The sequence below is a fragment of the Mirounga leonina genome, unplaced genomic scaffold (assembly GCF_011800145.1).
Source record: "Mirounga leonina isolate KUSES-001 unplaced genomic scaffold, KU_Mleo_1.0 Mir_200, whole genome shotgun sequence".
Lineage (NCBI taxonomy): Eukaryota > Metazoa > Chordata > Mammalia > Carnivora > Phocidae > Mirounga > Mirounga leonina.
In genome coordinates this window covers 25724343-25795593 of record NW_023270503.1, presented here as the reverse complement: position 1 = coordinate 25795593, position 71251 = coordinate 25724343, and the positions used below count along the sequence as shown (strand labels likewise).

Here is a 71251-nt window from a genome sequence, read left to right as displayed (position 1 = left end):
GCAGGGAGTCTGCTTCTCCCTCTGACCCTCTTCCCTCTCGTGCTCTCTGTCTCTCATTCTCTCTCTCTCAAATAAATAATAAAATCTTTAAAAAAAAATAAAAAAATAAAAAATAAAAAAAAAAGAACTAACGGTAGCGGGAAAACTAGACATCACTGATCAAGTAGCAGAATCTTAAAGTTGGAAGGAATTTGGAGTTCTCTTCTTGCTCCCTACCCAAAACAATCCCAACTAGTGATCATCTATCCAGCTTTTGTTTGAACATCTTCAAAGCTAATGAACCCACCTATGTGTTACAGAAGCCCAGTTAGTGCTATTTATTAGAAAGTGCCATCCTGGGGTGCCTGGGGGGCTCAGTCAGTTAAGTGTTGACTCTTGATTTTGGCTCAGGGTCGTGAGATCAAGCCCCGCAGTGTGGAGCCTGCTTAAGCTTCTCTCTCTCTCTCTTCCTCTGCCCCTCCCCACTTGAGGACTCCCTCTCTCCCCTTCTCTTAAAAAAAAAAAAGTGCCTTCTTATATTTAATTGAAGTCAGCCTCCATAGAGCTTTCCAGAACCATCAAAAACTAATCACACATACCAGAGGTCAAAAGACAGGAATTAGGTTAGTCTAATAACTTATGCCAGAAACTTACAAACTCCTTTAGCTATGTGTATGCCAGTGGTGCTCACAGGGACAATGACAAGCCTAAATGTCGTTGGTAGGAGAAAAAGGAATAATCTGAAAAGTTAAAGAGAAACCAGTATCTCATCTATGCATTGGTATATATTACCTACTGTCAGCCTAAGCAGTTTGGCTACTTCTGAAATATTTTTACATGATTTTTTTTTTTTAGATTTTTTAAATTTATTCGACAGAGAGACACAGCGAGAGAGGAAACACAAGCAGGGAGAGTGGGAGAGGGAGAAGCAGGCTTCCCGGGGAACAGGGAGCCCGATGCAGGGCTCGATCCCAGGACCCTGGGACCATGACCTGAGCCGAAGGCAGACGCTTAATGACTGAGCCACCCAGGTGCCCCTACTTCTGAAATATTTTTATTAATTTTCTTTCAACAAATTGATGAGAGAGAGAGAGAAAGAAAGAAAGATAGGGAGGGAGGGAGGGAGGGGGAGAAAGAGAGAGAAAGAGAAAGAAAGACAGAAAGACAGAGAAAGAAAAGAAAGAAAGAAAGAGAAAGAAAGAAAGAAAGAAAGAAAGAAAGAAAGAAAGAAAGAAAGAACGGAAAAGAAAGAAAGAAAGAAACTGTTTTCTGTGGAACTGTAGTGCTAGAAACAATTTTGATAATCTCAACCAGTGCAGGAGTGAAAGAGGAAAGAAACAATCAAATCAGACTGTTCTGTTTCTAAAGATTAACACTGGATATTAAATACTGACAAGATATGTAGTTCATGGCCATTTTACATCTGCCATGACTAAGAGAACAAGGCTAACGGAAAGGAAAATAATTTTGTCCTTTTTCTAACAGCCTACTATAGCAATATCATCTTTGTACCTCCACCCTCCTAGACTTGTCTAAAGGCTTGAGATATCCCAAGTTGAACTGGATTCTTTCACTGTCTGACTCTTACTTAACTTTCCTCTCACCTATATCAAGACCTAAAGTTAACTCAACAGAAGAACGCAGAGAGAAGCTGATCAAGCCTTACCATCCACAATTTTCATTTCTAGAGCTTAGAAAGAAAACTTACTATGATCCAGCCTTTTATGTAACACCCTGGGGAACTTGTTTCCAGCAATGCATGGACTATAGCACAGACAGGCCAGATTGAAGTAAAGTAGATGAAATTGACAAAAAACACAGACATACAGGAAAGGGTAAGTATGGATTTAACTATGTTCATTTCATCTTTCTACCTCTTTCCCCAGAAAAGTTAAGCTTCCAATTATAAAGGAAGACGGGAAAGAGATAAACTACTTACATTCAGACAGCGGTTTGAGGACAGTCTGGCTTTTGACATCCGACTCTACAATTTCAATAGCTCTCCTATAAAAAAAAATTTCTAAAATTAATTTAGGCTGAGCCAAACCAAACACCCCACCAAACCACCAAGCTCAAAAACAGACACATGTTTTATAATTTTAAAGCCCCCAAACAAAACTGGGTTATGTCTCAGCTAAAGGGGATTTAGTTAGCTTGAAATAATTCATGGACCAGGGAATCTGAGAAACTTTCAACACGATATGGTTTCCTCTTATAGATGCCAAGTAGGTCATCATACATTAAGCCAATAATAACATTTTGAAGGAGGAAAAAATGTCATGGATAGCAGAGAGGCTATGTGGGCGGGTGACTGCCTACAGAGACCCAGTACCACCCATACACACTGGACCTAAAAGGGGAGTCCTCAGTTCTATATACATATGCTATGTGTAGGCTAAACCACACCAGCCTACATGACTATTGCTCATAGCTGCAGTCTTTACTCAAGTAGTTTGCTGACTAGGGGAAACTTTCAAATCCAGGATCATGCCATCTAGCAATAGGAAGAGCTTACTCTCCCACTGCTGTCTCCAAAGCACTTTGCCCACAGGAAGCCATAAGCCAGACCTGGATCTTTTGCATGGCAGTAGGGGGAGGTTGGACCAGTGGGCCAGCACAGTAAGTATCATTTTAATGGACCCAGTGTCCCTACTGGGAAGAAGAAATTTCATCCGTCAGCACAGAGGCTTTCCCCAGCAGGAGGGGCAGAGGATGGGAAGGGAGAGAGAGGTCTGGAGTACAAGTGTGGGAGACCACCAACCGGGGGAAGGGGTGCTCACAAAAGCAAAGGAAGGAAAAAAAGTCTAAAGGCAAAGATGGTTCAGGTCCATAAATAAACCTGCTTGAGACCAGCTAATGGAAAAGTAAACTGGAGTCTTTTTTAATACAAATGTAATTAACCAATCTATAATCACCACAGGGAGTGCCAGCAACATCTCATTTGTTTCTCCCTCTGTAGGTAATGGACTGATAATGTTTCAGACATTAACACGGTGGAAATGCAGAGCTCCCCACTGAGAAACAAGTCCCCCTTTCCAAGTGTAAAAAGTGGCAGAATACAGCCTCTTAAGCCATATTCACTTGAGTTACATGAGACAATTAACAGCATCTCTTTTTTTAATAAAAGCAGCCAACAGTGCCATAACTCACCTGCAAACATCTAGCGCTTTTCGAACATCTCCTGAAAGAGCAGAGACTTTTCGGGCACAGAACTGAATTGCAGCATTGTCCAGAACCTGAGCTCTAGATACCTTTGGACAAGACAAAGGAGATGACAGCATGAACTATAAGATTCTCCCTCTCTGTAATTTAGGTCCCAGACATAAATATTTTCACATTAAGTTTAAATTTGACTGGCCTCCCCTTAGGGTCTAAGAGATGCCTTTTCTGTTCATAAATAAATGGAAATTTCACACAATTAAACATTTTGTAGGCATGTGGTAGAGGCTCATGAGTAGTGGGAAAAAAGGAAACCAGAAATCAGCAAAACTAAACTAAACTAAAATTTCTTTGGTCATTTTCAAAAGAAAGTTTTTTCGCAGGCCCTATTGTTACAGGTCATTATAAGAGTATTGAGGGGTGCCTGGCCTGTGCAGTCGGAAGACTGTGCGACTCTTGATCTTGGGGTTGTGAGCTTAAGCCCCACATTGGGTGTAGAGATTACTAAAAATAAACTTAAAAAAAAAAAAAGAACCTGAGATGGTGACCTGAGCCGAAATCAAGAGTCAGAGGCTTAACCGACTGAGCCACCCAGATGCCACCCCTCCCCTTTTAAAAGTAGGCTCTCTGCCCATCGTGGAGCCCACTGTGGGGCTTGAACTCACAACTCTGAGATCAAGACCTGAGCTGAAATCGAGTGGGGTGCTTAAGTGACTGAGCCACCCAGGTGCCCCTCCTCTCTTGTTTTTATTCCAACACTGAGGCATCCAATAAATGGAGCCTTGGGTGGGAATTCATATAAAAATGTTCTCACGATGGCCCATAAGAACTCCCTGCTGAGGAAAGCAATCTAAGCAAAAAAAAAAAAAAATTTTTTTAAGTAGGCTCTATGCCCAGTGTGGAGCCCAAAGTGGTGCATGAACTCACAACCCTAAAATTGAGACCTGAGCTGAGAGCAAGAGTCAGATGCTCAATTGACTGAGCTACCCAGGCACCTCTCTACGCAAAAATATTTTAGAAGGACTGTTAGGTTTCCCCACCAGAGGTGATCCAAGGGACACATAGTGTAGTACAATGGGTGGCACTTACCAGATCAAGCCGATCCTGCAAGATAGTGGCTATCTGATTTTTGGTATAAGGTGGGAAGTTCAACAGCCGAGGCTTACATTTTTCTCTAGCTTGAAGCCTCGGCAGAATTCTGTCCGTGAGATCCAGGGTATTGGCAATACCTGAGGAGGAGATAAATACTACCAATCATCACAGTCAAATCATCTCAAAAGAAAACTAAACCCTCTGAAAGCTTAATACAATTTCCAGTTATAATCCAGCATTCTAACTGTTGCTTCCTACTCGCCACCCCACCCCCACCCCCACATTTATTAGGTAAGATATACATAGCCATTTTAGAATGCTCTTTTATTTTTTTAAGATTTTATTTATTTATTTGACAGAGAAAGACACAGCGAGAGAGGGAACACAAGCAGGGGGAGTGGGAGAGGGAGAAGCAGGCTTCCCGCTGAGCAGGGAGCCCGATGCGGGGCTCGATCCCAGGACTCTGGGATCACGACCTGAGCTGAAGTCAGATGCTTAACGACTGAGCCACCCAGGCGCCCCTAGAATGCTCTTTTCAAGTTAGGTTTAGAATTGTTCACTGATAAGCAGGACCAGATACTCCAAAAATCAACTGTCTCTGAAATGAAGTATTATGTCATTTCTATTCAGACTTAACAAAATTGATTTTAGATTAAAACTACTATTACTTTATAATAATTTGTTCATTTTGATAAAAAAGCAGAGGGGCGCCTGGGTGGCTCAGTCCTTAAGTGTCTGCCTTCGACTCAGCTCATGATACCCGAATCCTGGGATCGAGCCCCGCATCGGGCTCCCTGCTCCGCGGGAAGCCTGCTTCTCCCTCTCCCGCTCCCCCTGCTTGTGTTCCCTCTCTTGCTGTGTCTCTCTCAGTCAAATAAATAAATAAAATCTTAAAAATAAATAAAAATAAATAAAATAAAAATAAAAAAGCAGAAAGCTGGCTTAAGATAAAATAGGTGATAAGTAAGATGAACAGATGATTAAAAAAAGAATTCCTTAGACCCATCCTGTAACATTATCAACTGAGCACTAACCAATCAGCACTAATCGAGAATTGCTTAGCCATGGCCATTCGAACAGTGTGTACAATACATCCTGCCCTTTGCTGTCCAACTGATCCACCTCGTCCAGCACCAACACACTACGTAGAAAGAGAAACAATTAGTATCCATGTTCACCTTCTTAACTTTCCCATCTGTTAGATCAGGGCTGACTGCAGCTCACATTCCTACAGCTGACACCAGTTTCAAGGTCATAATCTGTCCTCTCTCCAGTCACTGTTACACTGATACCCCTACCATCACACAAAAGTAACATATAGGTTTTTCAAGCAATTAGTTTAAGAACATTTTTTCCAATTTAAAATTAGAAGGTGTATTTTTCCTCTCTTCTTTCCCTTTAAGCATATGTAACTATCTCTTATACAGCAAATATAGGAAATGTTCTTTTCTTGTACAAACTGATAAATTCAAGAGACTAGAATGTGAGTTTGTGGGCAGCAGACCTTGCAGATTTTCATGGAACAACATGCAGCAGAGCTGTACTTACATCATGGGGCCCTTCTCTGCAGTCATATGGTTTTCCAGTTTCTTCATCATGTCCTTCCCAGCTCGCCTGCATACTTCTTCCTGACAAATCTCCTGAGCAATAGCTGGGAATACAGCCTGGGCACTCCTCAAGGACATGCAATTCAGCATGATAGTTTTAAAGCCTTTCAGTTCCTTCTAGAAAAATGCAAATATGAGAGATATTTTGCCCTCAGATAAGGATTTGATGGAACCTGAAGTGTCTTTGGGGAGTTAACAGCATATAAGAGAATAAACTCTACTTTCATTTGGGAAGATTTAGACAATGAAACTAAAAACATCTTATTTGAGGGGAGACTTCAATCCCCTAAGCGCGTCTACCTTTCTTAACCCTTAATAACCAAGTGTCATTTTAGCAAGAGCATCGTATTTCAGACTCTTAGGGTACCTTGAGGTCTTGCAGAATTCGGCTTAAGCAGGCAGTTTTTCCAGTTCCAGGAGCACCAGAAAGATAAAGACTTCCAGCTTTTTTCCCACAGATGTGCTCCCTCAGGAAATTCCTGATGACATTCATCTCCTTTTCCCTGGCAGGCAGCCGATCCGGGACAGCTGTATTCAGGACCAGCTTTGCTTGCTGGTAGCAAGTGCCTGTGTCAGATGTGAAAGGACAATTAGATACAACAGAGATGACTGAGAAGATCCACTGGGTTTCATTTGGAGTCAACAGCCTTGTTTTCAAGGCTGCATTAACAGCCATGTAAGAACGAACCTTCTTGCTTGAACAGTCTCACACATGCAGATTCTTTCTCCACTGGACATCTCTGCTCAGAATTTGTTGTGATCTCTTGACCTTTTCGAACTGAGGAATGGATTTTGTTTTGGTGAGATCTGGCTTGTTCTCTTTTGCTAGGAGACTTAATTGTCAGCTGATTGTCAAATACCAATCTGCGCCCCTTAGGTGAACGTGAGCAAGGGGGGCCATTCTCTTTCTTGCCTTGCTTTGGTGGAGAACAGGGTGGTAAATGGGGAGTGTTACACAGATTGTCATCACCTGAAATATATTAAAATCAAAACATGGTCATTCGTAGTAGTGGACAGTGAAAGGACTTGCAAAGATCTCTGCTTTTCCCAGAAAGAGGCAAATTTCTTTCTTCCTTTCTTTTTTTTTTTTAAGATTTTATTTATTTATTTGAGAGAGAGAACATAAGCAGGGGGGAGAGACAGAGGAAGAGGGAGAAGCAGGCTCCCAGCTGAGCAGGAAGCCCCACGTGGGGCTTGATCCCAGGACCCCAGGATAATGACCAGAGCCGAAGACAGACTCTTAAGTGACTGAGCCACCCAGGTCCCCCAAGAGGCAAATCTCTATAGTCAAAACCACCAAAATAGAATGCCTCTCATCAAGAAGCAAATATTGGTCACCAGATGGCACCACTGAATCTTACAACTATTTGGTAGAGAGCAAAGGGGTTTAAGTGAGATGAAAATGCTAAGATTGTTCTAAAACCCTGTTTCTCAATCTTGGCACCATTGTAATCTCGGACCAATTAATTCTTGTTGGAGGCTGTCCTGTGCATTGTAAAATGTTCAGCAGGATCCCTGGCCTTTATCCACTATGCCAGTAGCACTCCTTCAGTTGTGACAACCAAAAATGTCTTCAGATACTGCCACATCACCCTTCATTAAAAACAAATGATCTGGGCGCCTGGGTGGCTCAGTTAGTTAAGTGTCTGCCTTCAGCTCAGGTCATGATCCCAGGGTCCTGGGACTGAGTCCTGATTGGGCTCCCTGTTCAGCAGGGAGTCTGCTTCTTCCTCTGCCCCTCACCCCTGCTTGTGCTTGTTCTAACAATAAATAAATAAAATCTTTAAAAACAAATGATCTAGGGCGCCTGGGTGGCTCAGTTGGTTAAGCGACTGCCTTCGGCTCAGGTCATGATCCTGGAGTCCCTGGATCGAGTCCGGCATCGGGCTCCCTGCTCAGCAGGGAGTCTGCTTCTCCCTCTGGCCCTCCCGACCCTCCCCCCTCTCATGCTCTCTCTCTCTCAGTCTCTCTCTCAAATAAATAAATAAAATCTTTAAAAAAAAAAAATGATCTAGAACAAAAAACCAGTGTTCTAAAACAAGAATATCACCTGCTTCTCTTAATTTCACCACTAATGAGGTGAAAGCTTCAAAATACTAGGTAGCTAACTGCAAAGTCACTTACAATACTGACAGAACTAAGTTCAAAATTAAGGAATTAATTCCCTCTCTCGCTGTGTCTCTCTCTGTCAAATAAATAAAATATTAAAAAAAAAAAAAATTAAGGAATTGAACACCAGAACTGTGAAGCAGTTCAGAAAATGGTCTCAACAAGAGGCTTAACTCTGAAGTTCAGTAAATGAACACAGCAATCATTCTGAAAATAACCAAAGTGAACAAAGTGGTCTTAACCGAACTTAGGAAGCTGCTTCAAAGGACTAGGCATCTTATTATTGAGAAAAGAGGGGTCAACAGCTACCAGCCCAAAAGTTGTACTTATATTCAATGGATTGCTTACCCAGACGTTTTCTGGGGCTGAGAGGCAGAATTTTTACATTAGAACGGTGGGTGGCCTGGACATAGGTCAGTTCTAGTTTGGTGTCACCAGAGTTTTTAGCTTTGTCCAATGTCCGAGACAGCTTCTTTTTTGGAAAACTGATTGTAGCCTGTGACTGGGATCGGGTTTGAGGCATGACGGCAACACGGCTGGGTACAAAAAAAAGAACAGGACAGCCAGTCAATAGCTAAGAATGAAGGAAATATAGCTAACGTGGAATTTATACCAATGATCAACATTTCATAAGTAAATTATAACAATATTTTAGCATTCAGTTCTGCTTCACAGCCAAATCTGAGCAATAATAAACACTTATTGTCTACCTACTATGTGAAAGACTATTGTTATGCATTTTACTTTTATTTTATTCTTTTTTTTTTTTTTAAGGAATCTCTATACCCTACGTGGGGCTCGAACTCACGACCCCCCACCCCCACCCCCACCCCAGATCATGAGTGGCACGCTCTACCGACTGAGCCACCCCGGTGCCCCTTAGGCACTCATTCATTTAAGTTTTACAACTACCCTAGAGGTCAGCACTCTTATTATCCTTATTTTACAGATGAGAAAACTCAGAGGTACAGAGGCCCAAAGTCATAGCAAACCAGGCATTCTGGCTCCAGAGCTCAAGTTCTTAACACTTGAGTGATGCAATAAGTTTATCTCAACAGATTTCTACGGTACTTCTAATTCCCTCACTCCAGGCACGGGGTGTGTCTTTATCACTAGCTTAGCCCAGCATCCTGCCACTTTTAGTCTTCCCTCCGCCCGGCACTCGGTCCCCACCCCACACCCTCTCAACCCCACCCCGGAACATCTCCCTCCTACAACATTCAGCCCCTTTATTCCACGCACGACTGCCAGCCTAATCCTTTCCCTTACCCCGACCTCAGACCTCCGGCGATCTGAGCTCTTCTCCCCTCACTTCACCTCGGGCCTCAAGGGAGGCAGCGGCCCTTGCCATAGCCCTTCTCCCAACTCCGCAGCCTCCCAGACCCAGGGCCTCCCCGAGCAATCCTCTGCTCTCCACCTCACAAGGCTGAGTCACCTCAGTACCGGCTCTTCCTCACGTCTCTCGCACACGGCTTCAGGGAGTCTTCAGGCCAAGCTACCGAATAAACTACACATCAGCCTCAGTAAAGCCCAGCCGCGCTCGCGCCAAATCTGCAAAGCCTCAGCTTTACCGCCTCCCGCCAAAGGCCGACCAGGTTTCTGATTGGCTGTCGCTAGAGCACCGCGCGCCTTGGCCAACGCCCCCTCCTTCGCGTCCAATCCGGTCGGAAGGACCACAACCAGTAAGGGAGCCCCAGGTCTCCGAGCCATTGTAAAGCCACGCCCACTGACTGAGAGGGATTCTACATCCGGGGCCTCCGCGGAAAGACGCAAGGTTGCGGAGGGAGCGATTCTGGGTAAGGCGAACCAGGATAGCCGCAAAGGGCAGCGGGAGATGTAGTCTTAGCTCACGCGACTCTGTTTCCACGCCCTTTTCCATGGGAGGTGCAGAGGATACGGTTGCCCCTTCTGGCGGCCAAACGTATCCATTTTCATTACCCTAACGGGATACATATTCAGTGAGCTACTACGTAACACCTATCATTTGGGGGGCGGTTCTGGTGCCAGGCAGAATACTAGTCACTTACCTACCTAATGTTCAACCCTGCAAAACTCACAAAGCCAACGTGTGGAGGGTTAATTAGAGGTCACAACATCTTGGTGGCAGTGAAGAGCCTAGGACCCAGATTTCCTGACACCCAATGTTTTTTTGTCAAGTTCTACACATACATAAAGAAATATACTACACTTCATCACAGTATCTCTCTGATTTATGTTTCAAAGGTAATAGGGTCAGGTCTCTGCTTTTGTTAAAAATATTCTGTGCACCTTCTTATCGTTAATTCCATTAATCCACACACTGTGGAGAGTTGAGAGAATTATGGCCTCTTAATTTTAAAACCTTGTTTTATAGCTAAACACTAGGGTTTCAGGGCCAGGGAAGACCGCTATAGAAGAAGAGGCAAGCTGAGCTTTTAATGAAAAATATAAATTAGAGCAGTAATTTACAGGCCAGCCTCCAAAGTTAATAACCTAGCTAAGCCTCAGGTTCCCTTGAAGGCCAAAACCCAATTCTAGGTGATGGCAAGCATTTATCTTTCATCCTTCAGTTTCAAATGAAATAGAACAATGAAGCTGAGAAATAGGAAAATAACACTATTACAATTGCCAGTTAATTGTGGTTAGTTCATACAGGAGATAAGAGCAAATACTGAGTGTTCAAGTGTATGCCAGGCACTGAGCTCAAGTATTTTACCTACACCACCTTATTAATTCTCACAAGCACTGCATGAAGTTGGTATTATTTTCATTTTGCAAATGAGGAAACTGAAATAGGGGTGTTGAGTAAATTTGCCCAAGGTCACACAACCAGTAAGTGGAAGAACTAGCATTTGAACTCAGAAGTCTGACAGGAGCTCAAACACTTGACCACTTAAACATAGGAGGAAGTATTAGACGCAGGTCCTAAATAGGAAGCCTTCAGTACACTTCTAAATAGGAAGAAATGGGGGCTCCCGGCTGGCTCAGTCAGAAGAGCATGTGACTCTTGATTTCAGGGTTGTGAGCTCAAGCCTCATGTGGGGTATAGAGATCACTTAGATAAAGTTTTAAAAATAAATAGGAAGAGACAGTGAGGGAGCACATTTTGGGAAGGCTCTCTAGGAGCTGAAAACTACAATAGAGATTAGCTGCTGTGAATGGGAAAAGTGTTCCCACGGAATGGAGGCTTTTCGACCAGATGGCATTTCTGATCTCTTAATAGAGCAACAGAACCCAGGAAGCAATCTTCACTGTTCAAGTATTTTCATAATCTGGGCACCTAAAAAACATCCTTCATAACTTGAAGTGGTAACGTGTGTCCAGCCAACTTTAAGGGATAGTGGTGAAAACCTCCCTCGGTTACAGTGTGGCTAGAGAGAGCCCAGGAAGCAAAGAGTACTTAGTATTCAACCTGGAGCCTATGAAGAAAGAAGGAAGAAAAGCACTGGTCCAGGGTAAGCCTACAAGATTAAATGACCACTGTGGAAGCAGGCAGAGAATCACAGAACGTCCGGACTGAAAGGTCTCCATCAGGTTACCTACATGATGCTCTCCCTTTCTGATACTACAGGAACACACTGCACATGCCACCAGACTGTGTCTTGCTTCTGGGCCTCTGTCTTTGCTCTCTCCTCTGTCTGGAAGGCCACACACCATCCACCTTCCCGGGCTAACTGCCATAAAGCCTTTTAATAACCTACATATGTTTCTCTTGGTAGCTGCCTTGAAGTGTTCTACTAGACTCTGAGCTCCTTGGAGGCAAAGACCAGTCAGTCCTATTCATCTTCATATTGCAGGTGCCTGGCACAGAGTAAAGTATGCAATAAATGCTTGCTGCAGGAATGGAGAGGACATCCCTGCCAAATGAATTTCCACATTTTTCATGAACACTTTATGGCTGGATAGCACATAGTCCTTTAAATCTCATACCCCTAAACCTAGGAGTGGAAAATGAATTCAATTACGTGTAAAAGCGATCTAGATTGGGCTCCAGTGATGTCAGATGCGAAGCGTTTCTCTGCAGTTATCCTCTGGGGTGGTTAGGATCCTGAGGTTGATATTTTGGTTCTCTTACCTCTGTCTGCAGAGTAATAGGAAGTCAGACAGGCAGCATCCTTGCAGCTTCAGAGTCACAGTTTGTGGCTGTACTGGGCCAGGAAATACTTAAAACAGGAACACTCACAATAAGCAGCTGTGTCTCAGTAATAATGAGAGTAGTGTCCTTATCACCTGCTGATACACAGTATCATGAGGGAAGGAATCAAATCACCCCGGAAGGACCTGTTCCAATAGCCTTGTTGTGTGTGTGTGCGCACGCACGCGCACACACACACACTCACACACAAACTAGCAATACCACCCCAACAGGACAGAGAAACCTTACAGGTTTATGAAGTTGAGGGTCATTCAGGCAAGCTCCATTTGAGGGCTATGTAAAGTCACAGGAGGAACAATTAAATCAATAAATAGGTAGTTTATTAATCAGATTAATAACAATAATCAGGGATTCAGCCAATCTGGCAAGTATGGATGAAAATGAAAGGAGGCCTTTTTCCCCCTCCCTCTCATAGGTTTTTATATCTAAATTACGTGAAAGTGATTCATACACACACGCATTATGAATCAGTATGGGAAATAATTTCAAGACCTCTCCTAGTGATGAAAGTGCAAGGTGAGCTCATTAAGTCTTAGCGATGATTATGTCAGCTGACCACAGTAAGCAGAGAATGTCTGGCTCAGTTTTTACACCCCAAGTCAAAGTTCAAGAAAGCCAGCCAAGATTGCAACTTAAAAAGCAGGGAAGAAAAAAAGCCAACACCCACAATAAAAATAAACACAGTCTGTCTGCTCTGCCCCCACCTTTTCTCCCATACCTCAGTGGGACAATCTGCCATGCAACACAGGTAGAAAGAATCCTAAGAGATGTGAGGAGAGGACACAAGGCCAGAGCGTCTCCTGGGTCCCCTGAAATCATGGGCCTTGGGAAGGTAGGTGGCAAACATAAATGATGACCAAAACTACCAGAGTCACCCAGGTGAGCATGGTTAATGAGAACTATGATATTCAAAACACAGCAGGAAGGGAGAAGGGAAGACCCCTGGGAAGCTGCAGATGCTTCTGCCCAAGTCAGTGTAGCTACCTTCTTAGAGGTTCTAGAGTCAAACCACTACACTCACCAGAAGCAACAGATGTTCTCCCCTCCCTATGCCACCACTGGAGGCGGTGTTCCAGACAAGAGTACACAGTTTTCAGGTTTTGGTTTTTGTTTTTAAGCAAGGTTTAATTAAACTGCACAGCATCCAGAAGAAAGAAATGTACCAAAGAATCCAACCTGAGACCAGATTATACATTGTAGAGGGGTGGGGGGGGTGGGGGGGGAGAGGAATCACTGCTTATTGGGAGGGAGCACTGCAATTGGGATATAACTCCAAAATAAATCATACAATAAATTATTTTTTAAAAGAAAACTGATCCACATGCAAAGATGGACACACACACACACACACCACACACACACACTCGCGCACACACACACACTCTGCACACGTCACTCTAGTCTTTTATTCAGTGTTGACTAGGACTTCCATGCTGGTCCGTGGGAAAGGACAAAGGTTAGACATGAGAAAAGAAGGCTTGGCCCCTCTGCCACCAGTGGAATGAGATTTAAGACAATTAGAGAGGAAACCCACTAGGTTGTTAGAAACAAGAGTAGAAAGAAGGAAACAGTTATCAAGGAAGATTTTAATTGCTTCAGAGAGGAAGAAAGCACAGAAATCTAACACAAGTAAAGGCACAATGACCGTGGAGTTGAATGGAACCAAATCCTTCCTTCAGTTAAAAGTTATCCTTCTTTCTGTATGTGTTTTGAAGGTGGCTGTAGTTTTGTTTCATTTCGCTTTTAAGAGAGGAGTCTTGAAGGCAGAGTTGTAATGCCTTCCATTCCCTAAGTCAGGGTGGCTTACAGAAAGCCACCTTGACCACATTGCCAGGGACTGAGATTCAGTAGGGAAAGAAAGGCTACAACTGGAATGTGAAGAATCAGATTTACAGTTGATTTTAGGTTGGGTTTCCAGAAGGACAGACAGCTCAGTGTAGTGCCATCAAAGGGCCTCAGATGCCCTATACTCCACCCCCAGAGCTTTGCAGAAGGAAAGGACCCTGGAGTCACATTTTTCCCCCACTCCCATAAGCACTCAGCCTACAGATTATTTCAAGTGATCAGGAGAATTAAAACACACCCCAACCCTGAGTTGCTCTGTAGCAAGTCTATTTACAATTTTTTCTCACCTCTCCCTGGAGGTAAATCTGGATTTCAAGTTGGGAAGCTATGAGGTGAGGGGATGCCCCCAGTGCAATGACCAGTGGCTAGTCTCCTTGCCTTGGCCAGTTGGGAGGGCTGGGATGCATTTCTGGAGACAAGCAGCCTCACATCCATCAGGTTGGGTAGCCCTAGGCGCCCTCCTCTGGGAGCCCGACTGTGAGGATGATGGGGCTCTGCAGCTGGAGGAAATCCTCACAACAGAAAAACCACACCTGGAATATCAAAGTGATCTGATCCAAGTTTGGTCACCAAAGAAGAGGGGGGGAAGAGGGGCATCTAGCTCATTTAAAAATCTGGAAGCCACTGCTCTGCTTCCCTGAAAGGGCGGAAAGAAACAATTAAGTTTTCCCCACTAGAGAAAAACATCATAAAACCAAACCCACACAAGGGCTTATAACACAGCTTCCTGATGCTTAGTTGGGCAATGTCTCTTCCTTCTGGGAGGGAGGGAATAAGGGGGTTAATGGGACTGGGCAAGAGTCTCAACATGAGACCACCCAATCTTCCACTGAAGAGACGACATTCCCACAAGCAGATAAAAAGAGCAGTTTAAAAGGTGAGAAGTTTTAGTGCTCTTGCAGCCGGCCCACCTTAAATCTATATTACAAGCTTTTTACAACATATAAAATAGATCAATAACTATGAGGATCACATTCCCATTCTTCGATAGTAAATATACATGATAATAAATCTGTTATTAACAGAGGGACCAAATAATGTATAAGGCAAAGACATTTAAATAGGTACTGTGCCATCAACATGCTCTCAAGAAGAAAATCCGATTAGATCCAGGCCCAGGCCTTTTTTCATGAGGCCAAGAAAATGAGAATACAATCAATACCCATGTGACACAGTCCAAATGCTGGGGAATATGAGGGGCAGCAGGTCACAGAAGAGGAAGATATCAGCCCCAATGAAAAGCTAGGGTTTGGCTTTTACTTGTGATTCTTATTTTGATGCTTTATGTTTGCGTAAAGGGAAAAAAAAAAGGATACACTTTAATAACATTATACAAAAGGCATCAACTCCCATTTCAAAAACAAATGGGAAGACTTCACAGTCCAAGTTCAGTAACTGGTCAGCATCTCCCCTGGAATTCTGCTGCAGGGTTAATTAACTCTTGTATTCTCTCTTTTTCCCTCCACTCGTGCGTGCCCTGTCTCAGCACTAAGGGTTTCAGAATGCTGGGGATACTGCTGAGAGATAACTGCTAACAGATTTGAAAATAAAAATGATAAAGAGAATGATTAGAAAAGGTATGGTGACAGACCTCAACATGGTTTGTTCCAAGAGTCGATAAAGTCCAGGGGATGGCAGAGGACAGCAGACCCTGTACAAAGAACCCAAGCCGAGAGCTCTCCCATCTGGCACGGGAAGACTTGGGTTTCTCTGGGCACCATGCACAGATCCTTAGTCTGTGATCCAAGAGATTGGAGAGGTCCTGAAGGCGATTTAAGCCTGTGATGTACCTGGTGAAAATTTTTGACTTTCCCCATCCATTTCAAGAATAGCCTTGGCTCCTTCCCTGCTCTCACTCCGAACTTTGAGCAGTCTCTGCACTTGGCAAGAGTTGTAGCAAACTAAACCATCCCACGTGTAGAGCCCAGGAGCTCCATCCTGCTGTTGGAGAATGGTGAAGTCCCGTCCCACCATCCAAGCTCAGTTCCTACCTAGACTAGGACCCTCTATTTCCTCTGTGCCCTTGAACTAGGACCTGGAAGACGAAGAAACATATTGCTTGCTGGCTGCCAAGGAAGATCAACTGAACTGAGGCACACCTCACCAAAGTCTTTGTGCTTCCTGGCACAGAGGAATCTTTGACTGTCCCCATAAGCTTCTTCACCCTTCTCTATTCTGCTATGTTAACCCCTGCAGTCTTGCGAAGGCAAGAGTAGTGGAGAAAGGAACAGGAAGTACCTGCTCAGTCAGATGGGCTGTGAACTTTGGAACAAGCAGGCCTTAAAATCCTTCAAAGCCCACAGAGTTGATCCCTTCCACGAGGTGCTTCACCCTTCCCTTGTCATCCTGGACACCCATCAGGGGCTAAAGTCTCTGAGCAGGCCGTCAGGGCCAGTCAGAAAAGACTTCAGAGGTGTCAAGGCCAACGCCCGATCTTTCCATCTCCCACTGCAGGGTTTTGGAGTTTGTGAATCCGTAATGAATCAAACTGACTTTTCTTTTGAGGGGACGGGCAGTGCAGAGAGGAATAACAGCCCTCAGCCTCAGCACCCTGAGGAAACAGGCAAATGGGCAGGGAATCCCAGAGGACACAAATGGCTCCTGGCCCCTTTGCTGCAGAGAAACTGACTAGCTCTAAAAGGATCCCCAGTTTATTTCACCCTCTCTTTTTATTAGATGTTTAGTTCAACTGATTAGTATTTAGTATTTATAATATCCAACTTCTCCCTGGGGTGGTGGCATGGGGTGGGGTGAGAGCAAAACCAAAATACCCCTAAAAAGAAAGCAGACCCATTTCTTTGCCCTTTCTTCAAACTTGACCTTTTAAAACAGATCACTTCTCTGCAAATTCCTTTCCTGTTTCACTAAAAATGCCCACCCCCAAGAAGTCCTGGCCATGCCAGCCTCCCAAATGAGGAAACATAATATACCCACCACGCTTCCCCCACAGTGGGTAGGAGAAAGTAGGAGTACAATTCTCCACCCTGCCCCAACAATGAATTCATTCATCACAACAAGGCACCTTTCCCCAAGAGGAAAGCAGGAGACATGGAAACTTTTTCCTCATATGGCTAGCAGGGCTTGCGAGAGGAGGCATGGATTCAGGGTTTGAGACCCTACTGTCAATATAAAGAGTCCAATCACCAAGTCTAGAGACGAGATGCATAGATGGAGGTGAGTGGGGAGGACGCTTGGTGTCTAGAGATGGGTTGCACTGGAGAAACACATCAGGAGCTCTCATGCAGGTTTCAGGGGAATGGAAGGGACCATCTGAGCAGAGGAGAGGGTCCATCCTTTTCCTGAGGAACAGGACCAAGCCGGGCTTCACCTGAGAATGGGTGGCAGAGGTGGGGCTCCACGGGCAGCTGAAAAATATAAAAATAAAAACCACATACATAAGGTCAACCACCAAACCCTGAGTAACCTAAACATTCCTGAAATGACAGGCTCTTTAAGCTAACCTTCAAAATTTAGGGACTGGTTTTGTTGTTTCCTTGTTTTATTAGAAAATGCAGATGAGGAGAAGCAAATTTTAATCTAAGAAAAACACACCAATTCTACTTTCTATGGAATTATGGAAATACTTTCATTGACTACTCTTCTCACCTCTATTCGTTTTGCTGGGATATATTCTCTGAAAGTGTTTATATTCTTCTGGAGCAGGAAAGTCTTCTACTGGATGGAAAGAATACTTGGACTCAAAATCATCTGGGAAAGGAACAGAATATTAAGTCATATCACCCTTCCTTGTGCTCCCACACATTCTGTATCACTTCTGAGCCCCCCACCCCCTTGCTAATCTCCCTCAAATTCTGACGGACCACTAGGGCCTCCCTGGCCCACTAAACCAAGGTTCCTGAGGCCAGCAACAGCATTTCTCTATGCACCTTGCACACACAGAGGATACACTCAGAGGCTCTTTACATTAAGGAATGAGTCTTTGAATTGGTTCTTCAAATCTTTCCACCAAAAATCAGGCACTTCACAGGAAAGGAGCCCAGCTGTTTGCATGGAGGAGAAGGAAATACAGTTCTGTTTCAGTTAACAGTCATCTTAGAGACTGTCACCATGGGAAACCAACTGAACTGAATCCACAGACTGGTAGACATTAACCTAAAATGGGAATTTCTGTCACCAGCTAGTGAGAGATCTAACTAGATAATTCCCCTCTGGCCCAGATTACCCTCATTTAACTCTATACAAGAGAGTTGGGGCAGCCATCTCACGGTCTCCGCTCCCACTTTCTGTGGGCCCCTCTAGAAGGCTCAGATTTTCGATCGGTGTGGCTCAAACACATTCCAAAAACCCTGGTCCCCCAATTAGGAACAGCCTAGACTGGGTGCAGAGAAAAGGCAACCATTCAAGAACCTAGAATGTTAGGGTTGAAGGAGACTGTAGAGATCTTTCCAGGGTCCTCAACAGAGGGTCTGAGGAAACCCTACAGACAACCTTTGCTTGGGGCTCCATCCTAGACCCAACGAATCAGAATCTCTTAGGTGGGGCCTAAGACTCATGTATAACCTTGAAAAAGTTAAATCTGATACACTTCTGATCTCATCAACCTCCTCATTTCACAGATGAGGGAAGTGAGTCCCAGAGAAGTGAAGTAACTTCTTCAAAGTAACACAGCCAGGTAATGGCTCTGTATTATTAATGTCGTGTACCATGGGTTGTTTTTGTTGTTGTTTTTTAAAGGTCCAGAAAAGGCCCTCTCTTTCCTAGGAAGATACATCATTCCTGTCTGAATAATCCTGAAAAGGATAAAGTCTCTGACCTAAAAGCTAACCACAAATGATCCTTGGGGGGCAAGAGAGTATAGCTTTGGAGTTATTAGCACAACACCTCCTGATTTTACTTCAATCTCTTTTAAAGCAATCATACCTAGAATTCATATAAGACAAGGGATGTCAATAGAGGGGGCCCAGAAATCTGAGGGAAAGTCAGGAGAAGAACTGTTGTGAACAAAGGATACCCAATGACCATTCCCACTCTAGAGTGGCCACTGGAATTAGTGAAGTCACCACAGGAACTATGAGACTAAAACACCTAGTTACTTACCCAAGAAAGATCGGACAGTGGTAATAGAATCTCTGTGGCCATTCCTCAGGGGTGGTGGAGGAGGAGGGGGTGGTCCAGCTGGCGTCCTTGAGGGCGGAGGTGGGGGCTTTCCTCGGCTCAGGGGTTCTGACCCATGCATTCGGTACGGTGGGGGGGGAGGGGGAGCATCCCTGGCACCATTTCGGATCATGGGTGGCGGGGGTGGAGGAGCTGCAAGCAAAATCCAAAGCAGTTAGGTTGGGACACACAGACAGTGAGGGGTGGGGCAATTTGAGAGATGTGGTCTAAGAGTGCCTTGGTGCCTTTCCCAAAGAGCAGGGCTCTGGGAGCCTCCAGGCAGCATGTCGGGTATCAGATTCAACCTCCTCTCACCCCTATTTAACAGCGGGAACATTCTTCCAGATCTCAAAGTCCGGAATAAATGTGTGACCCTTTTCATTTCCTGTGACAAGTCAGTCAAGAATTGCCTACTTTTGATGGTCTTTTCCCCGCCTTTCCATGCCTTCCTCCACAATCCTAATTCAAAGCTTTCTCATATTTAGCCTGTTCTACTGCAAAAAGCTTCCCAAATGTTCTCCTTGCTTCTCATCTCTTACCAATCCATTCTGCATACCAACTCACTAATCTCCTCCAAAATACTTGCTCAAACTTTTCCAAGGGCTTTGCATTTCCTCTATCATGAAGTTTCAAATCCTTAGCTTCAACCCCAACTGGGTCTCACCCCATCATCCTCTTTTTTTTTTTTTTTAAAGATTCTATTTATTTATTTGACAGAGACACAGGGAGAGAGGGAACACAAACAGGGGGAGTGGGAGAGGGAGAAGCAGGCTTCCCACGGAGCAGGGAGCCTGACGCGGGGCTCGATCCCAGGACCACAACTGGAGCCGAAGGCAGACACCTAACGACTGAGCCACCCAGGCGCCTCCTTTCTTACACAGTAACTTACCATGCCAGGCAGCCTGATTTCACCTTGTCCTCTTCCTTGCTTGATTCCTAGGCTGAGACTCCCACTGTTGCCTCTCTATCTCTCTACTACATCTTGTATTGTAATTTTTCATTTTATGTGCCTCTTCTCCAGCACACTAAGTCAGGGTAGTGCCATTCATCTGAGTTCTCAAGCTCAGCCAAATGTACAGCACACAGTAGGTATGCAATCAACATGTGTTGACTAAACCAAACCACATATGCTTGGCTCATGTGACTCCCCCAAAAGACGCATAAATGAGATCCGTCTTCCCTTACTACCAAACCCTACCTCTCCTTTAAGATTCAACTCAAGCCCCATCTTCTACAGGCTTTCCCAAAGCAATGCACTCTATTCTAATCCCCTCCTTCTTTGTTCTCCCATAGCATTTATAGGCTGTGTCACTTACTCTAGCATTTAGTAGTACAGACTAAAATGAGTGATTCTCAAAATATGTATAGTAGGTTCATCTGCAGAGTTGCATATCTCCAATGATAGGCTCCTTGCTCAGAAAAACTGGGAATGCCTCTTTGGGAATTGTCTCCAAACTCAGTTTCTAACCAGGCAGATCCGTAAATATTATATGATGTTCATATCTCATTTTTCTTTTTTTAAAAGATTTTATCTATCTATCTATCTTACAAAGAGTGCATGCGCGCATGTGTGCAAGCTTGGGGGAGGAGCAGAGGGAGAGGGACAAGCAAACTCTGTGCTGAGCGCGGAGCCCAACGCGGGGCTTAATCTCACGACTCCAGGATCATGACCTGAGCGAAACCAAGAATCAGATGGTCAACTGACTGAGCCACCCAGATGTCCCTCGTATCTCATTTCTGAGGTTGCACAACCATCAATAAAAATATTCATACCTACGTCTCTTTTCAAAAATCAAATTCACTCTTAAAAGACAAAAATGTGGGGCGCCTGGGTGGCTCAGTTGCTTAAGTGTCTGCCTTCGGTTCAGGTTATGATCCCAGAGTCCTGGGATCGAGCGCTGCGTCAGGCTCCCTGCTCAGTGGGGAGTCTGCTGCTCCCTCTCCCCCTGCCCCTGCTTGTGCGCTCTCTCTCTAGCTCACTCTCTCAAATAAAATGAAATCTTAAAAAAAAAAAAGATAAAAATGTGTCACCAAGCAGAAGGTAACATCAAAAACACATATGAAGACATGGCAACATCACTGGAATAGGCTCTAAGTAAGGTGTTTGTATTATGTTGTTCTATTCTTTTCATTAACTAACGAAAAGAGCAGCTACCATTTATTTGGTTTCTGTTATATTCCAGGCACTGTCCCAGGTACTTTATAGGCACTGCACTTTAAAAATTCTTCCGCCACTCCTGCAAAGTATGTGGTATTATCCCCATTTCACAATGAGGAAACTGGGACTCAGGCTGTTTGTCTGAGGTCACAAATTTAATAGACTCAGCACACATCTGCTCTTTCCACTATGCCCACACTGCTTTACTTAACTACCCTAAGTACTATATTAACTCCCCCCAAAATGTATAACCCACTGAGACAGAAGTTTATCTTCTGGTACCAACGCCATGTCCAATAAATAGTTGTTTCCTAAATAATACATGGAGAGACTACTCAGCTTAACAGACAACACTGGTTTAGTGATAAAGGGTGTATCATCATCATCATCTTTTTTTTTGTAAGTACGCTCTACACCCATCGTGGGGCTTGAATGCATGACCCTGAGATCAAGAGTCACATGCTCCTACCGACTGAGCCAGCCAGGCGCCCAAGAGTATTATCTTCTTATTCCTCCTGAACTACTGTTGGAATTTCTGTAGAGTGACCGCAGTTACGAAAGATGCAGTAATGGGATAATTTATGTAGACAAGGGGTCCAGCACTGCAGGCCCAGTAAATGTTAGTTTTCACTTCCCCTAAGATGCACTCTGAATGTCTCCTTCACTCTTTTCAAGGTTTAATTATGGACAGAGGCTATTAGAAGCAATAACTAAAGAGAAGCCTCCTTACCACCACCTAGCTGATCTCTGAACCTTGATTTCATCCCAAATCTGCCCAAACCAAAGCTCTTTCAGGTCACCTTCAAAATATTTCCCTAAAACCCAGATTTCTCAGGACCCTGAGTCTGTATCTATTCTAGGGGAGGTCAGGGAGTGTAAGGCAGGGTTAGCCAGGCTCAAAAGGACACCAGCTAGACACTGGGCAGGTGGCAGTGATTAGAGCCACCCCAGACTGGCCAAATAGAGCAGGACTAAGAGTAATCTGCCCTCCCTCAGGGACGGTCATCCCAACCAGGTTCTGCCATCTCCAGTAAGTTTCTGAGCTCTTTGTCACATACAATTTTAGGACCCTTTCAAGTGACAGAGCTGGAACCCAAGGACTGTAAGAAAGAAGCAGTTTGTAGAAGAAACTTTGGGGTGGGAGATCACCTTTTGTAAACCTAGAGAAACCCAATTTTGAGGAAAGCAAAAAATAAACAAATGAACAAAATTTAAAAATTCCCTTAAAAATAGTGTGTTTTAGGGCGCCTGGGTGGCTCAGCTGGTTAAGCGACTGCCTTCGGCTCAGGTCATGATCCTGGAGTCCCTGGATCGAGTCCCGCATCGGGCTCCCTGCTCGGCAGGGAGCCTGCTTCTCCCTCTGACCCTCCCCCCTCTCATGTGCTCTCTCTCTCTCATTCTCTCTGTCTCAAATAAATAAAAAATCTTTAAAAAAAAAAAATAGTGTGTTTTACTCTGCAAAGAAAAAATTCAGAAACCCTATGGACCAATAAAATTGGTCCCTGAGCACCCTGGGAAGACAAAAGACTCCATACTTTTTCAAATGTAAATAATTCATATAGAAACAAAAGTATATTATCACATAATATTGTCATATGATTTAATAACAGAGATAAATCCATGAACTACCTGGAAACCCTTGCATAAAACCATTAACAGTTATCAGCATACTACAGTTTACAAAGAACTTTCATACATACTTTTATTTACAACCACCCCTGAAGGTGTACTATGAACACGTGAGGAAACAAACTCAGAATCAGGGGCACCTGGGTGGCTCAGTCGTTAAGCGTCTGCCTTCGGCTCAGGTCATGATCCCAGGGTCCTGGGATCAAGCCCCACATTGGGCTCCCTGCTCCGCAGGAAGCCTGCTTCTCCCTCTCCCACTCCCCCTGCTTGTGTTCCCTCTCTCGCGGTCTCTTTTTCAAAAAATAAATAAAATCTTAGAAAAAAAACCAACAACTCAGAATCAGAGCTATCTTCCCAATGTCACACAACAAAGAGAGCCAATACTCACAAGATCTCTGACTAAAATATCTCAATTTTCTCTCTGTGTTATCACTCTAAGAACTGCTGCTCTGGTTACAGAGATGGAAAGCTGGCCAAGGCCTCCATCAGGTCTCAAAGTTGGTGATGGCTAAGGGACAAAAGAACAAAGCTCATAACTTCACATTTTTCTGAAGAAACCACAAAGAAAGAACAGCGAAGTGGGAAGCAAGTCTGCAGACATTTAAAACTACTCAATTCAGGATGCATGGCTGGCTTAAGTCGGTAGAGCATGTGACTCTTGATCTCGGGGTCTTGAGTTCAAGACCCACATTAGGCCTACAGTTTAGTTTAAAAAAATTAAATTAAATTAAAAAAATAAAACTACTCAGTTAAACCCACAGAAATTATATTTTTCCCCGCTTCTATTCCTGGATAGGATTAGAAAGATATGGGCTCTGCTTCGCTTTAGAGTTTAAAAAAAAAAAATCCCTGGGACGCCTGGGTGGCTCAGTTGGTTAAGCATCTGCCTTCAGTTCAGGTCATGATCCTGGGGTCCTGGGATCAAGTCTGGCATTGGGCTCCTTCCTCAGCAGGGAGCCTGCTTCTCCCTCTGCCTGCCGCTCTCATTCTCTCTGACAAATGAATAAATAAAATCTTAAAAAAAAAATCCCTGGGGCGCCTGGGTGGCTCAGTTGGTTAAGCGCGTCTGCCTTCGGCTCAGGTCATGATCCCGGGGTCCTGGGATCAAGCCCTATCGGGCTCTCTGCTCAGCAGGGAGCCTGCTTTTCCCTCTCCCTATGCCTGCTGCTCCCCCTGCTTGTGTTCTCTCTCTCTCTCTCTGTCAAATAAATAAATAAAATATTAAAAAATAAAATCCCTAAGTTAAAAAATCATTTTTAACCTAAACTTTGTAGAATCAAAGGCCACCTTAGGACTAGGATTCTTATGGCTAAAGCCAGGGAGACACGGGGGCAGGAATGTACCAGGTTACCGTACGACTGCCGTATGCTGGACTGCCAGCTCCCGGAATACAAATCTCTACGTACCTCACCAAGCAGCAGCACAGGTTAAAGGGCTTTCAATACGTGCTTCCTGATGACTTAATTTCTTAATCAATGATCCAAACCTGCAAGGACTGTTTAAAAGCTCAAAAGCCATTTGTGGAGGATGTGGCTCAAAGTCCAATGATAAAAGAGGACACCAGAGCCAAAATTCCTGAGTCTAAGAAGGTCCCAGAGAGCTTCATGGTCTCCCTAACTCTCTACTTTCAGTCATGCTATTTTGTAAAAGGACTACACAACCTCTTCTTTTTCTAGAGCTCCTTAATCCCCTCTTCACCCAGTTTAGGCTCATGGTCCACTGTTAAAATCACTCCCTGACCTACACCCTTAGCTTCCCTGCCCCACTCTCCCTTAGTGCCCCACATGCCTAAAAAAGCTAACCTTGGTTAAACACCAGGCTGCCACTACTCAGCACCTGCAAACACATAGCTGAACACACACTGTGCTAACCTCACTTTGAGGGTATGGCTCCTAATCCTGAGTTAGCCTTTCATGCTGCTGGTTATCCCAGCACACTTCCCCACCCCGTCTTCACTCTCCCACGTTCCCAGAGGACCACTTCATGCCCCTCTCTCTCCTTCCCTCTCCTCATTCACAGCAGATGTCCTTGTTTTCTATTTCACCAATAAGAAACAAACCAGAAGGGGCACCTGGTTGGCTCAGTCGGTTAAGCATCTGCCTTTGGTTCAGGTGATGATCCCAGAGTCCTGGGATGGAGCCCCATGTCCGGGCTCCCTGCTCAGCAGGGAGCCTGCTTCTCCCTCTGCCCTTCCCCCTACTTGTTCGTTCTCTCTCTCTCAGATGAATAAAATCTTAAAAAAAAAAAAACAGGGCGCCTGGGTGGCTCAGTCGTTGGGCGTCTGCCTTCGGCTCAGGTCATGATCCCAGGGTCCTGGGATAGAGTCCCGCGTTGGGCTCCCTGCTCGGCGGGAGGCCTGCTTCTCCCTCTCCCATTCCCCCGCTTGTGTTCCTGCTCTCGCTATCTCTCTCTCTGTCAAATAAATAAATAAAATCTAAAAAAAAAAAACAAAACAAAACAAATAAACAGAAGAAACTTTGCACATGCTCCTACCACTATGCCTACCTACCCACTTACATCTATGACTATGCACTCTGCCTTCCCTCCCTGTTACCATGGAAGAACCGTGTTCTTATCTAAGGTCAACCCATTACCTATGGATCAGATTCCATTCCTTTTAGCCTTTTAGGGAACATTACTCAGGCAATTTCCCCCCTTTCTACTGTATCATTTCATCAGTATACAAACAGATGCTGAAATATCTCTCATCCTGGAGAGGAGGGGTCCCAACCCTCAATCCCACATTCTCCTCCAGCAACCATCCCATTTATCTGCGCCCCCACCCCTGCTCCCCTTTAAGCAAGCTGAGATTTATACATTGCTATCTCCAATTCCTCTCTCCCTATCCCCAAGTTCCCAAACACATCTTAGACTTTCACCCTCATCCTCCACCACTCCGCTGAAACTACCAAAAGGATATTATGTTGTTTGGGGGTCCCCCCAAAGGACTCCATGTTGCTAAGACCAATGCCATTCTCAGTTTTTAGTCCTGGACACAGCTAATCACTCCATCTTGGCATCTTTCCAGCATCCTCGTTTTCTTCCTCACTAGGGGCTCTTTCTTAGCTTCCTCTGCTTGCTACTCTCCATCTCTGACCTCTACTATAAAGGCCTCAACCTCTTCTCTATCTAGACTGACTCCCTAGGTGAGCTCACCCAGCATGTGGTTTTCAGTATCATTCAAATTTCTCTAGCCCAGATCTTTCACCTCAACTTCAGAGTCTGACAGACATCCAAGAGAAAATAATGAACTGGTGTTTGGCTAACAGGCATGTCAAACTTGACTTGTTTGAAAGTGAACACCTGTCTTCTTCCCCCAAAACCTGCTGCAGTCCTACCTACCTGCCTGGTTTACTGCAACAGCCTCCTAAGTGGTCTCCCTTGCCACCTCTGTCCCCTGCAGTCCGTTTTCAACACAGGAGTTTGTCATCCTTTTATTTTTATTTTATTTTAAGATTTTATTTATTTATTTGACAGAGAGAGTACAAGCTGGGGGAGCAGCAGGAGGAGAGGGAGAAGCAAGGAGCCCGATGCGGGGCTCAATCCCAGGACCCTGGGATCATGACCTGAGCCGAAGGCAGAAGCTTAACCGACTGAGCCACCCAGGCACCCCGAGTTTGTCATCCTTTTAAAAGCTAAAGCAGGGGCGCCTGGGTGGCTCAGTCATTGGGCGTCTGCCTTTGGCTCAGGTCATTATCCCTCATGATCTCAGGGTCCTGGGATCGAGCCCCGCATCTGGCTCCCTGCTCAGCGGGAGGCCTGCTTCTCCCTCTCCCACTCCCCCTGCTTATGTTCCCTTTCTTGCTGTCTATCAAAAAAATAATCTTTAAAAAATAAATAAGAAAAAATAAAAGCTAAAGCAATGTTTCTCCTCTGTTCCAACGGCCTCCAGTGGCTCAGCATTTCACCGAGTAAATCCCAGTCTTGACAAAGTCCTACAGCATTCTCCTATGGAAATCTAGCTTCCTGACCTCCATGTCCCGCCACTCTTCCCCCCTCACTCATTCCAGTCCTGCCACAATGGCCTCCCCGCTGTCCCCAGTCTCAGGGCCTTTGTATTTGCTGTTCCCAATGCCTCAATAGCTGTTCTCCCAGATAACTGCTTAGCTTACTCCATCACTCTCTTCAGGTCTTTGCCAGATCGTTACTCTATCAGTAAGGCCTTCCCTAACCCTACTCTCACCCACCTCTGCAATAAAAAATATCACCATCACCCTCCACCTCAGTATATCTTATTCCCCTTCTCTGCTTTGTATTTCTCTAAAGCATCTACATACTGTGTCTTTATATATATGTATGTATGTATTTTTTTATTTATTTATTTTTTTACTAGTTTATTTGCTTGACTGTCCACAGAGAACAGGAATCTTCTGTCTTTTCTATTGATTGCTGTTTCGCTAAAAGCAGTCTTACACACAAAAAAGCACTCAGTAAACCTGTTGAATGAATAAGTGAATTCTTTTTTCTCTTCAATCGCTGAAGGAGAGCTTTGGAGAAAAGGGTGAGAAGAGAAACTCAATTCTCCGTCTGATAGGAAGAAAAGGTGCTTCCAGGCACTTACCTGCTCCCCGACTGGGAGGGTCCCGGGCTGGGGGAGGTGGTCTATTACTCTGTAGCGACGGGGAGGCTGAGGTGGGTGGAGGAGGCGCTAGGCCTCTGACAGGCCCCGATGTCTTCCTATGCAAAGAATTGTGTCTCTGTGGCAGCTCAGGGGCTGACTCATTAGTGGGACTGGAGGGTCCATTGGGGACCCCAGGAGGCTGGCGGTAAGGCGGAGGAGGAGGAGCCAGAGACTGGCCACTTGGTCCCGTTCTGATATTCCCAGGGGAAGGGGGTGGTTTCACTGGGGGTGGAGCAGGAGGTCCCTCCCGACCAGGGTGCAGCCTCTGTCCAGGTGTGGGCGGCAAGGGTTTCTCTCTGTTGTAGGCAGGGGCTTTGCTGCTGTGCATGGGCAGAGGCGTCGGGGGTGCGTTGGCACGCCGCCCCGGGGGTGGCGGAGGAGGGGCAGAGGAGCTGTGCTTCATGCCTGTACTGCTGGTGGTATTAGGCCGAGAGAGGTCCGGTAACGAGGGTCTCTGCATCCGGGGTAGTTCTGGGAGTGAGGCTCGGCTGCCGTCTGTATCATCTTGAGGGCGCCCACTGGCTGTAGACACCGGTGGCCTTGGGGCAGCAGCTCGAGAACTGGGGACTTGTAGGGCTGGCTTACCAGCTAGGTTCTCTACAAATACACCAGGTAGCATGCGATCAACAGAGCTAGATACGTGTTAGTCAGTATCTCTGCTTCACCCAGCCTCCTTAGTGTAACCTGCACGGTAGCAGGTTAAATACCTGTATAGTTCTGGATTTTAATCTGGTTTCAGGCTCAGGGCTCACTGACAAATACTGCTGATACAAGTTGAACACATTTTTACTTAACCCCTCAGCTTTGGCTTTATTCTGCTCTGTAACTCCTCCCCTGCTCCCACTTCTCCTTCCTCCCACCTCTACCACACACCTGAACCCTAGATGACCCACTTGGGACTAGTCAGAAATTAACGCACTTGGGAAATACCCTAAGAAAGTACTGATCAGATACCTGAAACGTCCTTGGCTCCCACAGGTCGGAGCTTCGGCACTCCCCCTTGGAAGAGACCTCCCTTGGGCTGCAGGGCAGCTGCTCCAGAGCCATAAGCACCACTGCTTCCTTTTGGTTCTGGAAAGCATACCATTAGGGTTTTCACTTCACATGCTGGGAGCTGGTGAGCAAGTCAATCCTGAGTAGAAACCCCTCCTCTATTTAGGCTTTAATTTGAAAACAAAGCGACCCTGCTTTTGCATTAAAAAAAAAAAAAAAAAAAAAAGGCTAGGCCTCTCAGCTCCACACCTTCAGGTAGAGATGAAACTCTTCACTGTGATGAAAGAGAAAGAACATAAGGAACAAGGAGCCAAACTTCCCTCATTTAGGAAAGGCAAAGAGAAAACCAGGATCAAGACACTTTCAGCAGAGTTCTCTGGGCTCTCCTCTCCAAGTCCCATATGGTAAGGGGGCCAGGGACTTAGGGATCCAGGTGTGAGCAAACTCTCCAGAGGCCTATCAGAATGGACACTTGTGGCAATTATAAAATCTTCACTAGCTTCAGCTTAGTGGTTTTTAGTGACACGATGGTCTCCTCAGAGAACAGCCAAGGATGTGCCCTAACGAGAGCACTAGTTACCGTAGGAGATGGGAGTCTTTCCCCAGAGAATACTTCCCAAAGGTCAAAAAGAAACTTCTAAGGTATTCAAATAAAAAGATGTGAAGACAGCCAAAGAACATTCAAAGAAAACTCTCCTAAAGGACAAAATGTTCCCAACAAAAATGACAGCCAAGTCTCCAAGTCAATCCTGGGATCCTGGTGGCTCACTAGGAAATGAAGATTATTAGACTCACTCTCAAGGATGGGAGCACTCCGATCATTAATGTTGGTCACCTTCTTCAGCTTGGTCCCTTTGCAGATGTCCTGTAAGAGGGCACCTCGATTCCGCTGCTCATCTCTACTCAGCTTGGGCTGCTCTGTGTGTGCCTAGAGGAAGAGGGGAAAATATAACTATTCATCCTAAATAGTTCCCTCTATCAGGAGCTTGGGATAAATACCTTAAGCAAGCTGGATTTCATTAATGCCTCTCTAACCTAATCAGATCCTGCACCAAATATCCGTACCAATGTGCGCTCTCATTCTTCTTAGTCCTTCTTCTGTTGTGCCTTCTGTGAAGGGTGCAGGTCCTATTCAGAAGCTCCCAAAAGGAGGCCTTATCTGGGGCACCTGGGTGGCTCAGTCAGTTAAGTGTCCAACTTTTGATTTCAGCTCAGGTCATGATCTTGAGGTCATGAGATCAAGCCCGGGCGTAGAGCCTGCTTGGGATTTTTCTCTCTCCCTCCTCCCAACCCTCCCCCCCGCAATCTCTCTCTCTTTAAAAAAAAAAAAAAAGAGGCCTTAAGTAATACTGAGTACCTGTGTGCTGGGCTTGTGTGTTAGAAGCTTTACATGTATGAATGCAAACACTGACTGAGTCCCTACTATGCCTCAGGCTAAGCATGTTACTTCCATTATCTCATTTAAATCTTGAAATATTTTTATGAAATAAGTATTATTATCATAACCCATTTGGAAAGTGCAAATAGTTGAAATGTTTCCTGAGGCTATGCACCCAATAAATAGTAAAGCAAGGATTCCAACCCAGTTGATTCCAAAATGCCTATTGTATCTCAACTAACAGACCTTATTGCTTCCCTATTACTTTATATTCCTTTTTTTTTTTTTTAAAGATTATTTATTTATTTGACAGAAAAAGAGAGAGATAGCGAGAGCTGGAACACAAGCAGGGAGAGTGGGAGAGGGAGAAGCAGGCTTCCCACCGAGCAGGGAGCCTGATGCAGGGCTCGATCCCAGGACCCCAGGATCATGACCTGAGCCGAAGGCAGACGCTTAACGACTGAGCCACCCAGGCGCCCCCTTATTACTTTATATTCTAAACAATGCTATAAAATAGACCATACTGGGGCACCTGGATGGCTCAGTCGCTTAGATGTCCGAGTCTTGGTTCCAGCTCAGGTCATGATCTTGGGGTCATGAGATCAAGCCCCGTGGCATGCTCCACACTCAGTGTGGAGTCTGCTTGTCCCTCTCCCTCTGCTCCTCCCCCTGCTCATGTGCACAAACTCTCTCTCAAATAAACGAGTCAATAAAATCTTTTAAAAATAAAGTAACATAAAATAAAATAGCCGTATTATTCCCATTCCAAAGATGAGGAAATGAAGGTTTAGAAAAGTTAATGTCACATAGTTAGTAAATGCAGAGCTGGTCTGATTATGTCAAAGCCCATGCCTTTCCCATTTACCCTATGGTCTCTTCCAACATCCTATTTCTTTTTGAGTTCTTCACCCTCCACCTACCTCTTAAATGCCATTTCAGAGTCCTATCCTCAGCCTCCATCTAAATCCCCCCGAGCAAGCTCACCTGGTCACAGGGTTTGAATATTGCTGAAAAGCCCAAGTATCTCAAATCTTTGTATCTCATCGCCACTCCTGGCCCTGAGCTTCACACCCATATGTGCCAATGTCCACAGGACATCTTCAAATGAATATCCCACATATACCTAAAATGCAACACATCAGACCATGTTCCTTACACAATTTTTAAATGTAGAGCTTTTTAAATTAACCACACAGTGGAATTTTTTGGAAACCATTAAAAAATGATTCTAAAATCCATCTGGAAGATTAAGTATAGGAAAAAAACTAAGAAAATGGGACTAGTACCACCAAAAGCTAGGACCAGGAGCACAGGGACAGACAGCCAGATAAATGGAAAACAGAAAAGTCCATAAACAAACCTACGTCTACATAAGAAATAATAAAAGTGGGGGTGCCTGGGTGGCTCAGTCAGTTAAGTATCTGCCTTCGGCTCAGGTCATGATCCCGGGGTCCTGGGATAGAGCCCCATGTCAGGCTCCCTGCTCAGCGGGGAGTCTGCTTCTCCCTCTCCCTCCAACCCTCCCCTCTGCCCATGCTCTCACTAGTTCTCTCCCTCTCTCTTTTAAATAAATAAATAAAAATTCTTAAAAAGAAAAAAAGAAATAATAAAAGTGTATTCCAGCAGTGCAGAAAACACAGACTATTAAATATAAGCTACTAATAATAACTGGCTAAGTTTGGAGAAAAAACAATCAAGTTAAATCCCTACCTTATAGCTTACTCTCAAATTCTAGTTGAGTTATAAAACATAAATGTAAAAAACACCCAGAGTACTATATGAAAAAAATAGGTAAGGGGAAGGACATGACAACTAAAATACAAGGAAAGACTGGAAGACTTGTTTATTATAAATTATTTACTTAGGAATATAGTAAGTCAATGATAGACTGGAAGGAAAAAGTCATCTGTGACACACAAAGGTAGTGTCCTAACTCTATGCAACATTAACATAAAGATGACTTATAAATCAATAGGATAATAAGCAAAGGATATAAACACTGTGTAAAAGAAATCCTGGAGCCAGCAAATATGGAAAAAAAAATTTAAAATGCAGGCTAAAACACAGTATCATTATTTACCAATGAAACTGGTAAAAGTTAAAATTATAACAGGAGACTGCTAGCTTCATGAAGGCAGGGTCTACGGCTCACTGTTGTACAGTGCCTGGCACACGGAGGATGCTCAAAAAAATGCGCAGAATACGTAACTTCGTATGGTGGTCGTAAGGATTGAGGGGAACAGGTACTCTTTTGTATTATCTGGAGGAAGCTAAATTAGTATGATCTTTCCAGTTTATGTATCAAACACCTTTTTTTTTTTTTGAGAGATGGTGGGGAGGGGCAAAGAGATAGGGAGAGAAAGAATCTTAAGCAGGCTCCACACCAAATGCAGAGCCCGACACAGGGCTGGATCTCACCACCCTGAGATCATGACCTGAACCGAAATCAAGAGATAAGACACTTAACCGACTGATCCACCCAAGCACCCCTTGTACCAAACACCTTTAAAAAGTCTACACAAGGGGCGCCTGGGTGGCTCAGTCATTAAGCATCTTCCTTCGGCTCAGGTCATGATCCCAGGGTCCTGGGATTGCGCCCCGCGTCTGGCTCCCTGCTCCGCGGGAAGCCTGCTTCTCCCCTCTCCCACTCCCCCTGCTTGTGTTCCCTCTCTTACTGTGTCTCTCTCTGTCAAATAAATAAATAAAACCTTAAAAAAAAAATTAAAAAATTAAAAAAATAAAAAGTCTACACAAGAATTGTACCTACGAATTAACTTTAAGAAAACAACTAGAGAAGGGGCGCCTGGGTGGCTCAGTTGGTTAAGCGACTGCCTTCGGCTCAGGTCATGATCCTGGAGTCCCGGGATCGAGTCCCGCATCGGGCTCCCTGCTCAGCGGGGGGTCTGCTTCTCCCTCTGACCCTCTTCCCTCTCGTGCTCTCTGTCTCTCATTCTCTCTCTCTCAAATAAATAAATAAAATCTTTAAAAAAAAAAAAAAGAAAGAAAACAACTAGAGAAGTACACAAAGATGTTATTAATAGCATAAAACTGAAAATAATCTACAAGTTCAATCAAAAGGAACACTGATGGCATAAGCATAGAAGGGAAAATGCCAGTTAAGCTCTTAACGATGTTGAAGTATCTTTAGACAGCAAATGTTTGACACAATCAAGTAAAGAATATTACAAAACATTTAACAAGATTAATATTCTCTTCTATATAATAGGAATAATAGTAAAACCTATCTCACCAGGTAGTTTTGACAATTAAATGAGATAATAACACTTCTCAAGGGCTTAGCACAGTGTCTGGTGCTCAATAAGCAGTAGTTGTATTGAAAGAAAAAAAGGTACAGACATACTGAATATTTCCAGAAGGATATATACACTAATATCAACAAAAGTTAATTTGGGGTAATAATTCTTTATATTTATTTGAATTTTCTAGTTTTGCTATAATAAATATGTAAAATATATAAAATGTTAACAAAGATTAATTATTAATAGCTTAATATTTTCTATTTTTGTTGGCATTCTCTAATTTTTGCCACAGTTAGTACAGTAAAAAAAAATTTTTAATGATATCACTAACCATTTAATGATGTAAAAAGCCATTCACCATGTATTAATGAGTAAGAGCAGATTAGAACTCAGTACACATAGCAGCGTGGGGGAGGGAGAAAAAGGAAAAAAATCAGTAGGTACATATAGCACAGCCTACTTTAAAAGAGTAGGAGATAAAAGGAAGGAAGGAGGGAAAGGATATACACAAAACTATTATGAATGGCTGGATTACGGGTAATAGCTCTTTTATCCTTACCCACAGTTCATAAATCATCTTTTTTTTAAGTAAATTCTACGCCCACTGTGGGACTCAAACTCACAACTCTGAGATCAAAAGTTCCACGCTCTACCAAATGAGCCAGCCAGGCGCCCCAGCCATGGTTCATAAATTTCTTGAATATATTACTTTTGTAAAGAGAAAATTATTAAAACATTACTCAACATATCTAAAATTGAGTTCACATCCTCCTCCACAAACCTCGCTTTGTAAATGGCACCATCATTCAATCCCCCAAACTACAGTTGTTCCAACCTCCTTCCTCTTCCTTGCATCAGTCACCAAATCCGTCAGATTTTACTGTCTCTCGTAATCTTCCATCCTTATGGCGTTAGTGCAAACTCTCAGATTTTCAACTGTAATAGGCTTCTATCTCCAAGTCTTGACTTCCCTGTCTCCAGTCTCAACCCCAAGCCACTGTCCACACTGTGAAGGATGACATTTCTGACACAGGCCCAGTCAGGTGATTCCTGCTGCTGACAATACACTACCTCCCCATCGCTGCCCAGAGAAAAAGCCAAAACCCTCTGCCTTTGCCTCTGGCTTCATCTCCCACCAAGCCCCTCAAGCCATGATCCAATCCTGGGTATGCTTTCCCACAAATCAGCACCCTTTCATTCTACTTCCTCAATACCAAGTGCCTGCCCTCCCTCTTCTCTTTCTGGCTAAACACTACTCATCTTTTAAAACTCTGCTCAAGTATCACCTCCTGGCTAGAAGCTTTCTCTGACTGCCTCCACTCCCTCCAGCCAGTATGTGAGGCATGCTTCTTTGTGGCCTTCATTTATCTCTGCAAAGCATGGAATTTCCCTGTTGACTTGTCTATCTTGCCCATTGTGCTGGGAGCCTTCGAAGGCAGAAGTTGTCTCTTTTCTGGTTGATGATATTACAGATTACTTTTATTTGCTTCTTTTTCTTATCTGCATGTTTTCCCTCTCCTTCTTTTAATTATATAAATAAAGCTTGTTGGGAAAGACTCAAGCAATATAGAAGCATAAAGTAAAATTATCTGGATTTTCTAAGTCGTATGCGTAGCCAATCTCTGAAACTCAGTAAACCCCCAACAAAAGGCTATTGAGTAAATGACTAAGACAGCACAATGCAGGGCAGTAATCCAAGAGGTTACAGAGAGCCAAGGATATATTCTGGGTCCTTGCATCCCACTATAACCAGAGCAGCTCTGCTTTTATCTACTTCACTTATTAGACTTCCATCTAAGTGTAATTTCCATGTAAAATTTCATCCAGAAAGGGGGTTCATACATATCCTCAAACAAAAGGTCTAAAAACAAGAACTTATGGAAAAAAACAAGTTGGCAGACCTAACTCTAGTCCTAGTTCTAAAATAAATTAGCTACGCAAATCACTTTTCCTCTTTAAGGCAGTACTTCTCATCTGTTAAATACCTAACACACACATACACCAACACTTTAGGGCACTATTTCTCATCTGTTATATAACAACCCCCTCCCCCCAAGGTATTCATTCCCTAAGTTCCTTTCGCTTCTAAATTTTACAAAATTGAATAAAGCAGGGACACCTGGTTGTTTCAGTCAGTAGAGCATGCAGTTCTTGATCTCAGGGGTGTGAGTTCAATGTAGAGATTACTTAAAAATAAAATCTTAAGGGGTGCCTGGGTGGCTCAGTCAGTTAACTGTCCAACTCTTGGTTTTGGCTCAGGACATGATCTTCAGGGTCGTGAGATCGAGCCCCATGTCGGGCTCTGTGCTCACCTTGGAGTCTGCTTGAGATTCTCTCTCTCCTTCTGCCCCCTCCCTACTCTCTCTCTCAAAATAGTAATACCTTTTTAGGGTGCCTGGGTGGCTCAGTTGGTTAAGCGACTGCCTTCGGCTCAGGTCATGATCCTGGAGTCCCTGGATCGAGTCCCGCATCGGGCTCCCTGCTCAGCAGGGAGTCTGCTTCTCCCTCTGACCCTCCCCCCTCTCATGTGCTCTCTCTCATTCTCTCTCTAATAAATAAATAAAATCTTTAAAAAAAATAATAATAATAATACCTTTTTAAAAATTAAAAAATAAAATAAAAAAAAATAAAAATTAAAAAAAAATGAGACACAGCACCCAGGTTGCTTCTTTCTCATGTGACACCAGATATCACAATCCACATATAGTAAAAGCGGTTGCCTACTTGGTTCAGAAACCACACTGCTTTTTTGTCCTCCCATTATCAAACCTTTAAGTCTTCTTAATAGTATTTTCCAGAAATTCCTTTCTTTTTTGATGGGCTGATAGACTTGATGGACTTGGCTTTAGGATGAACTGTTTGGAGTAGAAGAGGAGGAGATGAATAGTAGCAAGAAACAACCACTAGGAGTTGCCATCCCTTTCCTCAATGATGCCAGAGAAATGCTGTACTGACCTTTATAGAACAAATAGTTTTAGGGGCAAAAGACAAGTTCCTACTGTGATGTGACCTGTCCAAATCTCCATTTAGACTGAACCAGGAAAAGAAAACAAGATAAGCCATTACAGTACTAAGAGGATCTCTCAGAAATCAGAACTAGTTAATGAAGGCAGACTTCACTTAGCTATTCTCTATCTTTCTACACCACATATCTTTGAGTAGAGTATGCCTTACACCAGGAAGCCCTAAGTATCCATGAAGGTTCTGAGAGACCCAGGTGGAAAGATTACCTACCTGATTAGAAGTGGGCGGTGGAGGAGGACCAGGGGGCGGTGGAGGGGGTGGAGGAATTGGCATCCTTGCCCTGCTCGCAGTTGGCACTGCTTTCTCTCCGTTTTAATTTGCAGCTTTAGGTCACTCATATACCTGCAATGAAATGTAAATTCAATGAGAACAACTCTGCCATCAGAAACACTGAGTACCCAGGAGAATTAGGGGACAGGGCATGACATGAGAGAGAAACTAAGCACCTCATCTCCTAGTTCCTCTGTGATAGAGTCCAGGGCTTGGTAAACTTTTTTTGTAAAAGGCCAGATAATAAATACTAATAGTGGGGCACCTGGGGGGCTCAGTCTGACTCTGGATTTTGGCTCAGGTCATGATCTCAGGGTCGTGAGATCAAGCCCCGCATTAGGCTCTGTGCTGGGTGTGGAGCCTGCTTAAGGTTCCCTCCCTCTGCCCCTCTCCCTCTCCCTAAAAAAAAAAAAAAAATTAATATTTTAGGCTTTACAGGCCACATATGGTCTCTGTCACATTTTATTCTTTATTTTGACATTTTTTTTAATAATAAGGCTTTATTTTTTAGAGCAGTTTCAGGTTCACAGCAAAATTGAGCAGAGAAGTACAGAGAGTACCCATATACTCCTGTTTCCCCTACACACACACACACACACACGGCCTCCCCCACTATCTACATCCTGCAGTTGGACATTTGATACAATCGATACCTCATTACCACCCAAAGTCAGAGAGATCCAGTCTCTGGATGGCGACAAAATGGTAGCCAGGTTTTTTCTACAGTTGGGTGACCATGGGTCTGCCATCTAGTTTCTTGTTATGCCCATATGTAATAATGAAGCTTTCACACTGGCTCAGCAGCACAACAAAATGGAAACCTATGCAGACATTATTGGTTCTGAAGATAACCACTAATGAAGACTATGAAAGCATCGCCTTATATTTTAAAGGAGAAAAAAGACATTTTCAGGCTGGAAAATTCTTCTTGCTGTGTGGCCAATATTCACGAGCACTTAAACATTTCCTCAAATGTCCAAGCTCAGAAGATAATACGGCAACAGAAATGGCAATTGAAACTGTTGGTCAGGCCAAAGATGAACTGCTGACCAGTCTGCCAACAGACCATCTGATGGGAGAGAGTGATGGCATGCCTAAGGATGCCAAGTACCTGTTCCGCTTGTACATGGCCCTGAAGCAATACCGAGAGACCGCCTGGACCACCATCATCATTGCCAGAGAACAGCAGTCTGCCGGAAACTATCAGAATGCTCACGACCTTCTCTTTAGCATGTATGCAGGACTTAAATCCCAGATCAAAATTCCCTCTGAGATGGCCACCAACCTCATGGTTCTGCACATATGATTCAGCATCTTCTGTACTAGTGAAGATTCATGTTAAAAACAGAGATCATATGAAAGGGGCACGTACGCTTATTCGGGTGGCCAACATCAGCAAGTTTCCGTCACACATTGTGCCAATCCTGACGTCCATGGTGATCGAGTGTCACCGAGAAGGCCTCAAGAACTCTGCTTTCAGCTTTGCAGCCATGTTGATGAGGCCTGAGTACCACAACAAAATAGATGCCAAATACAAAAAGAAGATCGAGGCCATGGTCAGGAGACCTGATACATCCGAGACAGAAGAGGCCACAACCCTGTGTCCATTCTGTGAATTTTTTCTCCCAGAGTGTGAACTCCTCTGTCCTGGATGTAAAATAACATCCCATATTGCATTGCAACAGGTCAACACATGTTGAAGGATGACTGGACTGTGTCCACATTGCGACTTCCCTGCTCTATACTCAGAATTTAAGATCATGTTAAACACTGAAAGCACATGTCCTATGTGTTCAGAAAGATTAAACTTCGCTCAACTAAAAAAATCTCAGACTGTACCCAGTACCTGCGAACAGAGGTGGAGCAGTGAGTGGCCTGTGCAGGAGGCCAAGTTTCTACCCCTGGTGGTTTCTGGATACAGAAAAAAGAAAGACTCTCAGGTCATAGACACTGTACAGTTGCCATTGTAGAGTGGCAAAACAGTGACATATAGCCTTGCTGTTTATTATACTTCATAGAGTTCCTATTCAAAGTCTTACATATTCTATGCTCTACACTGTTAATAGTAGCCCATGATGTAACTATAAATATTCAACTTTTTGATAACCTTTATATTTTGAAATATCTCCTTTAAAATAAAATCGTTGATTAGATATTGGCAACCTGTATTTTATATATTTGGACAAATGTATAATGACAACTACACACATTGTAGCATCATACAGAATAGTTTCACTGCCCTAAAAATCTGTGTCTGCCTATTTATCCCTCCTTTCCCCCAACCACTGGTCCTTTTTCCTGTTTCCATAGTTTTGTCTTTTCCAGAATGTCATACAGCTGGAATCATATAATATGTAGCCTTTTTCAGATTGGCTTCTTTCAATTAGTAATACGCATTAAGTTTCCTCCATGTCTTTTCATGACTTGATAGCTCTTTTCTTTTTAGTGCTGAATAATATTCCATTGTTTGGATGTACAACAGTTTGTTTATCCATTCACCTACTGAAAGACATCTTCGTTGCTTCCAAGTTTTAACTAATTATAAATAAAGCTGTTATAAATATTCTTGTGCAGGTTTTTGTGGGGACATAAATTTTGGCTCATCTGAGTAAATACCACTGACTGTGATTGCCAGATCCTATGGTAAAGAGTTACACTGTATAATAAACTGCCAAATTGTCTTCCAAGTGGTTGTACCGCTTTGCATTCCCACCAGCAATGAAGGAGAGTTCCTGCTGCTGCACATCCTTGCCAGCATTTGGTGCTCTCAGTGTTTTAGATTTTGGCCATTCTAATAGGTCTGTAGTAGTGCAATTTCACTGTTGTAATTTTTCAATTCTCTGATGACATATGAAGTTGAACTTCTTTTCATACGCTTACTTCCCATCTGTGTATTTTCTTCAGTAAGGTGTCTGTTTAGGTCTTTTGCACAGTTTTCAATATGGTTGTTTTCTAATTGTTGAGTTTTAAGAATTCTTTGTCTGTTTTGGATAACAGTCCTTTATCAGATGTGTCTTTTGCAAATATTTTCTCCCAGTGTGTGGCCTGTCTTCTCATCCTCTTGATTTTTACATTTTAAAACTACATTTTTAGGGGTGCCTGGGTGGCTCAGTCGTTAAGTGTCTGCCTTCGGCTCAGGTCATGATCCCAGGGTCCTGGGATCGAGCCCCGCATCGGGCTCCCTGCTCGGCGGGAAGCCTGCTTCTCCCTCTCCCACTCCCCCTGCTTGTGTTCCCTGTCTCACTGTGTCTCTCTCTGTCAGATACATAAAAATTAAAAAAAAAAAAAAAAAACCTACATTTTTACGTTTTAAAAATGTAAAAACCATTCATGGTTCATGGGCATTATTAAAACAGACTATGGACCAGATCTGATTCGTGGGCCACAGTTTACTGACTCCCAGTATAGTCACATCCTTGGAATCTGATCAGAGCATAAATACCATGTGAGGATTTAGCTACTTATCAGGTCACAAAAAAAACTATACAGCTGTCCTCCTGTTACAGTCTGCTAGTGATCCGCACTTTACAAATGAGACAAACCAGGGAACTGTCTTGCCCTAAGACATTAAAGTGGGGGGCAAAAATAAAACTAAAACTCAAGAACAATAATTCACCCAAAAAGCTGTTCCAAGGAAATTCCACTTCTTGCTCCCCCCTCCAAATCAGAGCCAAAATAACATTATCACTGGGAATACAACTTACAGATGACAAGAAAGGTTCAAGACACGGTAATCAACTTCACGAATTAATCCAGGGAAGAACTGCTTCCAAGCACGGTGATTAATGAGATTAGGACACAGGAAATCTCACAGGTGGCCCCTAGCACAGATGAGAGGCCACGTGCACCAAGCCAAGCCTAAAAGATCAAACCAGCATGGCAATCCACTGAGGAAGTTTGGTTCTGAACTCTTGACACAGGTGATCACAATTTCCCTGTGAATAAAGGAATAACCACTTAAACATTTCCCTCAATGCTCTCAAAACCATTTAAACACTTTCTCAATGATGAAAGTAAAGGGCAAATATTCCAAAGGTTCTAAAAACCAAGAACCTTTAGAGGCAGGTAGAATTTATCAGAAACATGACTGTGAAGGTCTTCACAATCTTAACCCTTCCAATAATGCCACTACAGACTGGATGCCCAAAAGAGCTTTTTGCTCCAATCACAAAGAACTGGACAGTACACTTTGGACAACTAGACTTTGGCTAAATGGTTCCCATGGGGAATGGTGTCTGAACTCACTTCAAGAATTGAGCAGCTGACCATCCTTCAAGGGAAAACACCTTCTGATGTCTGGTTTCAAAGCTAAGTCTAGTTTTTCTTTGCCAGGGATCATACTAGACTTTAAAAACTGATCAAGGGCGCCTGAGTGGCTCAGTTGGTTAAGTGACTGCCTTCGGCTCAGGTCATGATCCCGGGGTCCTGGGATCGAGTCCCACATCGGGCTCGCCCTGCTCTGCGGGGAGCCTGCTTCTCCCTCTGCCTCTTCCTGCCACTCCCCTGCTTGTGCTCTCTCTCTCTGTGTCAAATAAATAAATAAATATTTAAAAAAAATAAAAATAAAAACTGATCAAAACCGGGGCACGTGGGTGGCTCAGTTGGTTAAGTGTCTGCCTTCGACTCAGGTCATATCTCAGGGTCCTGGGACTGAGCCCTGCTTCTCCCTCTCCTGTTGCACGCCCCCCCCCCCCCCCCCCCATGGTCTTTCTAATAAAATCTTTTTTTTTTTTTTTTAAGATTTTATTTATTTGACAGAGAGAGACACAGCGAGAGAGGGAACACAAGCAGGGGGAGTGGGAGAGAGAGAAGCAGGCCTCCTGCCGAGCAGGAAACCTGATGCGGGATGGATCCCAGGACTCTGGGATCATGACCTGAGCTGAACGCAGATGCTTAACGACTAAGCCACCCAGGTGCCCCTCAAATAAATAAAATCTTAAAAAATAAATAAAAATTGATCAAAACAGTAAATCCTCATGATCCATCTATAATGGGGGGGCATGCAAATTTAAAATAAAAGGAAGAGGGGCGCCTGGGTGGCTCAGTTGGTTAAGCGACTGCCTTCGGCTCAGGTCATGATCCTGGAGTCCCGGGATCGAGTCCCGCATCGGGCTCCCTGCTCGGTGGGGAGTCTGCTTCTCCCTCTGACCCTCCTCCCTCTCATGCTCTCTCTCTCTCATTCTCTCTCTCAAATAAATAAATAAAATCTTAAAAAAATAATAAATAAATAATAAAATAAAATAAAAGGAAGATATAGAGAAAAACACTTTCTTCTGTCTGAATTCTCTGGGTTCACTCTGACAGTTCCCCCAAAGCATTTTTTAAAAAAGCTAGCAGAGGGGCATCTGGGTAGCTCAGTTGGTCAAGCATCTGACTTCGGCTCAGGTCATGATCTCAGGGTCCTGGGATCGAGACCTGTGTCGGGTTCTGCACTCGGTAGGGAGTCTGCTTGTCCCTCTCCCTCTCTCCCTTCTCCACTACTCATGCGCTCCCCTCTCTCTCTCCCAAATAAAATCTTTATTTTTACTTTATTTTATTTATTTATTTGACAGAGAGAGACACACCGAAAGAGGGAACACAAGCAGAGGGAGCGGGAGAGGGAGAAGCAGGCTTCCTGTGGAGCAGGGAGCCCGACGTGGGGCTCGATCCCAGGACCCTGGGATCGTGACCCGAGCCGAAGGCAGATGCTTAATGACTGAGCCACTCAGGCGCCCCTCAAATAAAATCTTTAAAAATAAAAAATAAAAAGCTAGCAGAAAACAATAGGAAATAATAATAATCTATTCAGAAACAAACATTTTCAACTAATTCCAGTCACCTCAGTTCCTGCCTTTTCTGAGTTTCCAGTTCTACCTACCTTTGCCATTGCCAGGACTGAAATGGTCTCCTAGAATGATCGGGAAAAGAGACTCAGACAAGTCCCTAATTCTTTTCATATCCACAGGTAATCCAACCTACATGCTACAAAGTAAGAAATCACTTAGAGGAACAACCTTATGCCTAACAGTGAGCACCGTTTATAAGGCAAAACAGTAATTCTCTAGCAAGGCACATCTTTTTTTTTAAAGCAATCCACTGGAGGGGCGCCTGGGTGGCTCAGCTGGTAAGCAACTGCCTTCGGCTCAGGTCATGATCTTGGAGTCCCGGGATCGAGTCCCGCGTCGGGCTCCCTGCTCGGCGGGGAGTCTGCTTCTCCCTCTGACCCTCCTCCCTCTCATGCTGTCTCTCATTCTCTCTCTCGCAAATAAATAAAATCTTAAAAAAAAAAAAATTTTTAAAGCAATCCACTGGAAAAGACCACTAATATAATGCACAGTTACAGATGCCTTCTTAAAATAGGCCCAATTCAAACTCCAATTTCAAAATAGACCCACTTAAAAGAAAAAAAATCACCTTCATCAAGAGACAGGCTTTTGTGCTGACAACCAGCAGTGCTTCTCAACCTTTCTTCTGCCTCCACAAAGACTGCATGAGTGACATGCTATTATTGACACTGAGTATGCAATGATACACTATGGCTGAGTATCACTGCTTCCCATTTTACAGGTGAGGACACTAAAGCTCCAGAAGTGGGAGCAATCGCATGCATGCACACTAGAGAGAAAGACTGATCTAAGGGCACCTACCCAAGATCATTCTGTAGCAAACTGCAGATTTAGGACTCAAATCTAGATCTTCTGATCCCCTGCTATTTCACTAATCACCCCAAAAAACATTTGCAATGGAAACTGGTTTGGTGTAGCAATTTCCTACTATTTTCCCCAAATGAAAATTCAACCCACCCTAAATTTCTATTTTATTAATAGAATACAAACAGCTCTTTCTATGTTTCCCAAGAGCAGCCCAACTTAAGTAAATTTACGTTAATACAACATTCCTTCCCCTGAAAATCCCCAAAAGCTTTATTCAAACTAATTTAATATTGATACAATCACTAAACCAAAGCAGAGGGTCTGCTTTGAGAACTACCTTTAGTTAAAAACAAGTAAACCAAAAACCCTTCATAAAGTTTTATAACAGAATGACAATTTTTTTTAAGTAGGCTCCATGCCCTGCATGGAGCCCAATGCAGGGCTTGAACTCACAACCCTGAGATCAAGACCTGAGCTGATATCAAGAGGCAGACACATAACCAACTGAGTCACCCAGGTGCCCCACAGAATGACAAATTTTAGTGACCAACTACTTTTATTTATTTTTATAAAAAGATTTTATTTAGGGGCGCCTGGGTGGCTCAGTCATAAGCATCTGCCTTCGGCTCAGGTCATGGTCCCAGGGTCCTGGGATTGAGCCCCGCATTGGGCTCCCTGCTCGGAGGGAAGCCTGCTTCTCCCTCCTCCACTCCCCCTGCTTGTGTTCCCTCTCTCGCTGTGTCTCTGTCAAATAAATAAATAAAATCTTAAAAAAAAAAAAAAAGATTTCATTTATTTATTATTCATTTGAGAGAGAGAGCACAAGTGGAGGGGAGAGGCAGAGGGAAAGGGACAAGCAGACTCCCCACTGAGCAGAGAGCCTGATGTGGGACTTGATCCCAGGACCTGGAGATCATGACCTGAGCCAAAGGCAGACGGCCCACTGACTGAGCCACCCAGGCACCCCGACCAACTACTTTTAATCAAAGGACAAATTCAGTCCTTCTGGAAGCACTGTGTACTGCAATTTTTTAAAAAGTAACATTCCTGGGGCGCCTGGGTGGCTCAGTCGTTAGTCTACCTTCAGCTCAGGTCGTGATCCCGGGGTCCTGGGGTCGAACCCCACATCAGCAGGAAGCCTGCTTCTCCCTCTCCCACCCCCCCTGCTTGTGTTCCCTCTCTGTCAAATAAATAAAATCTCTTAAAAAAAAAAAAACATTCCTGAGATTAAACCTAAGAAGAAAAAAAAGGGTTCTTTCCAGAATTTTAAGTATTTCCTTTCTGATCTTTTAAATTAGAACTACAAACCTCACCATCTGTGTTCTTCAGAGTCCTTGATTTTCAGAAATATTGTGAGGCTGCCTCCAGCTCAGCAACACACCAATTCTCATTACCTTTTTAAGCCCTTCTATCTTAGAAACCGTGATAGAATAAGCTATTCACATCCTCAGGAGTCAGTTTCTTTGAAATCAAGTTCAGAGAGCATTATTTCAAATCTTCCTGATGTCAAATTTATCACAGAATTCAGAGATAAGTCTTCATAAAACTCAAGCAATGCACTTTTAAAAAGCACTCTCTTCTATTCCTCAAAACAAAACCTATTTTTCTATTCAATTTCCTAACATTTCATTCCAAATATGTATTCCTACATTTTAAGAGTAGGAGACTTCCCAAGTACAAAGACACTGACCTTTCACATTTGATAAACGAAGAATCCAATTTAGTTGTTGCTTTTTTCATATATTTAAAATTATCTCAAAAGTATTCTAGTTACCACTACCATTTGGGGCCTTTATTCAAATGGCATTCTGCTACTATAAAACTCAAGTTTCAATTGCAAATTATTTTTAAAAGAAAAAAAAAAATTTAATTCTAAATCTAAATGCTATCTACTTACATGCTAAGAGACCTTAGGTAACAGCACTTTCCTTTCATCTCAGCTTTGATTACCAAGTAAATTACAGTTTTTGTATTGAAGTACCCAACAAAATCCCATAGGGGAGAAAAAAAAACTGACCTTAAAAAGTAGGCTCCCTCCCTCAGCAAAGTCTCAAAGGCCTTAGTTTTACCTTACAGGAATCAGTTATATGAATATGAATTTGGGATGTCAATAAGAAAATTCTTTCCTCCCCCCCTTTTTTTTTAAGTACTCTCTATGCCCAACATGGGGCTCAAACTCAGGACCCAGAGATCAAGAGTCACATGCTCTACCGACTGAGCCAGCCAGGCACCCCCCTCTCTTTCTTTCTTAAAGATTTTATTTATTTATTTCAGAAAAGGAGAGAGCGCAAGCATGAGTCGGGGGAGGGGGAAAGGGAGAAGCAGACTCCCTGCTGAGCAGAGAGCCCAATGTGGGGCTTGATCAAAAGACGCTGAGATCATGATCTGAGCAGAAAGCAGATGCTTAACTGACTGAGCCACCCAGGCACCCCCCTCTCCTTTCTTAAATACATGTCCAATTTTTTATTTTTTAAGATTTTATTTTTAAGTAATCTCTACACCCAACGTGGGGCTCGAACTCACAACCCCGAGATCAAGAGTTGAGGGCTCCACCAGCTAAGCCAGCCAGGTGCCCCCATGTTAAAGTCTTTAATATCCTATTAAACCTCTCCCCAATATAAAGAAACAGAGAAGGGACACCTGGCTGGCTCAGTCGGTTAAATGTCTGCCTTCGGCTCAGATTGCGATTCCAAGGTCCTGGGATGGAGGCCCACATTGGGCTCCTCGCTCAGTGGGGAGTCTGCTTCTCCCTCTCCCTCTGCCCCCTTCTCCCCCCACTGGTGCACTCTCTCAAATAAATAAATAAATTTAAAGAAACAGAGAGACAGATGAAAGAGACATTTCAAGATCCTCTCTGAAGGGCGCCTGGGTGGCTCAGATGGTTAAGCGTCTGCCTTCGGCTCAGGTCATGATCCCAGGGTCCTGGGATCGAGTCCCACATCGGGCTCCCGGCTCAGCGGGGAGCCTGCTTCTCCCTCTGACCCTTGCCCCTCTCATGCTGTTTCTCTCTCGCTCTCTAAAAAATAAATAAAATCTTTAAAAAAAAAAAAAAAGATCCTCTCTGAAAGACCAATAACTCTGCCTACTCTTGTCTCCAGATAATCTAAAGAAGAGAGCTGTGTCTTCAAGAGGAAAGATTCTAGACATTCCCCTCAATGGAATTCTGATTCAACAGTTCAAATCAAAATAAATCAAATAGTATCAGAGATGGAACATAAATGTTTGGCAGAAATAGAAAATCAGTTGCTTTGGAACAAAGAAAGTCACAATGCAAAATGGGGTTTGTGTTTGGTGTACTTTAATCCCAGCCAGAAGGAACTATAGCCTTGCCTAATGTGGGTTCAATAATCTAGGTAGGTGGGGTGGCAAGACTTTCCAAGCATAGACATTAAAACCCATTAATGAATCAAATGTTCATTACCACACAACAAAGCCTAGAAACATTCACATCAAACAAGTTCAAAATGAGGGGCGCCTGGATGGCTCAGTCGGTTAAGTGTCTGCCTTAGGCTCAGGTCATGATCCCAGGGTCCTGGGATCAATCCCCACATCAGGTTCTTTGCTCAACAGAGAAGCCTGCTTCTCCCTCTCCCTCTGCCTGCCGCTCCCCCTGCTTGTGCAAGCATGTGTTCTCTCTGACAAATAAATACAATCTAAAAAAAGAAAAAGAGAAAAGGAAGAAACAAGGAGGCTATGTGCTTGGTTTAGTGCTCCAAACGTTTTTAACTTGCTGAATTCATTCATTTATGAATTTATTATCCAGTGAATATTTATTGAGCACCCATCACTTACTCCATTCAATAAATATTTCTCCACTAGGTGCCAAAGCATTGTTGTATAACAATGGTTCTAAGGGGAATGATTCTGTCTCCCAGGAGATATTCGGCAATGTCTAGAGACATTTTTGATTATCATGACTAGGGAGTGTTACTGACCTCTAGTGGATAGAAAACATTCTATAATTCCTAGGACAGCCCCCCCACACAAAGAATCATCTAGTCCAAAATGTCAATAATGCTGAGGTTGATAAACCCAGTTCTAGAGGCTGAACAAGTTTCTACAATCCTAGGGCTTACATTCTAGGGGAAGAGATAAACAAGAAAACAAATAAAATCTCCTATCTCAGTTACTGATAAAAAGAAAGAATCATGAAGGGTTTAAGTAGGAGTATGGAGGAATGTTCTCTTGATAGGGTTGCAGGGAGGGGGGCTGGCTCTCCACAAAGAAGTCTCTCCATGAGCAGAGCAACCCCTATGAACATCTGGGGGAAGAGCACTCCAAGAATTAAAAAACAGCAAGTAAAAAGCCCGAGATGGGAACAAGCTTGACATGTCAGAGAACTAGTAAGAAAGCCAGGGTAGTGAGAACAGAGTACAGACAAGAGTGGTAGAAGGAAATCTGAGACCTTACAGGCCATTCTCCAAATCCCTTAAAACTAGTATCCTTCTCCATCCAATATGCCTATACCAAAGAAGTTTAAACCAACTAACAGTTCCATGCCCAAAGTAAACAAGTTCAATCAGTTATCTCATTAATCCCACAGACTGTACTTGATCGCTTGGTTTAAGCACAGCTAGGGACCCAGATACTAACTGGAAGCCTTCCAGGGTTAAAAATCACCTGATGATAATGTCTGCCTGTCCACCTGCCCTTCAATTTTGCTCCTGAAAAGCAGTACAGCACGGCAAGGTAGGAGTTCATTACCACAGTAAACACAATGGCATCCAGTTCCCAAACCAAAGAACCCCAACATGGGAGAAGTGCCAGGAGCTACCTAAGAGTATTCACATGCCACTCACTCCAGGAGACTAACAAACAGCAGGAGCCAAACAGGTTCCTATACTTACGTGGGAACGGATGTCAACACAGAGTTATGAACACGTTTTTCTGTGTTCTAGGACAGAATATAGTGGAGGGCTTCCACTAAAACATTTTGGTTTCTCTAAATAAAAAGAAACAGACTAGAATAACTTTCATGTTACAGATACCTTACCACCCTTCCCCTAACCCGTGCAAAAAAAGCTTTATATAGTTTTAAAAATAATCCACAGCCCTCTTCTCTCAATGGAGAAGGTGCTACCTTCCCCTTGAAATTCAATTCAGTCAAACCTCCGGTGAAAGATTTCTGTCATGCACAGAGATGGAATTAATTAAAACTCCAAGGTTACTCCACGAAGGGTAAAAAATCATTTTTCCAACTGCAGGCATTTTCCATCAGGGAAACTCAACTATGCAGCAAATCTGATTGATCCAAAACAAGTAATAAAAAAAAAATCACATAAGTACCATGAATATGTATTTTTTTATTTTTTATTTTTTATTTTTTTAAAAGATTTTATTTATTTATTTGAGACAGAGAGAATGAGAGACAGAGAGCATGAGAGGGAGGAGGGTCAGAGGGAGAAGCAGACTCCCTGCCAAGCAGGGAGCCCGATGCGGGACTCGATCCCGGGACTCCAGGATCATGACCTGAGCCGAAGGCAGTCGCTTAACCAACTGAGCCACCCAGGCGCCCTGCACCATGAATATTTAAACTGAAAATCCTACAAATCCTACAATTAAACCTGAATGTTTAACTCTCCATATCAATGATTTTTCACTGTTACAAGCAGCACACAAGCCTGAAAGAGAAAAGGAAAGACGTAGAATAAAGATATGTAACTGTATGATGAAATCCTTTCAATATAATTTCTCTAATAAGAAACGTTAAGTACACATCCCAACGATGCAGCTTTTCCTCCTAATATGACACTCCTCTTGTCCTAGGTTTGTTTAAAACCCTAGAAACAGGGACACCTGGGTGGCTCAGTCAGTTAAGTGTCTACCTTTGGCTCGGGTCATGATCCCAGGGTCCTGGGATCAAGCCCCACATTGGGCTCCCTGCTCAGCGGGGGTCTGCTTCTCCTTCTCCCTCTGTGCTCTCTCTCTCAAGTAAATAAATAAAATCTTTAAAATAAATAAATAGGGTGGCCTGGGTGGCTCAGTTGGTTAAGTGTCTGCCTTTGGCTCAGGTCAGGATCCCAGTGTCCTGGGATCCAGCCTCGAATCGGGCTCCCTGCTCAGCAGGGTGCCTGCTTCTCCCTCTCCCTCTGCTGCTCCCCCTGCTTGTGTTCTCTCTCTGTCTCTGTCAAATAAATAAATTAAAAATAAACAAATTAATTAATTAAACAAAGCCCTAAAAACACAAACTCATAAGTCTACTTAGTCACATACTACTTGATGTAGTAAATATTAGATACCATTGGTTATTCCCACATACTCAGGAGCCAAGTCCTCTTATCTAAAATGATGACAAATCAATGAGAAGTCTACTCTTAGTTCAATTAAATAACCACAGCTGCAAAGAATGGCTTCATAAAAAAAGATGGATAGAGATTAATTAATGCAAGAGAAACTGTAAATTAAATATCTGAAAATCATCCTAAACAGAGATCAGGGAATCACCTCACCAAACATCATCGGCCCCTACTACACCCTCAAAGCAAAGAGAAAATCCTGTTAACGTGAAAACACTACAGTACTGGAAACGTGGGGGAAGGTGTACAGAAATAGTCAACTGCAGTAAATCAATAACAGTTCAAAGTAGTGCTTCATAACACAGCCAGTGGACAATAATCTGTGAGACAGTAATACTTTAAATTTTTTTTTTTTTTTAATTTGAGAGAGAGAGAATGAGAGACAGAGAGCATGAGAGGGAGGAGGGTCAGAGGGAGAAGCAGACTCCCCGCCGAGCAGGGAGCCCAGCCCGATGCAGGACTCGATCCCGGCACCCCAGGATCATGACCTGAGCCGAAGGCAGCCGCTCAACCAACTGAGCCACCTAGGCGCCCGAGACAGTAATACTTTAGATTTCACATTGTTTTCATGAGTTCACTCACCAAAACCGTTTCAAAGGAACTTGCTGTTTCTATGGAGCTATTCATCTTAGAATGTAAATCAGCTCCATGTGAGAGCCAACATGACTTCCTTAGGCTATATTTTGGCTAGTAACAGCCACAAGATTTCCAAGAACTAAGAACTAGGATCCTACACTTGGCCTCTACAACATTGTAAGACATGTACTGTTTGGTTCCTGACTGCCAAGCAATTCATAGCAACCAAGGAGCAGCTGCGAACACCTCATTTCCAGATGCCTTACAGACTAGTAGTAAAAGATACAGCCATTTTTCTTTTCTGGGCCTTAGGAATCCATAATACAAGAAGGAGAAGAGAATGTGCCCTTTCATATTATCAAAGTTAAAAACAAACTTCAAATCACAGCTTTTAATATCTCCAAAAATGATGCTGCATAAATCCAAGGCAGATAATTAGTACATCTGTTTTCAAAGCCTGAGTCAATTTTCCACTTCAAAAAAAATTTAACAAATTCTTGGATTTGGACAGTGAAATGATGCAGAAAGTAGCTCAATGTTCATAACTAATACTTCCTCCCCACCCACACAGGCCAGGAACCAAGCAACCAAGCAACGGGTCTAGAAGTGCTGGCTAAAAAAAAATGGGAGTCACACAAGGCCAAAGTTATTAACATCAGCCAGCTTTTCACCAGAGAAGAGAGTTAACCAGATGAAGGACACACACTCTAATTTAGAAATCCAGACCAATGCCAGACAGACTAAAACACAGTCTGAATACCAAAGCAGTATTAGGTAGAGCGTGAGAAGTTTGCCTCAGAGACTTGGGAGTAATAAAGGTTTAGAAGACCCTTCTAAAACAGTTTCCAAACTTGCCTGAAGATAAAACCCATCTTAGGGTATTTGTTTAAAACACACACGCATGGGGCGCCTGCGTGGCTCAGTCGTTAAGCGTCTGCCTTTGGCTCGGGTCATGATCCCAGGGTCCTGGGATCGAGCCCCGCATCGGGCTCCCTGCTCAGCGGGAAGCCTGCTTCTCCCTCTCCCACTCCCCCGCTTGTGTTCCTGCTCTCACTATCTCTCTGTCAAATAAATAAATAAATACATAAATACATAAATACATACATACATACATACATACATACATACATAAATAAGAGATCCCCTCTTTCCCTTGCTCATGCTGCCAGGCAGAGGGCCTCTGAACCAAGTGAGCAGTTACAGCCTAGGGCAAGAGTACCATAATGAAAACAGGGAGATCGAGTGAACCTCTATCTACTCAACGATGAGACCTCTTCCCCTCCCCAGCTCTGTTCCCCCACTTGGCTCCAAAACACCTGCTGCTGGGCTTGTCTTCTCTAGCAGGAGACCAGAGAAGTCCTCTCCAAGGAAAACGATCAGCTGCCAATACAACCTACAGTGATGCCTACCACTTGATGAGCCAGGGCTCCATACTCAGAGCTTGCAACTGCCTCACTCTCAAAAGTAAACAGCCAAAAATTACCAGATATTTGAAGGAAATCTCTAACAGGAAAGACAGGAATCAAAGTAAACAAAACAGAATTCCTAACAACATGTAAAAATACTTATATATAAATTCTGAGAACAAAAAGAGCTCCTGGAAATTTAAAACATCAATAGCAAATATTAAAAATACAATAGAAGAGCTGGAAGAAAAAACTCAGAATATCTGAAAACTGAATGAGAGGGGCACCTGGGTGGCTCAGTTGTTAAGCGTCTGCCTTCGGCTCAGGTCATGATCCCAAGGTCCTGGGATCGAGCCCCGCATCGGGCTCCCTGCTCCGCGGGAAGCCTGCTTCTCCCTCTCCCTCTCCCCCTGCTTGTGTTCCCTCTCTCGCGCGCTCTGTCAAATAAATAAATAAAATCTTTAAAAAAAAAAAAAAAAAACTGAATGAGAAAAAAAAAAAAGACAAAATCACGAGGAAAAAAAAATTAAGAAGACCAGTGTAGGAATTTCACCATCTGGATAATAGGGGCTCCCAGAAAGACAAAGGAGAGAACTATCAAAGAATACATTATCAAAAATATAGTACAAGAAAATTTCCCAGGACAGATCGAAATACACTTCAGACTGAAAAGGCTCACTGAATGCCAAGCATGATGAATTTTAGAATAGTCACACAAAGGTACACAGTCACATATCATTGTATTTCAGAGTACCTGGGGTAAAGACAACACCCTAAAATCTTTCAAAGAAAAAACAAATTCCACGGGTGCCTGGGTGGCTCAGTTGTTAAGCATCCGCCTTCTCTGCCTTTGGCTCAGGTCATGATCCTGGGATCAAGCCCCACATCAGGCTCCCTGCTCGGCGGGAAGCCTGCTTCTCCCTCTCCCACTCCCCCTGTTTGTGTTCCCTCTCTCACTGTGTCTCTGTCAAATAAATAAAATCTTTAAAAAAAAAAAAAAAAAAAACAAATTCCATACAAAGAATCCAGAATCAGAATAACATCAAACTTCACAATACTACTATTAAAAGTTAGAAGATCACAAAACGAGGCTTAAAATTTCCAAAGAAATGCCATCTCCAATATAACATTTTATATCTAGTCAAACTTCCAACCAGTGTGCGGGCAGAAACATGCAAGGTCCCCCAAAATGCACCCCCTCCAATGGAACCCTTTTTCTTTTCTTTTTTTTTTTTTAAAGGAGAGATGCAATTTTTTTTTTTTTTAAGATTTTATTTATTTATTTGACAGAGACACAGCGAGAGAGGGAACACAAGCAGGGGGAGCAGGAGAGGGAGAAGCAGGCTTCCCGCCGAGCAGGGAGCCCAATGCGGGGCTCGATCCCAGGACCCTGAGATCATGACCTGAGCCAAAGGCAGACGCTTAACGACTGAGCCACCCAGGCGCCCCTGGAACCCTTTTTCATAAAGCCTCCGAAAGAGGGTCCACTAAAGTATTTGTATTGAAAAGAGATTTATACTTTGTCAGAGTTTAGGGATGAATTGGCGATTGGTACTCAATAAATCAAGCAGAAGGAAGGAAAAAAAAAAGAAAAAGAATAGTGATTATTATACTTAAAGGGAAAATGTGTAAGGAAATACAGTATAATCACAGTACAGACAGTCATTATATTGGACGTCAATTTTTCTTCTTTAGGCTACGTTTACCTCTACCCTCCAGGCACCCCAGGGTTGTGGTTTAAATTCCATCAGTACAGGGCGCCTGGGTGGCTCAGCCGCTGGGCGTCTGCCTTCGGCTCGGGTCATGATCCTGGGGTCCTGGGATCGAGCCCCGCATCGGGCTCCCTGCTTGGCAGGAAGCCTGCTTCTCCCTCTCCCACTCCCCCTGCTTGTGTTCCTGCTCTCGCTAACACTCTCTCTGTCAAATAAATAAATAAAATCTTAATAAATAAATAAATAAATAAATAAATTCCATCAGTACAGAGTCATTCATTCAAGACCTAGAAGATGTAAGAAAGGTATGTGCCATTATTGCTCTTCTAGTAGCAATAAGCAGGTGTGTGGCCTCTAACAGATGACAGACATGTGGTTTTGCAAGTTTCCAATATTCTACAAATTGCCTGCTTTTAAGATACCAAAGATTATTAATAGTAGCAGTTTCTTTGAAATCCCTACAAGGTGGCATTCCTATAACCTTCCAATGATTTTGTAAGCATCTAATATCCTCTTTGAAATATCAAAAATGGTTTGTTTTTCTGATTGAACCCTGATATATAAAAACATACAAAATATTGATTTAATCAAAACTGTATTAGGAGGATAGCAGGAAGGGTTGAAGGTAGGTAGTAGTATAAGAATGCAAAATCAGAGGCACCTGCCTGGCTCAGTTGGTAGAGCATGTGACTCTTGATCTCAGGGTTAAGTTTGAGCCTCACATTGGGTGTAGAGATTACTTAAAAATAAAAAAAACTTTGGGGCACCTCGGTGGCTCAGTCAGGCATCCCACTCTTGATTTCAGCTTGGGTCATGATCTCATGGGTCGTGGGATCAAGCCCTGTGTTGAGCTCCACACTCAGTGGATAGTCTGCTTCTCCCACTCTCCCTCTGCCCTTCCCCGCAACCCCACTCAGCTTGCACATGTGTGCGCACACTTTCTCGCTATATATAAAATAAATAATCTTTTTAAAAAATCTTCAAAAAAATGCAAAATCATCTTCCATAGTAGAAATTCAACAGATAATATCTAAGACTGGAAAAAACAATAAATCACAGTATAAGCATACTGTATAAGCATAGTATAAGCATACTATGTAAAAATATGGAAATAATATGCATCAGAAAAAAAACCACTGAAGTATTAAAAGTGACTGAGGACAATTAAGGAAAGATGGAGCAGCTGTTCTTTTAATTGTAAGTCTTTTATACTACTGAATGTTTAAATTATGGATTCTTACCATGAAAATGAAAAAATCCAAACATTTAGGGGCACCTGAGTGGCTCAGTCGTTAAGCGTCTGCCTTCAGCTCAGGTCATGATCCCAGGGTCCTGAGACTGAGCCCCGCATCGGGCTCCCTGCTCCACGGGAAGCCTGCTTCTCCCTCTCCCGCTCCCCCTGCTTGTGTTCCTTCTCTTGCTGTGTCTCTGTCTGTCAAATAAATAAATAAAATCTTAAAAAAAAAAAAAAATCCAGGGCGCCTGGGTGGCTCAGTTGGTTAAGCGACTGCCTTCGGCTTGGGTCATGATCCTGGAGTTCCGGGATCGAGTCCCGCATCAGGCTCCCCGCTTGGTGGGGAGTCTGCTTCTCCCTCTGACCCTCCTCCCTCTCATGCTCTCTGTCTCTCATTCTTTCTCTCTCAAATAAATAAATAAAATCTTTAAAAAAAAAAAAAATCCAAACATTTAATTACTAAAAACCAAAAAATCGTAACACTAAGCAAAACCAAACTTCAGACTGACCAAAATTTCAAAACATAAGGTCTGTAATGGATCTGTTACCAGTGTAATTAAGAACAGCAGAAAATCCCAAACCAACCAAAATAATTAAAAGGCCATTATGCTTAATTCTAGAACCTGCGTCTCGGATTCAACTCTAATGAAAGCAGGCTGCCTAATGTGACCTCAATCTCTGCCACAGCCTGGTTGTCACCTAACAACGTTCACCACCACAGAGTTTACTCTACCACATGTCAGATATGTGAGGAACTTCCAGGCTACTATAAGAAATCATGACCAAGGGGCACCTGGGTGGCTCAGTCGTTAAGCATCTGCCTTCAGCTCAGGTCATGGTCCCAGGGTCCTGGGATCGAGCCCCGCGTCAGGCTTCCTGCTCTGCAGGAGGCCTGCTTCTCCCTCTCCCACTCCCCCTGCTTGTGTTCCCTCTCTCGCTGTGTCTCTCTCTGTCAAATAAATAAATAAAAATCTTAAAAAAAGAAAAAAGAAATCACGACCAAAATTAATTTCAAAGGTAGGCACAAAAACAGAAGGACAGATCTTAAAATCAATTACCTTAGCTCCTTTTTTAGGTTTTGTTTTTGATTTAACACAACTAACTGAAAAACAAAAACAACCAACATCTGTGGTCAAAATATCTCTAGAAGTTCTAAGAAACTGTTTTAAAGAAACTGTTAATTAGATTAAAAGGCTGCTTACAAGGGAGGCTGAAACCTAGTCACTGATGACAAAAAACGGCTCTTCTCACTGTAGGGAAGCCGTGTCTCATGTGACCAGGCCTCAGCTTCCATGTGCCAGCCTTCATTCCATACACCCCTGACAGACAAGTGGAAAAGCGTATACAGAGAACAGTCAGAAGGCAAATCCAGTGATGACAGTCTCCATTAGAAAAGGCCTGAAAGAAAACTTAAGCAGATGCTCTATAAAATGTTGATCCAGACTTCACATGGAGAGAAGTGTCACGCCTCATTTCAAAGATAATATATTAAGTCCCAACTCACCACAGATAATCTAATAACAAAGCTGTCACTTTCATTGTTGAGGAGTCTCTTCTCCCGCTCTAATGCCCTTAAGCCATCAGATACACAGACGCTTCTTGCTGAAATGCTAGAAAAATTTGCACATTTTCATTCCTTGCTCACTAGTGTTGGGCTGCTAAACCAAGATTCTACTTTAAGTTATGAAAACAGGACAAGCTGATCCAATTACACAGGAAAGGTACTAAATCAAACAGGACCATCTGGGCTTTGAGCAAGAGTACTGTGATTTCTGAACAAAAGTCAATACACTTGCAGATAAAAATGCTTTCATATATTCAGAGTTATAATGACCCCTTGGGCTACTGATTCATTTGTACATCCAACAAGCGTTATGCATCATGTTAAGACATACGGCCTAGATGATGGGTACGACAGAATATTATATTCACCAGTTCATAATGAGAACATCTGTGCTCTCTAGCCCTATGAGGCTTACAAAAAACAGTCAATATTCTCAAGAAGTAAACAGGTTTTCTATTCCTAAATAGCAGGTGTGGGAAACTAACCATCTCATCATCCCCCATAATCTGACAAGATTGGGTGCTTGCTGGACCTAAAAGAAATCAAGACTAAAAGAACAGCCTTTATCCAAAAAAGTTTTTTTTTTCTCCATTTTTTTTAAATTAACATATAATGTATTGTTTCAGGGGTAGAGGTCTGTGATTCATCAGTCTTACACAATTCACAGCGCTCACCATAGCACATGCTCTCCCCAATGTCCATCACCCAGCCACCCCAAAAAAGTTCTTACAGAAAACATGTTCTATGTACAGGTATCAGATTTCTTTACAATACTGATGATTTCAGCATCAACACTAGTAAATCAGTATCTGTGAAAAAAACTGACAAAGAAAAAATCTTGGGCGCCTGGGTGGCTCAGTTGGTTGGGCGACTGCCTTCAGCTCAGGTCATGATCCCGGAGTCCCGGGATCGAGTCCCACGTCGGGCTCCCTGCTCAGCGAGGAGCCTGCTTCTCCCTCTGACCCTCCCCCACTCATGTACTCTCTCTCTCTCTCATTCTCACTCTCTCAAATAAATAAATAAATATTTAAAAAAAGAAAAAAAGAAAAAAAAATCTTTCCTACAGACCATAAGAGATTCTTAATCTCAGGAAACAAACTGAGGGTTGCTGGAGGGGAGGGGAGTGGGGGGATGGAGTGGCTGGGTAATGGACATTGGGGAGGGTATGTTGTGGTGAGTGCTGTGTATTAAGACTGATGAACCACAGGCCTGTACCCCTGAAACCAATAATACATTATATGTTAATTTTTAAAAAAATCTCTCCTGTAAAGACTGGTCTCAAAATTCACTGTTATTTATGTGGTTTTTTTGGAGACCTCACATCCCTGAAGCCTTACCTCCTACCTCTCTGCTTCTCACTCCCCAAGCTCAGACACACTGGAACTTACTTCCTTCAATTCTTCAAAACAGCCATGTTCTTTCCCTCCTCAGGACCTCCACCTATGCCCTTCTCTCCATCTGCAATACTCTTTGGTCTGCCCCTCATCCTTTAGGTTTCAGCCTTAAACGTCAATTCCTTAAGGACATTCCCTCTTTGCACTGTTTCTCCATCAACCTGGTTAGGCTTCCCATTAGCTGTTTCCACAGGATTTACAGCAGCAGTAATTAATTATTGTTTAACGGATGTCTTCCCCACCAGACCATACAGCTGCATGAGTGCAAGGGCTGAGTCAGTTCTGTTCACTCATGAAGCACATGAGTGCTTCACACGGTAGGAGCTCAAAAGTTCTTGGCAAATAAATGAGTAACAGGGCTAAAAACACATCAGCTTTGGCAATTCTACTTATAATTTACCCTACAGATACAGTCACTCATGCTAAGAGCCAAATATATATGGTTATTCACTGGGGCATAATTGGTAATAGCGTAAGACTGAAAATATTTAAAATGTCTACCAGTATAGGGCAGGTGCCAAAATCTCCTTACTGCTTATATGGAATGACTGCCAAAGTAAGTTTTTTAAAAATGCAGATAGTACTGGGGCGCCTGGGTGGCTCAGTCGTTCAGCGTCTGCCTTCGGCTCAGGTCATGATCCCGGGGTCCTAGGATCGAGCCCCACATCGGGCTCCCTGCTCGGCGGGAAGCCTGCCTCTCCCTCTCTCGCTCCCCCTGCTTGTGTTCCTGCTCTTTCTGTGTGTCTCTCTGTCAAATAAATAAAATCTTAAAAAAAAAAAAATGCAGACAGTACTAACAGCGTGCTACATTTGTTTATAAGAAAAAGCAAGATACACACACACACGCTTTATATATGTATGTCATCTCTGGAAAGGATCTTAAGAAACTGAACACATCAGCTGTCCCTGGGAAGCTAAACTGGACTGATGAATACACAAGCAGAAAAGACAGACTATTCAGTGTACATTCTTCTTTAATTTTCAAATTTTGAACCATGTGAATGTATTATCTACTTAAAAAATAAAATTTGCCAGGGGCACCTGGCTGCTCAGTTGGAAGGGTGTACAACTCTTGATCTCAGGGTTGTGAGTTCGAGCCCACGTTGGGTGTAGAGATTACTAAAAATAAAATTAAGCTTCTTAAACAATAAATAAATAAATAAAATTTGCTAAAGACAGTCCTATCCTTATTTCTAAGACAGTGATGGAGGTTAAACGACTTTGTGATCCTGACTGTTAGCTGAGCACTGGGAGGCAGAAGTGGACGGAAGGAAAACTCACTTATCCACAAATCTCAGATAGCCTGTCCCATACTAGATTATACCACTTTAGAAGAAAATTCCCACCTTTTTTTGCAACTAACTGTCCCAATTTGGACATATGGAGAATGTTTTCATAGTCAGAAAGGATTATTGGGAGGGGCACCTGGGGGGGCTCAGCCGTTAAGCGTCTGCCTTCGGCTCGGGTCATGATCCCAGGGTCCTGGGATGGAGCCCTGCATCCGGCTCCAGCCCTGCATTGGGCTCCCTGCTCAGTGGGAAGGCTACTTCCTCTCCCACTCCCCCTGCTTGTGTTCCTTCTCTCACTGTGTCTCTGTCAAATAAATAAGTAAAATCTTAAAAAAAAAAAAAAAGAAGGGATTATTGGGAGAAAAAAGGGATTACTGAATTCAGCATTTTTATATGCTTAGAAAGTAGGTCAACGAATTTGTACTGAATATAAATACTGACTAAAAACAAATTATTTTCACCAAAGAGCCTCAAAATCTAAATGGAGCTTAATCTGAATCCACAAAGTTCAAAAAACTAAAAATTTTTTTGAAAACCAATTATAAGAAAGGTGACACGGAAATCAATATGCATTCCTTAGATATACAGATTTGCCAAACTTCAAGACATTCTTCAGTAAAGAAATATCTGAGACAAGATTAAACACAACTCCAAATAATCCTGTTTGTTACCACAATCAAAGCCCTGGATCAGAGTCAAAACCTCTGAATCTGAACCTGTTAAGTTTCCCAAACCTGCATCTGGGGAACAGAATACTGTGGGCTAACGATGGCAGGAAGAAGCTGTATCCAGGGCCACCAGACAGACGATCTGTTTTGGGGTTATCTCCAATGTTACAAGGGCCACTGCCACTGACTGCAAGAAATGATCTTCATAATCCATCCCAAGACCTACTGGAGATAAAGTTATCTTCAACTAATCATCCCCTAAAAAACAAAAGGACATTTACTAAGTAGAACCAAGTACTTAGTATAGCCATTCTAAATTCTTATAACTTTGCCATGTTATATGGCAAGTTAGAAGCCAATTCCTGGCTCTCAAATTTGATAACTTACTTGCCTCCAAATGCTCTTTCTGCATGTTAAGCCAAAATCTTAAGAGATCTAAGACTGACACAGACACTAGCAAATTAATCACCTGTTTTCCCTACTAGCATTGTTTTCTCCATTTTTTTTTAAAGTAGGCTCCACGCCCAGTGCAGACCCCAATGCAAGGCTCAAACTCACAACCCTGAGATCAAGAGTTGGACACTCAACTGACTGAGCCACCCAGGCACCCCTCTCCATAAGTTCTATTCAGCATTTTAAAATACCACTCTCTACAGGGCACCTGGACGGCTCAGCCAGTTAAGTGTTCGACTCTTGATTTTGGCTCAGGTCATGATCTCAAGGTTGTGAGATCGAGCGCCCCCCCCCCCCCCCCCCCGCCATCGGGCTCGGCGCTCAGTGTGGAGCCTGTTTAAGATTCTCTCTCCCTCTGCCCCTCCCCACTCGTGCACTCTAAAAATAAAAAATAAAACAAAATACCCCTCTATAATAATACCAAGAAGTGCTCGTGAGTTTAGCCTGTGGCTCCCTAGGCTAAAAGGCTTGGGAGTGAGAGTGGAACAAAAAAATGTGGGAAATTCTTTCTCTCTCTTTCCCTCAATGCCCTGGACTTTGAAAGCTAGGCAGAGGCAATGATTCTGCATTTAATCAGCAGATGAATAAGAAACAGGTTTGAATTTAGAAAAAGCATAAAGGAGTGCAAGAACATTCAGAAAAGAGTACTGCCTCTATTTCCTTGCAGAGCAGCTCTCAGGATCGGCCAATGAACCTCATTTTGACATGGAACACCCCATTTACTCTAATCCGGGGCATATCCCTCAAGAGACAGTCCGTCAACCGGAACTCTGCCAACTTCTGCTCGGGAGTTGTGTGGGGAACAGTAGCAACAAGAGACTACTTTGAGAAGGAGATCAACAATCACACTCGAGAAGAAAAGAAGTTATTTGGCAAAGGGAAGCATGTTGCCAAAATGTTAGTCACAGCTTAAGGTCCCAGTTTGTGTCTCTGCAACTATTCTTTGCTCTGACAGAATCCATTCTCTGGCCCAGAAAACCCGGCTCAGCTTCTGTCACCCTCCCCATCTGAAGCAGTAAAGAATCCTTTCACTTTGGGGATATCAAACTGTGACACAGACAACAGGTCCACCAGAGACTAAAAGGGAGGGGAAAATGTGTAATTTGCCATTTTCCACCTAGGACTGGCTCAAATAAAGCATTGGAAAAACGTGACAGCAGAGGAAAAATGGAAAACTGTATGTTACAGCAGGCTATACGAAAAGCCTGCTCAGACCTATTTCCAAACCCTCTGAAAAACCAAAAAGAGATCCTGTGGTTGAAATAACAGCAAAATATTAAGCAGGTTTTTACGCCCAAATAGGTGTATGGTATATACTTTATAGCCTGAAGCTCCTCCTGCTCTTACTAGGGCTAGGAGCAAGACTAGGGTTTGTTGAAACAGCCTGAACCAGCGGCCCATGATTTTCAGAATCACTTCAGAGCAACAGAAAAACAGACTCAAGTACACTACGTTACGCTCCCAAAGAGGTCAAAAAAGAACATCTGACAAATTTCTCCACAGGAACAGGACTTCACTCTTCCCTTCTTAAAAGCCATTAATAAAACCTGAAAATTCCACTGTTCTCACCACCTTCCACCTTCCCCTGCGTTTCACCTTTGTGCTGCCATCACATAACTAATCAGCACCAACTGAAGTAAACACTACTCTGCTATCAAGTATGAGGCAGAATTGGAAACTGCCCCCTCCTAAGCAAATCCACGTCAGACCTCAGAAATGCCAAAACTTTCAGGAACACTTCTTCTAAGCTAAATTAAGTAAGTTCACCTATGGGAAAAGTGTTTCGAATATTATGCCCAAAGAGAAAGTTGGAATAGTCAAGATTTCAATATATTAACAACAAAGCAGCTAAAACTGTCCACAAGCACACTGCTTCCCCACCACCTGGCAATGAGGCCAATGTGCCTGGGCCAAAGCAAAAGACTCAACTATCTAGAATACTATTTTTCAGTGAATTCTCAGAGTTCATGAGGAAAGTCAGTGTTCATCAAAAGTAAAATAAAAGTGCATTCTCTCACATTCTTCATCAATCAACTTCATTCAGCCCCAGCTCTGACTTCCCTATCTCCATCTGGATGGTAGTCAATACAATGTAACACAATAATATGAAATTTGGGGCTACTAAAAGTTGGCTTTGAGAAAAGTTAAAAAAACTCGACATGTATCAAATCAAAATCAACTATTCCCTGGCAGGATATATGCAGCAAGGCTGAGAAGAAACTGAGAAACACACGTCTTCTAAATATCAATACCTCAATCATGTTCTCAGAGATCGCTTCTTTGCAACCACTTTAAAGATCCCCTTTAGTTAACACAATCTTTTAGAGGCAGAGGAACCAAACCTGTCTTTCAAAGGGAGAAAAAAAAAAAAAAGACACTTTAATGACTTGCCTCAAAGTTACTTAGTAAATCCACAGGTATGCTAGAACAGTCCTTATTCCCTGAGGTTCTCTTTTGGTTTGTAAGAGGAGAAAAAAGTCAGTGAAAACACTCAGTAAGTCATCGAGAAAACAGTAAGGCAAAAATAACACCATGAAAAAGGAGGTGGATCCTGGGGGGGCGGGGGGGGGCAGTCCAAAGCAGTAACAGATTATTCAAATCCCTTTAAAAATATAAGTTCCAGTACACACCAGCTTCTTCCAGCTCCTCACCCGAGTGTTCTAAGAATGTTCTTTCTTTTTTTTTAAGACTTTTATTTGAGAGAGAGAGAATGGGAGAGAGAGAGCATGAGAGGGGGGAGGGTCAGAGGGAGAAGCAGATTCCCTGCTGAGCAGGGAGCCCGATGCGGGGCTCGATCCCGGGACCCCAGGATCATGACCTGAGCCGAAGGCAGTCGCTTAACCAATGAGCCACCCAGGTGTCCAAGAATTTTCTTTATCAGTAACGCAACACCACACAATGCCCACGTCTAAGACCTTTAAGATTTCCATCTTCCCTCACGTCACACCACTCCAATCTGAACCCTCAACTCTAGGTTGCTCCCATGAGCAACTCAATTCTGATTCCCTCAAGTGTAAGCAATTTCCCGAATCATCCTCTGAGCCATTGGTTTTCACTCAACTCAATCCCCAAAACGTCAACAGTGGCCTCCTCACTCAGAGCATCCTGTTAATTACCTGTTCACAACAGGTCCCTCCCTCCCTATTTCCCTTTTTGCGCACGGTTACTCGTCCCTTACTTGTCCCTCACTCCGAGTTACCGTCTTACTCACCTTACCCAACCCTTCAGGATCCCTTATTTCCTGTCTCTCAATAACCTTCTTTTCCATTTTCAGTCAGTGCTCGCCCTACACCAATTCCCGACCACTCCTCCCCAGTTAGATTCCCCACGCCCCACTCCAAGCTCTTCAGACACAGCCCCCAGTTCCATTCCGCCCCCCTCAGACCCCGCCCCCAGGACCCCTCTCTCCCTCAGGCCCCTCCCCCCATATCCCCTCTCTCTTCAAGCCCCGCCCCAATTCCCCCCTCCCCCGGCTCCCCCACTCAGGTCCGCAGATCATCTCAGCGACGTACCCAGCCTCTTCTGCCTCTTTCCGACCTGGCCGCAGCAGCCCCGGGAGCGAATTCTCCCCCACCTCCGCTCTGGCTTCGTCCCGTCCTGCTCGCTCCCCGGCAAGCTCCCTCTCTCGCCGCCGCCGCCCCTTTTGCCAACCCGGAAATGGATCTGCTCCCACCGTCCCCAGCGTCCGCGAACAAAATGGAGGCGGGGGAAAGAGGAGGAGGGAGCAGGGAGCGGAGAGAACTATACGCATGCGCTCCTGGAAAGCCCGCCCTCTGCCGGCGCACGTAAAGGCGGAAACCGTAGGGTAACCGCCATCTTGGGAAGGTCGCGAGACTTCCGCTTTTCTTCTAAAAGGAGGGTTTGCGACTTTGACTGCAATTGGAGTCGTCCGCGAAGACTTAAGTAGATAGCGAAGCCTAGAGATTCTGATTTAATTGGTCTGGGGTATGGCCTAGGCATCGAGGTTTTTAAAATTGCGCAGGTGTAGCTAAAGTGTTGCCGAGGCGGAGAATGATTGAGCTGGAGTCTTGAATATACCTTTTCCATCTTCATTTTACCGCGCGCGCGCACACACCCACCCTCTAAATGTCCTTACCCGAGTCAACGAAGGACATGCCTCAGTCAACCTTGCAAGGCCCAGTAGTCAAGCTCCTGTTGTCATAGCAACAGAGAGGCAGGCCCTTGCTAACATGTCATTCTTAACGTCATCTTAGCCCCCTGACCCTAACACCCGTCTCTTTCGCGGGCCGGGGGGTTCCCTAGTTCCCAAGGCTGGAGGATGGTGCTACGGATTCCTCCAGCTGCCTGGGTTCGGGAGAGGAATCCTGTAACCTCCCTGGTGGGGGTGCTATTGACTCCTTCCCAGCTGAGTGAGGATCTCTCCCTAGTCCACTCACAAGAGCTCTTTTCCACTATAGCTAACCCCATTGCCTTATATCATCAAAATGCTCTTTGCGTCTCTCTTTCACCCTTCCTTGAGTTGAATCCAAAGTAAGGGGACAGGATTGGGATTTAGTTCTCACTACTCACTAGCTGTGTGCCCTTGGGCTTCAGCTACCCTATCTGTAAAATGGGGCTAATAGTGCCTGTCTCGACTGTTTCATAGGGTTGTTGGAGGGCTCAAATCAAATAACGAATGGGAATACGTGATAAACCATAACTTGTTTAATTTTTGTTTTCCTTCTGCCATGAATAGTGCTGGGCAGCACCCACTAGTCAGTGTCACACTGTTCATTGAGAACTTGCTGCGGGCTAGGCACTGGGCTAGGCACCATCAGATGGTTACAGAGGTGACTAAGAGCCTCCCTTCTCAGGGCATTCACTGTGTGGTGGGCAGACTGACATGTAAACAGCTAGCTGGGATACAAGTCACCATGTAATTAGGGCCATGGGGACATATGTGCTGTGAGAGGTCAGACAAGCAGTGATTAACTCCTGCTGAAGAATGGGAGAAGGTTTCGTAAGTGGTTTTGAACTGAGCCTTGAAGGATGAGTAGAATTTTATTACTGATCAGAGAAGGCAGGGAACACATTCCAGGCATAGGGATCAGTGGGTGCAAAGGTAAAGATTTTCAGGTATGTAGTTCTGCATGTCTAAAGGTGGGGTGATTGGGTCAGGGAGATGGTAGACCAAACTCCCAGTTCTTCAGCTTCATGTCTCCTCCTTGCTCACCATATACTGTGTGGCTCTGCTTTCTATCACTACAGTGCACCAAGTGACTCCTCAAGGCCTTTGTACTGGCTCTACTCTGCCCCTTCCTCATTTTTCAAGTCTTCATTCAAATGTCCCTCCTCAGAGGCATTCCCTGCCCACTGTAGCTAATGTAAGCTTCCCCCATTCTCTGTGACATCACTCTATGATAAAAGCAGCCACTAGGGTGGAATACAGGGACATCTCACCTGGAGAACTAGGTGTGGGCTTCATGAAGAAAGTGACATCTAAGTGAGGCCTGATGGGAAAATAAGAATTGGGTAGGGGCAGAAGAGAGAGAAAAGCATTCCAGAGTAGAGGGAAGGTATGTGCAAAACAAGAAGAATCATGGCACATTCCAAAAACTGAAAGCATTTTGATGTGCTGGAGCTCGAGCTAGAACTTATGAGAAAGGCAAACTTATGAGAAATTAGGTCAAAGAAGTCATCATAACATCTGACAATTAACATCATGTTACCGTGTAACATTGGCATAACTTCACATGTCATAACTCATTTAATCTTCACAATGACTTTCTGAGGTAGGTATTAATACCCCCATTCTACAAATGAAGAAACTGAGACACAGTATGGTTAACCATCCTGCCCAAAGTCACATACCTATAAAATAGCAGACCTGTCTCCAGAGTCTGCTGTTAATGCCCATACCAAGTGATCCTGCATTGTCATTTGTGATGTGATTTCCCAAAATGGTGAAAGACTCTTGGTAAAGTTCTGAACAACACAAAACAACAGAGTAGTGAATTCATAAAAAGGAGAGGTTATATTAAGCTTGTGCAAAAATATTCCATGCTTGTACTTTCCCTTTTTGATAATATGACAGACCAAGTACCTGGGAGACCTCTCAAAAAACAACAAAAGAATAATGATGAAAAAGTGAGGAATATTGGCAAAACAAAGTAAACAAAGGCAGGGTTTCTAGAAAGAGGTGGGTAGAACACTGAGGCAGGTTTTTGTTCTGAGGACATTTGCCTGACTAGGGGAACCTGAGCTTTTGTCAGTGTCTCATGGAAAAGGAAACACCTCAGAACCTCCTCAACAGGGGAATTTTAACAAAAGATTCTCCTTCATAAAGATGGGACCCCCCAAAGAAATACAAGGCTCTATTTCTGGTAAGGGTGAACCAGAAATAAGCCTGTCCCCTCCTCCCTTGGGTATAAGGTTAATGGAGAAATAGATTATAGGCTTAGATAGGTTTTTTAAAATAAGATTTTATTTATTTGACAGAGAGAGACACAGCGAGAGCAGGAACATAAGCAGGAGGAGTGCGAGAGGGAGAAGCAGGCTTCCTGCAGAACAGGGAGCCCGATGCGGGGCTCAATCCCAGGACCCCGGGATCATGACCTGAGCCAAAGGCAGACGCTTAATGACTGAGCCACCCAGGCGCCCCATTAGATAGGTTTTTTTAAGACATGGATTTTTCACATGGAATGTCCAATTGGACATTGAAAGCCACGTGGAACCCAGGATAATTCTTGGTTGTGTGGATCCATTCCTTGCATTGCAGCACTCTAACATCCCTGACCCCTGCTTACCAAATGCCTATAGCACATCCTTATCGTGATCAACAAAAAAGCCTCCACAAATTTCCAAAATGCCCCTGTGGAAAACCACTGCCCCAAGGCCCACTGTCAAGTTGACAGGAGCCAATTTATGAAGCACTTTATTATCTGTTGTGAAGAGTTAGATTTTATCTTCTGGGTGAGAGGGAAATCATTGAAAGGTTTAAGCAGAGAAGTGCCATGACCCCTTTTGCCTTCTAGAAAACTCCTTCTGACTGCAGGATGGAGGATAGATTAGATGGGGCCAGACTGGAGGCAGAAACACCTGTTGCGGACATCTAAGTGAAAGATGATGGTCGCCTGTGCTGAGTGGCTGCTGGGCACCAGCTGGACACAAAGGCTTTGGAGGCAAGGCTGCCTGTCTCCAGAGCCAAAAGGCTCAAGTTTCAATTCTCCCCACTATTGAATAGGGTGAGACTTTGAGCAAGTTATGCAACCTCTATCACCCTCAGGCTTCTCATCTATGAAATGGAGAGAAGACTGGATGGAATGTGCCCAAAGTGTGTACACGCTTGGAAAGCACCCACGAATCTTAGCCGTGATCATTATTAAGTATGAGCAGTAGAGATGGAGAGAAGTAATTCTAGAGATATTTAAGAAGTGGAATGTGAGGGCCAAGGACAGGGAGGAGCCAAAGATGACTCCCAAGCTTCTGGCTAAACTGTGTGTATGTGGTACTAACACCTAGCTACTTAGCTTAGAGAGGCCAGGGCTGTGAATGAGCCTGAGGAGGCTGGTGAGGAGGGAGGGAGGAGAGGTCCAGTAGGTCAGCACATGTTTGAGTCTGGAACTTAGAAGAGCAATCCTAGCAATTTAGGACTCCTAAACTGTGGTAGCTACTCTCCAAAGATGGCCCCTACCAGTTCAGGACTCCTTGTATTCATTGAATCTGGGCTGACCTGTGACAACCTCTAATGCAGCAGAAGTCATGCTGTACCAGGTCCAGGACTAAGCTTTAAGAAGATGCAGCAGCTTCTACTCTTGCTTTTGGGACCCCTAATCTCTCATGTGAGAAATCAGCTACTCTGCTGCAGAGATCATCTGGAGAGAGAAGCTTTGACATGGAGAAAGAGAGGTCTAGCCATCCCAGCATTCCAGTCATTGCCACCAGAGTGTGAGACAAGCGAACCAGCCATCTTGGATGTTCCAGTTCCGGTTACCTTCTGACTGTAGCCACATGAGACACCCCAAGTAAGACAGCAGAACTGTCCAGCCGAGCCCCCATCAACCTGGAGGATCATGAGAAGTTATAAGCCACTAAGTTTAGAATAGTTGGTTAGGCAGCGATAGTTCCCTAAACAGAATGAAATGGATGAACTCTAAGCCCAGGTATAGAGTGAGAAGAGAAGAGCCAAGGCACCCCACATGCAAGGACCAAGCTGAGGGAGAAGGCTTACAAGGGAGACAGAGATAAACAGGACGGAGGGAAATCCCCGAGAGCATGGTGTCCTGGAAGTGGTGATAAGTGCTCAGGAAGGAAGATTGGTCAAAAATATCAAATGCCAGCGAAAGAACAGTTAGGTAAGTGTGGTAACATGGGAGTCAGTGACCTTGACAAGAACAGTTTCAGTGAGTCCTGAGGGCAGACACCAGATGCAGTGGGTTGAAGAATGAAAAAGCAACAAAACCAAACAGACTGGAGTTACGGGTTTTGGGTTTTTTTTTTTTTTTAAGATTTTATTTATTTATTTGACAGAGAGAGAGAGAGAGATCACAAGTAGGCAGACAGGCAAGCAGAGGGAGAGGGAGAAGCAGGCTCCCTGCTGAGCGCAGAGCCCGATGTGGGGCTCGATCCCAGGACCCTGGGATCATGACCTGAGCTGAAGGCAGATGCTTAACCATCTGAGCCACCCAGGCGTCCCTGTTTTTGTTTTTTTAGAATTACACCTATTGGGGGCACTTGGGTGGCTCAGTCCATTAAGCATCTGCCTTCGGCTCAGGTCATGATTCCAGGGCCCTGGGATCGAGCCCCACATCGGGCTCCCTGTGCACTGGGGAGTCTGCTTCTCCCCCTCCTTCCCACTCGTGCTCTCTCTGGCAATCTCTGTCTCTCTCAAATAAATAAATAAAATATTTTTTAAAAAGAGAGAACTACACCTATTGACCTGGGTGAATCTCACAAGCATAATGTTGAGGGGGGAAAGTTGCTGAACACTATACCTGGGAGGACAGTATTTATATAAAGTTTTAAAACATGTGAATATTAAAAACTCAATAATAAAAAGACAAATAATCCAATTAAGCCATGGGTAAAGGATCTTGAAATGGACTGAACAGTGTCCCCCCCCCCAATTCACGCTCACCTGGAGCCTCAGAAGTTGACCTTATTTGGAAATAAGGTCTTTACAGATAAAATCAGTTAAGTTGAAATCAAGGGATCAAAATGAGGTGAAGTGGATTAGGGTGGGCCCTAAATCCAATGACTGGTGTCCTTACAAGGAGAGGAGAGGACTCAGACACACACAGGGGAGAACACCATGTGAAGACGGAGGCAGAGATCGCAAGGATGTGTATACAAGTCAAGCAGATAAAGTTCACATAACTGGAAACCATGTTACCCACTTTAAAGTGGACAGTTGAGCAGGTTTTAGTATATTCTCAATTTTGTGCAACCATCACCACTAATTCCAGCACATTTTCATCACCCCAAAAAGAAACCCTATACCCATTAACAGCCTTTCCCAATTCTGCCTTCCTCCCATCTCCTGGTAATCACTAATCACTCTCTGTCCCCTGGCAACCACTAATCCACTCTCTATCTCTGTGGCTTTGCCCATGCTGGACATTTCCTATAAATGGGACTGATACAATATGTGGCCCTTTGTGCCTGGCTTCTTCTACTTAGCATAATGTTTTCAAGGTGTATCCACGTCGTAGCATGGATCAGCACTTCATTCCTTTTTCTGGCCAAATAATACTTCATTTTATGGATATACCACATTCCAGTTTCTCCAGTCGTCAGTTGATGGACATTGAGTTGTTTCCTCTTCTTGGTTATTACAAATAATGCTGCTATGAACACTCTTATACAATTTCTTTTTGAGGTGATGACCATGTTCTAAATTTGACTGTGGCGATGGTCACACAACTCTGTGGTTATGCTCAAAGCCATTGAACTGTACACTTTAAATAGTGTATATGAAGTATATCTCAATAAAATTGTTACTCCCCAGAATGCAAAAACTATATTGTTTTGAGATGCCTATGTACACAGTAAACGTTTATGGAAACACATGGAAATGATACCACACTCAGGAAAACGGTTGTCTCTGGGGAGAAAGGAAGGGGATGTGATTGGGGACAGGCATCAGGGGCCTCAGCGGCAGGGTACGACTTTATCTCTTAAGCTGGATGATGGAGATGTGGGTGTTCATTATATTAGTCTTTAAATTTTTTGCACGATTGAAAAGTTACACATACATTTAAAAATACAGGAATGAATGGGATAAACAGGATATTTGAAACATGCAAAAATCACCACATACTAACAACAAAGAGAGAGAAAAAAATGTATCTTTTTCATGGTGAGATCTGTTAATCCCTCCTTATTTATTTAAGGTCCAGAAAACCCCTAGGATGAACTATGCCATCCAATTAGGGAGCCACTAACCACATGTAGTTATTGAACAATTACAATGTGACTAGTCTGAATTGACATATGCTGCAAGTATAAAATAAACGCCAGATTTCAAAGACTTACTACAAAAAAAGTAGAAGATCTCATTAGTATTTTTATTATCAATTACATGTTGAAATAATATTGTTTTGTATATGTTGAGTTAAATAGAATGTATTATTAAAATTAATTCGTCTGTTTCTTTTTTTTTTTAAGATTTTATTTATTTATTTGACAGAGAGAGACACAGCGAGAGAGGGAACACAAGCAGGGGGAGTGGGAGAGGGAGAAGCAGGCCCCCCACAGAGCAGGGAGCCCAATGCGGGGCTCGATCCCAGGACCCCGGGATCACGACCCGAGCCGAAGGCAGACGCCCAACGACTGAGCCACCCAGGCGCCCCTCGTCTGTTTCTTCTTGCTTTTTAAGTGTGACTATTAGAAAAATGTAAATTACATTTGAGGGGATGAAAGTACAAGTGAACAAGAACATGGGGAAACAATCAGACAAGTCAAGAATTTGGGACAATTTTACAAGACATTTCTCCTAGACTTCGATAAGTCAATGTTGTTGGAAAAAAAAACCCAAAGGAGCTATTCTAGATTAAAAGAGACAAAAGAGATATAAGAACCCAATGCAGTGCATAGGCCCTGATTGGATCAGGATTTCTTTTCTTTCTTTTTTTTTTTAAATGTAATTTTTTAAAAGTAATCTCTAGCCCCGATGTGGGGCTTGAACTCAAGACCTCAAGATCAAGAGGAAGAGTCACATGCTCTACTGACTAAGCCAGCCAGGTGCCCCATTTCTTTTAAGTTTTTAAAAAGACATTTTTGAGGGGCGCCTGGGTGGCTCAGTCGTTAAGCATCTGCCTTAGGCTTGGGTCATGATCCCAGGGTCCTGGGATCGAGCCCCGCATCGGGCTCCCTGCTCAGCGGGAAGCCTGCTTCTCCCTCTCCCACTCCCCCTGCTTGTGTTCCCTCTCTGGCTGTGTCTCTCTCTGTCAAATAAATAAAATCTTTAAAAAATAAATAAAAAGATATTTTTGAGACAACCTGGGAAAATCAAATAGAGACTGGATATTAGGTGATATTGTAGAGTTATAACTGACTTTGTTAGGTGTGATAATGCTGTGGTGGATATGCGGGAAATTGTTCTTATTCTTAGGATGTTCCCACTGAGGCTTTTAGGAGTGAAATGATATTAATGTTTGCAACTTACTTTCAAATAGCTTAACAAAAGAAAAAGTGTGTGTGTGTATGTGTAAAG

General features: G+C 43.6%; 2 protein-coding genes and 1 long non-coding RNA gene across 4 annotated transcripts in view; 1 reads left to right on the top strand and 2 right to left on the bottom strand.

Annotated features, from left to right (window-relative positions):
- Positions 1-6532, top strand: part of LOC118024864 — a 16158-nt gene extending 9626 nt beyond the window's left edge. Inside the window, exon 3 of the long non-coding RNA XR_004683218.1 lies at positions 6348-6532. This is a non-coding gene — a long non-coding RNA (uncharacterized LOC118024864). The remainder of the gene's footprint in view (positions 1-6347) is intronic.
- The window catches only part of CDC6 (cell division cycle 6), a 15201-nt gene extending 2810 nt beyond the window's left edge, over positions 1-12391 (bottom strand). Inside the window, exons 1-9 of the mRNA XM_035027056.1 lie at positions 9382-12391; positions 8295-8482; positions 6526-6807; positions 6205-6404; positions 5779-5954; positions 5265-5371; positions 4228-4367; positions 3130-3230; positions 1919-1983 (exon numbers count right to left, since the gene is read on the bottom strand). Coding sequence (XP_034882947.1) covers positions 1919-1983; positions 3130-3230; positions 4228-4367; positions 5265-5371; positions 5779-5954; positions 6205-6404; positions 6526-6807; positions 8295-8469 — 1246 coding nt within the window. The 5' untranslated portion in view covers positions 8470-8482; positions 9382-12391. The remainder of the gene's footprint in view (positions 1-1918; positions 1984-3129; positions 3231-4227; positions 4368-5264; positions 5372-5778; positions 5955-6204; positions 6405-6525; positions 6808-8294; positions 8483-9381) is intronic.
- Positions 12392-15392: 3001 nt separating this feature from the next.
- WIPF2 (WAS/WASL interacting protein family member 2) lies at positions 15393-63322 on the bottom strand. Of its 2 annotated transcripts, XM_035027058.1 has the most exons (9): positions 63111-63322; positions 40079-40309; positions 36315-36446; positions 29238-29370; positions 28404-28520; positions 27390-28046; positions 18985-19194; positions 17533-17634; positions 15393-17291 (listed from the first exon to the last, which is right to left on the bottom strand). In XM_035027058.1, exons 3-9 carry the CDS (start codon positions 36375-36377, stop codon positions 17251-17253), a joined length of 1323 nt encoding a protein of 440 aa, XP_034882949.1. In that variant the 5' UTR covers positions 36378-36446; positions 40079-40309; positions 63111-63322; the 3' UTR covers positions 15393-17250. The 2 variants fall into 2 exon arrangements, with proteins under 2 accessions (XP_034882949.1, XP_034882948.1); XM_035027057.1 differs by lacking the exon at positions 40079-40309.
- Between the last annotated feature and the right edge of the window lie 7929 nt (positions 63323-71251).

Bases quoted from the DNA above. Each gene is read 5' to 3' on its own strand.
- WIPF2 (XM_035027058.1), bottom strand. From the start codon at position 36,377: ATGCCAATTCCTCCACCCCCTCCACCGCCCCCTGGTCCTCCTCCACCG. The intron at 28,521-29,237 runs GTGAGTCTAATA...TATGCTTTCCAG, and splicing joins GAGTGCTCCCATCCTTGAGA to AACCAAAAGGAAGCAGTGGT. The intron at 17,292-17,532 runs GTGAGAAGAGTA...TATATTTTTCAG, and splicing joins TCCCAGCAAAACGAATAGAG to CTGCCCGTGGAGCCCCACCT.